Consider the following 72,089-nt stretch of genomic DNA (forward strand, 5'->3'; position numbering starts at 1 on the left):
TGTGCATTGCTATTTTCTTGTGGTTTTGGAACGAATTTCTCTAAAGAAAAATTATATTGTGTATTTTTCTTGAAAATTCTTTTTAAAAATCTTTTTAAAAGTTTTTCATTGCTTTGCTTGATATATCATTATTGAGTTGTGAATGTTATTTATATATTCTGGATGCAAGTCCTTTATTGAACACGTATTCTGAAAATATTTTCTTTCTGTCCATGGCTTCCCTGTTTATATCCTTGACATTGTCATTCAGATAGCAGTTTTGAGTTTTGTTAAAGTCAAATTTACTGTTTTCCCTTTATTGTTTGTGCTTTGTGTGTCATTTCTAAGAAATATTTGCCTAACTCTGATCACACTGAGTTTTTCCAGAAGTTTTCTTATATTGGTGCACTATAATTATATATAAAAGTGAGATTCATTATACCATAATGAAACATGCTCATAACACAATTTGATCAATTTTATTCTCCAGTACCTTCCCTTTTCCTCCCCTCCTCCATCCCCCTGATCTGCTTGCTCTACTCTACTGAGTCCCTTATTATTATTATTATTATTATTATTATTATTATTATTATTTTGACTAGTGTATTAAAATTTTATATAAAAACAGGATTTGTTATGTGATATTCATACATGCACAGAGTAATTTGATAGATTTTTTTCCCCAGTACTTCCCCATGCCCTTCGCTCCTCCTTCCCTTTTGATCCCTTTCTATTTTTGTGAGATTCCTTTTTATTCTTTTTTTCCCCTCTCCAGCTTCCACATATGAGAGAAAACATTCAACCCTTCCCTTTCTGAGTCTGGCTTATTTCACTTAGCATGACATTCTCCAGTTCTATCCATTTACCAGCAAATGCCATAATTTCATTCTTCTTTATGACTGAGTAAAATTCCATTGTGTATATATACCACATTTTCTTAATTCATTCATCAGTTGTTGGGCACCTGAACTGCTTCCATAATTTGGCTACTGTGAATTACATTGCTTTAAACATTGGTGTTTCTATTTCTAGTCTTTTGAGGAAACTTCATACTGCTTTCCAAAGTGGTACTAATTTGCAGCCCCACCAACAATGGATAAATGTATCTTTTTCAATACATCCTTACCAACCATTATTATTATTTATATTCTTGATGAATTTCAAAATAACTGGAATGAGATGAAATCTCAATATAGTTTTGATTTGCACTTCCCTGATTGCTAAAGCTGTTGTTTTTTCATATACTTTTTGGTCATTTGTATTTCTTATTTTGAGAAATGTCTGTTTAGAACATTTGCCCATTTATTGACTGGTTTATTTTTTGGTGTTTTTTGTTTCCTTTGCTGTGCAGAAACTTTTAAATTTGATGACATCCCACTTATTGTTCTTGGTTTTATTTCCTGAGCTTTAGGAGTCTTGTTAAGGAAATCTATGCCAATATGTTAGAGCATTGACCCTGTGTTTTCTTCTAGAAGTTGTGAAGTTTGTGGTCTAATTCCCAGATTTTTAATCCACTTCAAGTTGATTTCTGTGCAGGGTGAGAGATAGAGATCTAGTTTGATTATTCTACATATGGATATCCAGTTTCCCCAGCACCTTTTGTTAAAGGGCTATCTTTTCTCCAACATGTGTTTTTGGCACCTTTGTCCAATATCAGACAGTTATAGGTATGTGAATTTGTCTCTCTGTCTTCTATTCTGTTTCACTGGCCTTCATGTCTATTCTGATGCCAATACCATGCTGTTTTTGTTATTAAAGCCCTGTAGTATAATTTGAGAACAGCACTGTGATACCTTCCGCATTACTGTTATTACTCAGGATTGTTTTTGCTATTCTGGGTCTTTTATTCTTCCATATGAATTTTAGGACTTTTCTTTCTAGTTCTGTGAAAAATGTCATTGGTGTTTTGATGGGGAGTGCATTGAATTGCAGATTGCTTTTGGTAGTATGGCCATTTTGACAATATTTATTCTGCCTATCCAAGAACATGGGAGGTCTTCCCATTTTCTGAGGTCTTTTCAGTTTCTTTCTTCAGTATTCTATAATTTTTATTGTAGAGGTCTTTCACCTCCTTGGTTAGATTTATTTCCAGGATTGTGTTATTTCTTGACAATAGGTTATATTCCTGGTTTTTGTGTTTGGTTCTTAATGTGTTTAGAGGAGTAGCAGAGACCAAGGTAAACAATATCTCTGCTTGGAAATGACCCTGCCTCTTCTTTTAAAGTCATTTAATTGTGAAATGGGGTCAGTCCACACAGGAGGTGAGCAGGTTTTATGATTTGTGGTATCATTACCATCGATACACAACAGGTTTTGAGTTCCTCTAGTGGCAGACTGCTGCTGCCATATGCTGAGAGTGGGAATTGTGTTTCTGGAGGATTTCTCTGCTCCCCCTCAGCCTTTGGCTGCCCTTGCTTGCCTGGACCACAGAGGGGAGTCTCTCTCTGTGCTCCTGCTTCTCTTCCAATTGTAAAATGTTGCTTATTATTTGATACTAGGCTGCTTGCAGGGACATGGCATGTTCTCTGTTTTCATGTTCCAGTCTCAATCTCAGGCAGGCCTTGTGCACCTGGGCTTCAGAAATGGTGCTTCCTAATAATCTTGGTTGTTCTCACAGTGGCAATAAAACTCTGCCTTATATCTGTACTTGATGCTGGACAGGAATTTACTATCCTTCTCCTAGTAGTAGCAGACCTATGTTTGTAGGATACTGGACCCAGAAACGTTCTAGGGATAGAGGGTGTTTTAGCCAGCTTTTTTTTTGTTGTTGTTACTGTGACCAAAAGACCCGAAGAACAGTTAAAGGAGGAAATGTTTATTTTGGCTTATGACATCAAAGGTCTTAGTCCACAGATGGCCAACTCCAAAAGTTCTGAACCCAAGGTGAAGCAGAACATCATGGAGGAAGGATGTGGTGAAGGAAAACAGATCAAGACATGGCACCAGGAAAGCAGAGAGAGAAAGTTCTGCTCACAGTGAAAAAATACAAATGCCAAAGACACACCCCCAGTGACCTATCTCCTCCAACCACACCCTACCTGCCTTCAGTTACTACCCAGTTAGTCCTTACCAGTGGACTAATCTGCTGATTGGGTACCAATTTTCATCATCTAATCATTTTACCCCTGAACTTTCTTGCATTATTTCATACCATATCTAAACCATAACAAAGGGTTTTGCATATGTTCTTTTCCTCAACAGCACTGGATTTTTCTTGAGTCCTGGGTGTAAAAGAGTTTCCTATCTCTCCATCACAGGCAGACAAATTTCAGTAGAAGCAAGAGATCTGTTGCTTGTGTCATGGAAGTGAGATTTCCTGCCCTACTCCAAGCATCTTAAGGTTTTTGCTTCACAGGAGAGAAGAGACTGAGGAAGCTGTCAGAGTCTGAAGAGCCTGAAAGACTGTCAGAGAAGCCTTTCCCCATCATTTTTATGAACACGCAGTGTAGGTGTATGGAAAGTAGCAAGTGTGTGAATACAAACCCCCTTGTGTGGAAGACAACCAGCTATTCCAAACTGACACACTATTCCAAACACCTAACACAGATCTTCTGTTGAGAAGAAGCCAGTCTTTTAATTATTCTCAAACATGAAATATTCAAACATACCATTATCTGCCCTTGTGCTAGTCCTCATGCATGGAAAGCCTTGTTTCCTTCTCTATAAATTTCCAGATCCTTCCTAGCCAAGTTCCACTTTCATTTCCTTTTTGATAATTCCAGCCAACTTTAATTTCTTCCTTGTTGATCTCCCCTATAACTCATTTTTAACCAATTATTGCTTCCAATTTATAAGTGGACATTTAAATATGTACCATTTAGTGCTTTATTGCACACTTATGTTTGTATCATAGAACTTAACCAGATATACTGCAGGGACCCAATGTCTTAGTAATATAATTGAGTTAGAAAAAAAAGTATTAAGCTCCTCTTGTGTCACATTGACTGAAAAAAAGAACAACAAAAAACACAACTATTCCGAATTCTTTTGATTAGTGTTTGTATGGTATTAGTCCATTAGCAGATTGGTTTGACAAATTAACTCTGAAAGGCAGTGTAATGTTGCAGAAAGAACATAAGCATTAAAGCCCAATGACTGTGAATTGCAATTTTGGCTCTACTATTCATTGGCGGGAGGACTTCTGGCAAGTTACTGAAGATTAAATGAGATAATAGTACCTACTTGGACATAGAGAAGATGGCCCAGTGTGAAGAGACATAAAAAAGGTAAAATGTGCTAAGGGCAAGAGGGCAAAATCCTGGCATGATATTTGTAAAAAGAAGTCAGAAGAGGGCCTTACTATATGTGTTTGTGTGTGTGTGTGTGCGGGGGGATGGTGGCATAATATAGTATAGTGAGGTTTATGGTGATATTATTTTAAAAGTATTGGCAGCCTACTCAAAAAAAAACTAAGGTTCAAGAATTATCTTTGGGCTGGGGATATAGCTCAGTTGGTAGAGTGCCTGCCTTGCAAGCACAAGGCCCTGGGTTCAATCCCCACCTCCACAAAAAAAAAAAAAAAAAAAAAAGACTTACCTCTGACACTAATTTGCTTTGTGGATCTGAGGCATGTCACCACAACCTTTGGGACTTTAGCTTCTACATCATCAAATGGAGATAGCCATTAACTCTGCTTAGATCACTTCAGAGAGTGTCTCAAGGACCAAAATAAGTTAATTCTGATAGTGTGGTTTTAAAAAGTAAAGAGCTGTGCAAAAAGGTGTGGCATTTGTAATTATGGTGATCCAGAGGGTGAAGCAAATAAGTTCCCTGAAACTTCAGCCCTATTCTTGGTGAAGTTAACATCAATAGAGTTTGCTACCAGCTCAATTCCCACCCAGAATGGGATATGGATAGAGATTTAGTATCTTATCTTTCTGATCTACCCTTAATGTTTGTCTGAGATCTAGTGCTGCTTCAGGAAAGTTGAATGTGAAGTTGTGTGTTATGATCTTGACTATGGTTCAAAATTTATATATTAAACTTAATCCTCAATGTGGTAATATTTTTTACTTGTTCTTTTTAGTTATACATGACAGTAGAATGTATTTTGACATATCATACATATGTGGAATATAAGTTCCCATTTTTGTCATCCCAGAGATGTGTACATTATGAGGTGATTAGGTCATGGGGGGGTCCACTCTTATGAATGGGATTAGTGTCCTCATAACAGAAGCCTGTGGGAACTTGTTTATACCTGCCCTTTCATCATCAAAAAACATACCTAGAAGACACCACGTTTGAAGCAAAGAGTGAACCCTGACCAGACACTGAATCTCCTGGCACCTTGATTTTGGACTTCCCAGCATCTAGAACTGTAACCAATAAATTCTGTGTAAGGAATTTTGTTATCACAGCCTGAGCAGACTAAGAGATTGTCTCAGTAGGAACAGCACTGGAGCAAGGATTTGAAAATGACAAATCAAAGGGGAAGCCTAGTTCAGAAAAAAATAAGTCTGGCCAAGATATACTGTGGACAACAGAGTGTGGTATGAGGAGGATACTTTTGCTATCTGCTAAGGAAAGAGAAACATATTGTTCGCGGAAGTGTTTTCCTATTTCTAGCTCTGAATTTTATTTTATTTCAAAATGTGGTGTTTTTCAAGTAAACACTCTAGTTGACTGTAAACTCTGGTTGCCAAGGACAGCCAATATATTGTACTGGGAGTTGTTGCAACTTTTAAAAAATTGAACATGTTAAAGAAAATCTTAAGTGCTGGGACAGGTAGAGAAAGGGTTAGAAATTTTAGCAAACTACTACTTTGGGAGAATCTGGTTTGTTAGTTAGCTCCAGAACTGTGACTATTCTATGTCTGAATATTTGGATAGCATATGTCTGTTTCTCTGTGTATGATCATTTGTATATTTTTATCTATGCATATTTGTGAATTTGCATCTGTGTTTGTTATGGATTCGTGTGTAGTATGTTTCTTCTTGATTTTTTGTTGTTTTTTGTAGGTGTTTGAATTTGTGTGTGTATCTTGTAAATATTTGGGTTTACGTGTATGTGCACATGCATGTCAGGGTTCTGGCATTCTTTTAACATTTTGCTGATCCATGGATTCTTTACTCTTTAAGGCTAAGTTTGTGAACAAAAAGAGATACTTGTTCACTCTGAGAAAATTATGGGTTAGCTTGGAATTGTTCTGATACTTCAAAACCATTCTCCTCATCAATGTCTCCTCCTTATCCCCTGTGTGGCCTTCTGTTTGCTCTGGACCCTACTCAGGTCATTTCTCCACAAGAGTTATAGTTCTGGTGGGATGATTGGGCCCATTCCACACTTCTCCTTTGATGAATGTCAAATGAGGTGTCACCAGAGCAAAGGGCTTTGTTCTCCACCCTTACTCCCATTTTTTGCTGAGAAACAGCAGTTCTGGCTTAAGTTCTTTTACGTTCGCCTGCCTGGATATCTGCTTTTCTTTATTTTGGGTGGGGAACATGGACAGGACCTTTGGACCTTTTTTTTTTTTTTTTTGCTTTTGGAGATAGGCTTTTCCTCTTTCAGAGAAAATCTTCAGTGATAGCTTAGCAGGTTAGAAATGTTATAGGCTGATTTAGAAACTGAGCCCTGCTCCTGTGTTTCAGTGAGAAGCCAGGGGGACCTCCTTAGGCAGGCCTTGACTGATTCATTCATTCAGCAACCATTTGTGAAGTACTCTCTCTGCATAGCTCCAGCTCTAGGAGCAGATTTCTTCCTTCCCAGACTATGCCTTTCAAAAGGGACCTTTTGGGAGATGATGGCTGGGAGTGACTTGAGGTTGGAATTTCAAATCAGCCCATGGCAGTGGGTAGAGGACTTCCAAAGCCCACAAGGAAGATGGAATCCTGTACAGTCTCTAATCTCCAAAGATGGGGCTGTTGAGAGTCATAATTCTGCTTTTGTTTCCAATTTGACCCCATCATGGTGAATCCTGTGGATTCTAGATTCCCTTTCTCCTATATCCCAAAGCCATTTTCTGAAACACCTAGGGAGCAGTAGTGCCTGAAGCTCAAGGTGTTTCTACAAACCACAACAACCCAGAGTCTGAATTCTGCCCTCACTTCTGTTAATGCAAGGTTGGGAGTGATTTTTTTCTGAGTCAAGTCCCTAAGAGGCATTGAAGCACATACATGTGGGAGGGAGGATGCTTTGAATCTGGTCCAGTTCTTGTTACAGAGCCAGTTACAAGTAAGTCTCTCCCTGCTCTATCTGTTGAGGAGTTAGACGCGAGCAATCTCTAAGGTCCCTTCCACCCTGACATTCTATGATTACTTCTCAAAATGATTGCTACAAGCCTCTTCAAACTACATTACCAAGCACTAGGGAGAATGTGGAATAGATGTCTTCTCTGAGAACTGGAGTCCTTGTCATTTCTCTATAGATTTGGAAAGGGAAGGAGATGACATTTATTAAGTGCACAATGAGCCAGACACTCTTATATTGTACATTATTATTTCAATAATAATTCATAACTTGAAGGAATGTGGGGAGGACGAAGTGGAATGTATATGTGAAGTGCTGAACACAGTGTCTGGCAGAAAGAACAGATTCAATACATGTGATTCTCTTACTCATGCTTCAGCCCCTCTCCACCCAGCTCACTACCCTTCAAAAAGGGTAGAGAAGAAACAAACACCCAAAGGGATGAAATAACTGCCCAAAGTCACCCAGGTTTCCAGCTCCAGAAGCCATGTGTATCTTGTCACCTTATACTGCCACTGGAGTCAGATGTCTGCAGCTATTTCCCTGAGGACCTGCTCCATTAGCAGATGAACTTGATGGATTTACTTGGAGGTGTCCTATTCTCTGGCCTAGCTCCTCTTTGTGACCTAGGACCTGTGTTTGGTTGTATCACAGATTTCCCCCTGAAGGATTATAACTAGTCCCACAGGGCTTGAAATCTCTGTCTAGGTATCATTAACATCACTCTCTCATCCTGGGCCAGTCATCCCCTAGGACAGTCTTCTGGTCACCCAGGCTAGAATTCCATGGAACCGCTGACTTTCAGTTCTGTTCCCCTGATGCAGGTATGGAAAGTTGGCCTTATAGGGCCCCAAAGGAGCCACTCTCAAATAAAAGGAAAGGAAAGTTTGCTTGTTCAGGGTTGACTTTAGAAAATCTTTTTTGGCTGCTGGAGTATTGCAAACTGGAGCAAGTTTAGAGAATGTGTGAGTATCTACAACCAGAAATGAGAATGACCACTGACCCCAGGGAAAGAAGGAAGTAGCATTGAACTTAACTGCTAAGAGGTATGATCATTGGCCTATATATTATTAGTGTTAAACTGGGGGTGCTGCTGAAGTGAATGACAGAGACTAATCTTGGAAGCAACTTCAGGACTTGAAAGTAATTTTATAAGATCCATCAAGTCCATTTATTTGACATACCCTTTTCTATGTTGCCCTTTATTTAGCAGAAGCAGCTATGGAATATTCTTTCCGGTAATGGACATGGACTTTCATGGAGTATGTCCCTCTTTGATCCAGTACCCACAAAGTGCACAGAACAAAGCTGGGTTTAGGATGGAATCAATGTATCTGTAAGGCAGGTAATTCAGAAATGCAATTGCATGACAGCCAGATTTGATGGTTTCCTGTGGTCCCTTCCAACCTCCAGAGTGACCTCCCTCTCTGTCTCTGTCTTTCTGAAACTCCCTCCCCTCAGGTTACAGAGGACCAGAAGATACTCTCTCTCCAAGGTTGTAGAGGTCAGTGTACTTAATAGAGCCCTGGTGCTGGGGGTCCAACTCCATGATTCAAACCATACAGACTACACAACTTTGCATACAGAAGGTCATAATTTACCTTCTAGAAGTAGCACAATATTCTAGAAAAAGCACAGGCTTTGAAGACAGGTAAACTTAATTTGGAATCCAGATTCTGCCATTTTCCAACTCTATGGTGCTGAGTAAATCAGTTTAACCTCCTTGAGTCCTCGTTCCTCTTCTGTAAAATTGAAATAATCCTAGTACTCATCTCCTATGACTGTTGTGAAGATTTACTGAGATAATTCATGGAAATAACTTAGTTCAGTGACTGGAACAAAGTATGTGCCAAAGGCAGAGTTGTTGAATGAATGAATGAACAAACAAATGAATATATGAATATTGGTGTCTTGCTTTCCTTCACTGTGATAAAGTACTGTTAGGAAGGTTTTTGATGTCCTTTATGTGGCAAGAGCATGGATGTAGAATTCAGTTGACTCAGGGTCTGCTTTAGTAGTTAAAAAACTGTCTCAGCCTTAGTCTTCTTATGCATAAAATCTAGATAGCAAGGCCAAGTGCTCTGGGCTGTTGTAAAGATTAAAAGAAATAAAGTACATGATAGCACAGGATTTGGAGCATGGTCTATGATCGCTAATGCTAGATCCCTTTCTTTGTCTTCCCCTGAGTACTTTCACATGTGTGGGCTCATTTAATCCTCAGAACAATCATGTGAGATATGTACTATCATCATAATGAGATAATGTATGTGGAGACACCTAATACAATATGATGCAGGTGGTCAATAAATGTTTGTTTCCTTCCCTATCTTTTACTTAATTAAGCCAATTATTTTCCTTCTAACAATCGTGCTTTTGCATGAACTGTGTGAATATTTTAAAGAATGAGGTGCTAATCTTATATTGTTATTAATTTAGAAGGCAGTCTGGACACCTGGCCTATAATCAAAATTATGTTGATTTTAATAAGATGACAAAAGATCACAGAGTTTATAGATATAAAGAACTTGCCTGATTCCTGTCTTAATATAGTGAATTATGAATAAATTAATTTGATATTTCAAAAAATAACAATCATTAGGAAAACATTTTCATTAAATTATAGTTTTACATATTAATGCCATGCTTTCCTTAGCATTTAAAACTACTGCCCTTTACTCATTGTGAGAGGGAGAAAGTTTTGGACCTATGTTTGTAGAACTGAGAATTGGTTGAGGTTGAGCTCCTCTGACTTTAACCTGGCCTCTAACCTAGTTTTCCCTTTATCCTTTAATATCTACTAACATGCGTTAGAGTATGGTTTGGGCAGAGATTAGTTATATTTATGGGGCAGAGAACTTCATGGTGAAATAAATATGATCTGTGGACAAATTCTGTAGCATCTTTTATCTTAGTTTCATCATCTGAAAAATACATAAAATATTAATACTTACTTGATAGGGTCACTTTGAAGATTAAATAATATAATTAATAAATAAATAAGTTGATCCATTGAATGTCTTTAGGGCTTAACAGATGTTAACAACTGCCAGTGCTGTGACCACTACCACCACCACGTCCACCATTGCAATTACAAAGATATGTCAAAAACATTGCAAAAAGATTAAATAATTATTGGGTGTTCTGTCTCATGAGGTATTTCAGATCTCCAAAGGGTGGGCTGAGAACTTGCTTAATTTCAGCCTTCATTTCTGAGATCTTTTCAAAGGGCCTATGTCCACACCTCTTGGGTTACTAAGGAAAGTGTGAGATCATCATTGATTGTTGAAGCATTAAGGCTCTTTCAGGAGATTGTGAGGTCACTCATACCCTTCGTTACCAGTTCCAAAGCTTCAGATATAGAAGGTATAGGAAAATGGGCTGAGTATAATTTGAATGTAGGAAAGTCCTTGACAATTTTCTTCATTTGAACTATGATAGCTTCTATTTTCAATTTTTCCCTGCTATAAAAATGTCTTAGTTCTGTTGAGTCTAAACTAATCAGAATTTGGCAAGAACCATTTCCCCATCTCTATCCATCATTCTAATGAGAGATTTACCTAGTTGTCATTTGTATGCAGGAAAACAGGGAGAAGGGAATATGGCTAGTTTTACTGAATTCTTTTTTTTTTTTTTTGAAAACTGACCAGTTATTTGGCTACTCTGGAGACTAAATTAATCCAGGTAAGTTTCCTAAGTAGCACATTGATAGCTCAGATGGGAATAGTGAACCTGGATGTGTAGACTGGAAATTTTCAATAAGTCACAGACCAATGTCTGAGATGACTTTACTGGCAATGAAAATCAGAGGCAAAGAGTACCATAGAGACTTTTATCCAATGAGTTCTCAAATATGAAATGATGAGTGGTTCAGATAATCTGCGTGAAAGCGAAGAACTGGGCACTAGTGGTCTCTTATGCTTCCTTCTACCTCTAGGACCTTAGGATTCTACAAATGTCTTACTCCAGCACTATTCCTCCTTTATATAGTTGTCTTAGAAACTTCCTTCCTGCCTTCCTTACATGCTCACCTTTCCACATATTATGCCTTCCCAACATATTTACTGAGTGCACACTAAATGCCTAAGCACTATTCAAGCATAATCAAGACAGATGCTATTCCTACCCTCATGGAGTTGGCAATTTGTAATGTTCTGGGATGTATCTGACCTGACTGTAAGAAAAAGAGGTCTCCTCAGTAACACTTGAGTTTGATTTCATACATACACAATTCCTTATGAGTGAGTTTTTCTCCTTTTTCTTTACCTTGAAAGATTTAAGATCTGAGACAGAGAAGCACTTTTAGATTCAAAAAAGACTAGCTTGACTAGAACTGGAGCTGGGGTGCCTGTGACCAAGCCTTAAAGCTTAAACAGCTCAAGGATTCTGCTGCTTGTTATACTCACCCAGATCATAGAGAGGAGGTGAGGTGTGGATAATTAAAACAAACAAACAAAGAAAGCCACAGAAAACAAAACAAAACATCAAAGCAAACAAAAAACCCCAAAACAAGTAAGCACAAATTCTTCTTTCTAGTTGGCCCCATAGAACGTTTCTTTCTTTCAAGGGCTCTATCCATTTCTCTTTAAGTCATTTTATTTGAAACTAAAACTGCAGCATTCACCCCTAGTAAGCATATGAATGGTCAGTCCACCAGCTTGCTGCCTAATCCCCACTAGTCCCCTCTCTTGCAAAAAGAAAAAAAAAAAAAAAAAAGAAAAGAAAGAAAAAAAAGAGAGAAAAAGATTTATTTTGGTGTCTATTGCTGACACTGGTTCACAAACATTTATGAAACATCCTCTTGGAAGAATAGAGACAAAGCAAGGTGCCTGTTGGTGTCAGCTGATATTGTTGCTCTGGATCCTGGGGCTCATCATGCAGGCCCTATAAGGCAGGACATGGGAACTCCAGGTCACTGTGCTGAGCAAAAGTAAAATCTGTGACAGATTTTCATATACTTATTCATGAGTACATCAAAAAGGTATTAAGAGCTGACTAGAATTGGGAATAAAGGAGCAAACCCAAACATCTTTCACTTTTCCAGACTCAACAAGCATCATTTCCATGTGTTAACAACCTCCAAAGGGGACAGTAGCCATCAGTCAAGTCAACAATAATGTTGAGAACAGAAGTGTGAATCCACTGATATTGTACTTTTCCTCTTCTTTAAGTGCTTCTCTACTGATTGGTTTTCTTTTAGCTCAGAGAAAAGAAAATTCAGGTGTGGGGGTGGAATGGGACCACAATATCTCTCTTCAATGATCTGAAAGGCTATGTACAGAAAAAGAGTTAGACCTGTATTGTATAGACTCAGTAAGAAGACCAGGGATAAATAGGTAGAATTTAAGGAGACTCTGATTGTGGTTTACTTTTAATAATTAGAGCTGATCAAAATGTGGAATATATGGTCTTGGGAGCTAATAATTAAAAAATTATTATCATTATTATTCTGAATATATTTTGTATAGTACTTTAAAACACTGCCTCATTTAGTCCTCAGTATTCATTTTATATATGAGTGAAGTTAGATAGCATTATCCCTATATTAGAGATCAAGAAATAGCATCTCAGAGAGGTTCTGAATACCACACAAAGTCACACAGCAAATATGGGATAAACTAGAACTCAAAGTAGTACCTGTTGACTGGCCTCGAGGGAGTGCCCAAGGAAGGGTTTTCTTTCTTGGCTTGGTCCAAAGTGTAAAGAAACTGTCTTTCAGCAGGAAAGAATCAAGTGGGGCTTCAGACTTCCAGTGAAGCAAGGAACATTTGCCAGGTCAGAGCCCAGTGTAGGACTATGCCCTGCAAATGAATCTGGACGAAAGCGAGCCATTTTGTTTCTTGCCATTTCTATTTTAAGATTGTGTTCTCTGATTTCAATGTGGAAATGTATGTCTGGGCTGGTAGATGGCATCAAGCACACCCCCTTCCTCTTCCCAGCTATGGTTCCACAGTCTCCTGTGTGTGTGGCTTTTTGTGTGCTGTATTAAAATACTTTCCTGGGCCTTTGAGCATACATCAGTTTCAAATTTGCCTAAGACAATGAAGGTTGTCATCAGAAAAAGAAGCTGATTTTGTTGTTTTATGCATAAAAATAAACAACGGAATTAATTCACTTGATGGATTGATCCATTTTCCCAGTAGTTTTCTTGGCATGGAGAAGACACATTCTCCGTGAGCACAAAATGTATGTGCGTGTGAGGGTCCACGCTATAGCACTGTTATAAAACTTCTTTTCTTTTCTTATGTTTTTCAAAGTTTTGCCTGATAATCATGGACTGTATCTGGAGGCCTACTCGCTAAAAGCAGGTTGAGTCATAAGCAGGTTGTAAGAGTCCAGGAGACCCGCAGCGATGACTAAGAGAGTCATTATTTGATAAAAAGGGAAAAAATAGGTATTGGTTTGAAAGGAAGGCTGGGGGAGCATGAAGAACTTCTTGAAGAGGGAAAAAAAAAACCACTTGGAAGCTAGCTGGCAGGATGAGTGGGGACCGGAGAAAACCGGTCTTGTGCAGTAGGACTTGCTGCTGCATTTTAATCACATCTCTATGTGACTGGTTTTTTTCCTCTTTCTGTTTTTTCATCAAGCGAGAAAGGACACAGAAGGGATTCAGCAGTAACCTAGCTCTTGCAACTTTGTACTTTACACTGCCCCTTTGCACATTTTTAAATTGACATCTGGAAATTTTTCATCATAAGTGCAAATAGATGTAAACTCGCTATATCTTCTGTAACCTTGTTAATATTGACAGTTTAAAATTAAACTCTTGCATCATTCTTTTAACATCTTCAATGGATTCTAACTAAGTACTATCATATTTTGATATCCACTGTCACCTATTAAAATACAAATGGTCAAGATCTCAAATGGTCAGACATTTAACACAATTACCTTTTCCTCTTGAACTCACAAGCTCATTCGCTTTTCTTATGGAATTTTATTCTAATTATAAATATATTTTTATTATCAAAAATATTCTCTTGATCATATTATTTTACATCTTAATAACTATGTATGTAAAATGGTGTTGAAACAAAAAAATGCTGTGACCAGAAGTCTCCAAAGTGTTCAAATAAATAAGTGAATAAATAAATGTTATGCAGCAAGTAAATGACAGGCTTAAGAAGAACCTGGGATTGTGCTCCAACTTCCAGATCTCATTCTCTCTACTCTGCTGTACTTTGGGGCATTAGAAAAGAAGGTGACAGCAGCCATACTATGTTTAAAACGCCTGATAGATAGACCTATGTCTTAGAAAGTGGGAGAAGGATAATTGTGAAAACAGAGGTGATAAAGCAGAATCAGAGTGGTTCCTCAACTTCAGGCACGTACACAGCAGATCACTTTTCCAGCGCAATTCAAATGGAAATCAGAAAAGAATTCTCTTAAAATGCTCCTTGTCTGCATACCTCCTTGGGAAGTCATTGTGAACCTGTAGAACAAGGTTCTTTCAAAGAAGCACTATTAATATTTTAGACCAGATAATTCTTTGTGTAGGAGTTGTCCTGTCTGTTGTAGAGGGTTTAGTAGTATCCCTGGCCTCCGCTCAGTAGTTGCCAGTAGTAGCTTCTCTTCTGCCTTGACAGTCAGAGATGTCTGGTGGGTTAAGAGGGCAAGAAATCATCCCCAGTTGAGAATCTCCAAGTTTGGGTTATGCATAGCATAGTTTGAAGACCAATTGCTTGTCCAGCTTGTTAGAAATGTCAGGGAGAAGGACCAATTAAACAAATATGTTATTTTCATTTTATTTGAGAAAAGGGGAAAATGGAGTTGTTTTTGTTTAAATTCCCTTCTCACATGAGTAGGGAATTGTTGAACTCATGGCAATAAGTAGTTGTTGAATCCATCTCAAAGGCATTTGGGCCCAACTAAACATTGGGTCTTAAGAGAACCAAAATCAGGTTAGGATCAACTACAAGCCATGTGTTGCTTAATGACAGGCATACATTCTAAGAAATGTGTTGTTAGGTGATTTCCTCACTGTGCAAATATTACAGAGTGTGCTTCCACAAACTAACATGGCTACAGCATCACTAGATGCTATAATCTTATAAGACTGTCATCATATATATGATCCCTATTGACCAAAATATCATTATGCAACATATGACTGTATTTAAAGATAGTAGGAAAGAGGAAGAATGGGAGAAGAGGAATGAAGTCACTAACAACAGAAATCATAATGAAAGCTGCCACTTACTTATACCAACTACTATATTAAGTGTTTCACATGGACTAATGTCTTGACTAATCATACTAACCCAAGAGATAGTTATAATTTGTCAGTTAAGGTAAGGTTAGGTTGTTATAACAAAAATAATAAAAATATCAGTAACTTGTACAACATGGAAATATGTTTATCCCAGGAAAAGCCTGGGTCGGCTGTTTAGGGTTATCCTGGCATACCAAGTCGAGCATCCTCCATCTCATGGTTTCAGATGGCAGTTCACAATTCTCCTCTCATGGCTGCATTCAAGAGAGGGGAGAGGATGAAAAGGGGGAAGTGATGATATCTACTTTTCATTTAAGGACACCTTCTCATAGTTATACACCTCATTCTGTTCACACCATATTGGCTCGACCGAGATACAAAGGAAATATGAACTTCAGGACAGCTGTATATCCAGCTATAGGAGCTGGCAAGCATAGTCTGAGATCCAAAACCCTTATTTTGGTAAATGAAGTTTTAATGGAACATAACCACTCCCATTCATTTTTATATTATCTATACTGCTTTCTCAGTTTGATTACATTTTTGAATAGTTGTAGCTAAGATGGAATGGACCACAAAACTTAAAATAGTACTCTCTGGTCCTTAAGAAGAAGTTTGTCAATCCCTGATATAGGAAAATGAAAGAATGGATACTTGGGGACACCTAAGAGGCTTCACTGAGATTTGTAGTTAACTGATGACAAAAGAGAGACACATAGAGGGTACCTAAATGTCCCAGGGTCACATACTGGTAAGTGGCAGAGCTCAGGTTTGAACATGGTTCTGTCTGACTTCAGAGGCAAAGCACCATTCACTCTATCATACTGCTTCATTAAATCATTGAGCAAAAATTTATTGTTTCTCCTCTGTGTCAGCCAGGCAATGTTCTAGGAGCTGAGCATTCAGTAGTGAATAAAAGAGAGGATATCCCTCCTCTCATGGAGTCTATATTAAAGGAGAGAAGCTATTAGACAGAATTAAATATAATTATTATATGTTATATGTGACAGGTATTATAAATAAAAATGAATCAGAGAGAAGAGAAAGCAGTGACCAAGTGGGGGTGGATATTCATCTTTAAAGGAAACAGTTAATGATGGCCTCAATATTGGGGAAAACCAAGGAAAATGGGTCTGAGCCAAAGCTCTTGAGGAGGAGGCAGGAGCCTGAGTTGAGAACATCCAAAGAAAACCCTGAGTTCCCCCTCAAAGAGGAGGTTGACAGAAGGGTCAGGAGCTGGACAGAAACAGAAGCCAAAAGAACAAAGAGAGCAGTGTGGGTGCCCATGGCTCGTGCATGGTGGGGAACTGGTACAAAGTGAATGCATAGGACAAGGCTGGTGAAAAGATACAAGATCATGGTGGACAGTTTGCCTTTAACCCTTTTGGACATAATCCTGAACCCCCTTGCACACAAACTCAGAACACACGTACATATACACCCACATGGAAATAATAGCAGGCAGCGTGTCAGTTGGTGTATTAGAAAGTCCATGACTTTTGGAGTCACACAGAACTGTGAATCTTGACTCTGCCACGTGCTCCTTTGAGGATTCTAGGTTAATTGTTTTTAGTACTGTTGTTAACCATGATTTATAGATCATTTTCTATGTGGCAGGCACTTTATATACATGATCTCATCTAATCCTTACATAATTCCATAGACAGATATTGAGGTTATTTTAAATGATGTTCAAGTTAAATTAAGTGTTAAAATCAAGTGATGAAAATAAATTATTAAATTTTTTTAAAAATTAAGTGGTGATAGGAAATGGTTAAGAAGTAATGAGAAATGTATAATTTTCCTCCTGTGCATTTATAGTGTATATCTTATGTCAGTGCAGTGATTAGTAATGTTGGTTAATCCTTCTGTAGGGAATGTTTTTAATAGATAATTTTATTTTATAAACAAAAGTCTTTAATACTTACTTAGTGCTTACTATGTGCCAAGCACTGTTCTAATTACTTTCCATGTACCCAAAACAACACTGTGAGATAGTCTTATTGCCCTTGTGTGCTACCTGTTCATTGCTATAAAATAATTCCTGAGAGAGTCAACTTAAAGGAGGAAAGATTTATTTTGGTTCACTGGTTCAGTGCATAGTCACTTGGTCCCATCACTCTGGGCCTGAGGTGAGGCAGAACATTATGACAGAAGGGCATGGTAGAGGAAAGCTGCTCACTTCATAGCATTTTGTGGTATGCGTGTTGAGTGCTTATGTGTGCATAGGTGTGATGTGTACATAGTATATGCTATGTGTTGTGCATGATGTGTGGTTCATACATGGTGATGTGTGTTTAGTGTGTGTATGGCATATATGTTTTTGTTAGACAGAGAGTGTGGGGTGGGGAGGGGCCAAGGGTAAGACATAATCCACAAGGGCATGTCCCTAGTGACCTACTTTCTCCAACCACCCTCCTGCTTGTTTCCACCACCTCCCAGTAATCCATTCAGTTATCAACTGATTAATCCAGTAATGAAGTCTGAGCTCTTGTGATTCAATCACTTCCCAATAGCCTTGCATCTGAACATTGCTGCATTGGAAGGTAAACCTTCAACACGTAAGCATTTGGGGGACATTCCAAATCCATAACACCTTGTTTTCAGATGAGAAAACTGAGAATCAGAAAGATAAAGTTACTTGTCTAAGGTCACACAGCCAAACCATGGAGTCTGGCTCTAAGGTTCCTTTGTTTAGTCATTATACCACACTACCTTGAAAAATACACCAAAACAAAATTAAATAAGAAAACATGCCAATTTCTCTCCCAGGGCTGCTAATCCATATGGAAAACTTGCTTATTTGGACACTTTGATCTAACTCGTGGCCACTTTCTAATGTGATTATATCTGAATTAAGGGTAAAGAAACAAGGAGCAAACATTTTACTTCTAGAAGACTGACCTGGGAAATGCAAAATTTAAAAATGACAGCAAAAAAGGTAACGTGTGCTTTTAATCTTTATATGTGTGACTACCTATAAATGTGTGTGTGTGCCTAGATGTGTGCAACACAAATTCAACCAGTAGTTCCAAACGTCAGCTGCTAGTATTTTTTCCCAGAAGCCTACATTCTATCCTTTTAGGGCAAGATTTAAAAATAAGAAAATCTTATTTTCTTTTAGGAGATACTCCTGTTTTTCCAGAATCTATGCTCTCTGGCAACTGCTGTCCTGCTCCCTCATGGATATAGGCACCAAATAGGCATGGCTGATGCAGTAACATCAATGACATAACTCTGTGCTTCAGTTCTGCCATTTCAGTCATTTCATGCTCTGATCAAAAAGGACATAAATATGATTTATTACCTGGATTCTCATTTCTTGAAATTGTCTATATTTAATAACAATTTCCCTTAAGAATTTTCCTCTGTTCAAAATGGCATTAAGAATTCCAAACATGGTCTCTACACATCTCCTTTTAATGTGAATTCGGGGCTCTCAACTTGCTACCAGTGTTTGTACTCTGGATTGTTCTGTTAGGGATAGGGATTGCTTCTCACTGAGCCATTCCTTTTCCCACTTAGTCTCCTTTTCCCTATTTCACACCCTAACAAGATGACAGGTTCAGCTGAGTTTTAGAAACAGTTTCCTAAAGGCAAATTTAACTGACTCTGATGAGGATCAGTCCCCTAGAAATGCCCTTATCAGTACAGAGCTCTACCCACTGAAAGAACTGAACCATGTGGGAAATCTAAGTGATGGTATGATCTGATATGTTGTTATGGAGAAGCAAATACTTCCTCAGGAATTTATGCCCTCTGTGAGGCCAGGAAACACCACTATGATGGTAACTGAGTTTATCATACTAGGGTTTGGAGAGCTTAAGAAACTGAGTCCTTTACTCTTCCTAGTGTTTGGCATTGTCTACCTAGCCACCATTTCTGGGAATCTTCTCCTCGTGGTGCTGGTGAGCACTCAACAGGTTCTCCAAACTCCAATGTACTTCTTCCTGGTGAACCTCTCATGCCTAGAGGTGTGCTATACATCCAACATTGTGCCCAGGATTCTGGTGGATTTGTTGAGAGAAAACAGAGCAATATCTATGGTGTGTTGTATTATTCAACTCTACTTCTTTGGGGCCCTGGGAAGTACTGAATGTTATCTTCTGGCAGTGATGTCATATGACCGGTACCTGGCTGTTTGCTGGCCCTTGCACTATCCAGCATTAATGCATAAAACTCTGTGTATGGGACTAGCAATTGGCTCATGGCTTAGTGGCTTCACCGTGGCTGCTGCATTCCAGGGTGCTATGGTGTCCAGCTTGAACTTCTGTGGCGGCAATGAAATTGACCACTTCTTCTGTGACTTGAAACCTCTACAGAAGCTCTCCTGCACAGATCCTCATCTGGTCAACCTGGTGTGCATGAGTCTAACAGCTTTGGTGACCCTGGTCCCCTTTGGACTAACCCTTGTCTCCTACTGGAGGATTCTTTCAGTGGTCTTGCATATGCCATCCACAACTGGTAGGCAAAAGGCATTCTCCACTTGCTCCTCTCATCTAGTGGTTGTGACCTTGTTTTATGGGACTTTAATCCTGGTCTATGCAGTGCCCTTGGCTGGCCAGGTGCCAACTCTACACAAAACCTTTTCCTTGCTTTATACGGTTGTCACTCCCCTGTGTAATCCTCTTATCTACAGTCTCAAAAACAAAGATGTCAAGGATGCCCTGAGGAAGCTGAGAATTTGATCCTGCAGTGACAGCTCCACTCAACCAACAAAACTGATGCCAACCTGAAGTCGAAGCATTCTTCCCATGCTCAAAGAAGTCTCAATCAGATTAGGACAACACAGGATAGATGATAATTTTTATAATGTCAAATACTGGCTAATCCCCAAATCTTATGATTTTAGGGATGAGTTGGTCTTAGTCTCCTTGAGATGACCTACTGTTCCTTGAACATATTTATACTGTGGAGAAGTACTTCCAAGTTGATGGGAGGGGAACCATTCTGGGATAGATAATACATCATTATTGCATGTAATCCCTCCAAAAGTTCCACCTTGGAAGTTAAGACATGGCAGGTATATTTTAATTGTGTTCAATTTTCATATTGAGATATCACACTGAACCCCATTGATATGTAAAGTTAATAAATGTTAATCAAAAATTCAGGCGTGGTGGTGCATGCCTATAATCCAGTGTCTTGGGAGACTAAGGCAGGTTCTAAGCCAGCCTAGCAATTTAGCAAGATCCTGTTTCCAAATAAAAAATAAAATGGGCTGGGGATGTGGCTCAGTGGTAGAGTACCCCTGGGTTCAATCTCTGGCACCAAAAAAAAAAAAAAATCAAAAGAGGAAATTTTTGATTTTATTTAGTTGAGGAGACTCAACACTGATTTTAAAAAGAAAACACAACTCAAGACAATATAAAATATGTGCTATAGTATGTAAAGAAGAAGTTGCTATTGAATAGGTCACAAACATACACCTAAAAGGGCAAGTCAAAAACTTCAGTCAGCTGGGTACAGGGTGCATGCCTATAATCCCAGCAGCTCAGGAGACTGAGGCAGGAGGATGGTGAGGTCAAAGTCAGCCTCAGCAACAGTGTGGTCCTAAGCAACTCAGTGAGACCCTGTCTCTAAATAAAATACAAAACAGGACTGGGGATGTGGTTCAGTGATTGAGTGTCCCTGAGTTCAATTCCTGGTACAAAAAAAGAGAAAGAAACAAGAAAAAAAAAAAAAAGAAAGACAGAAATCATAGAAGCAAGTAGGAGAATAAATAAATAAATAAAAATAGAAGATCCTGGGGCTGGAGGAGGAGTGGAAACCATGTTATCCCCATAAGAATGGGGGATCTCCCTAAATGAGGAGGCCATGTTTGTTTCCTTCTGGCTGGGCAGTTGACTGTGTTCAATGGTTAATAATAATATTGCACCTTTACTTGACCTGGAATTACCAAGATAAAGGTGGAATCTAACAGAGTATATGGAAACCCTCTAGTAGACTAATTTTGAAGGAATGTGCATTAAGCACTTACAGCAATCTATTGGATATGTGGCTTGCCTCTGGCAGTTTATTCTAGATTGAGGTTTTCCCAGCATTTACAGCTACCTACTGCATTTTCATTTCTTTTTCTCTGTTCTACTGCCAGATCCATTTCTGCTATATACATGAGTTTCTTGATGGACTAACTTGTGCTTCCGTTTCTTATTTTTGTATCTGTTTCCAGCTACCTAACATTATGAACTGGCATATTAAAGCTACACTCCAAGAGAGGAAAAAGTCAAAAGATTCTGCTCTGGAGAAGGAGACAATACATGTATTCATTTATTCAAAAATATTTATTGAAAACTTAATATTATCCACACATTGTGCTGGATGCTAGGAATAGAATAATGAACAATTTAGACATTTTTCAGTCTGAGATATTATAGTCTGGAGTCCTTGGTGTTCAAATTGCTCAGAAATTATGTCTTTACATTGTTTATAGAATGTGTAGATGTTGAAAAAAGTACCTGTAAAAATAAATCTCAGCAGTAAGATTCTAATGTTCTTATTTAACTTAATTTTAAAATTCTATAATTAATGTGAAACCACCTAATGTAAAAGCCTAACAAAAGTTTAGTGGGATATATGAATAAAAGAAATGCTCATAATGTCTGCAGTTTACCTAAATTCACCCCTTTTAGTCCTTTAAGATTGAACTCAAGTTGTACCTTCTCCAGGAACCCTCTAGGACTGTCCGTTTTTTCTCCCCTGAGGAGTAGTTTATACTTCTTCAACTGACAGGTAGAATGAACTGCTCTGTGCCTTTTATGCTTAGGTCCTATCTTCCCATGAGATTGTGAACCCTTCAAAGGTTGAGGCGGGGGCTGGGGAGATAGCTTAGTTGGTAGAGTGCTTGCCTTGCAAACACAAGGCCCTGGGTTTGATCCCCAGCACTGCAAAAAAAAAAAAAAAAAAGGCTGAGGCGGAGGTACAACTGTACCGCTGTACCCTCAAGTACCCAGCATAGAGTTATGCACACAGTAGACATATGATACCCACCTCCATACACTAAAATCCAAACTCTTCAGTGTGGGACTCAAGGCTTTCCGTTATCCTGCTCCTGCCTCTTTCAATCTCGTCTTCTACCAGTCTCCATCTCACAATTTACCATATTACATTCATGCACCCTTACTTCTGCCCTTTGCCAGGAAAACCTGCCCACATTTATGTGGCACCTAGCTAATGCTCCCCTTTTTAAATACTTTGTTCCATCATCATCCTCTCCAGGAAGCCTTGCCTGTTTTATACCATCTAATACATTGAGCTAAATGATGATCTCCTATTCTCTGTGGGATTCACCATAGACCTAGTTTTGTGGAATTATCTCATTTTTACCATTGTGTCTCCAGTGCCCAGAAGAATAATACTTGGTATACAGGAGACAATGAATCAATACTTTCTGAGTGAATGATTGAACGATTATGTCTTCTACCCTGCCTAAACTCTATGTCCTTGAGTTCGAGTACCACCTATATCCTGACAATCCCTCAATAATTTAATATTGTGGTAAGCACTATGAAGAAAAAGTTCAGGATTCTAGGAGGGCGTACTTCATTTGGATTGTGTTGAGAATACCAGAGAAGGTTTCTCTTCACATAGGACATTTGAACAGAGATTTGAAGAACAGAGAGATAGGAGTAAGTCAGGCAAAGAGATTATGAGATGGGTTGGGGTAAGGGAGGATTTTGACAGAGGGAATAGATAGCAACAAGATCTGTAGTGGTAAGCATCTTAAAGTGTTTTCAGAATAGAGAAAAGCTAGCAGGGTTAGGATGTAGCGATCAAGGGAGAGAACATTACAGGTGGGGCTGGGAAGGTAGGCAGGTGCCAAGTAAAGCTGGGCTTTGCTGGACTTTTTTGTTAACTGAGAATGGAATTCTTGAATGGTTTTTAGTAGAGTAACATGATCCATGTTATTTTTTTAGTTTTTAAAATTTTTTTTAGTTGTCAATGGACATTTATGTATTTATTTATATTTGGTGCTGAGATTCGAACCTGGTGCCTCACTGGTACTAGGCAAGTGCTCTACCACTGAGCTACAACTCCAGCCCCCATGTTATTTTTTAGCATCTCTCTGGTTGCTATGTGGAGAATGATTTTTGATGGGAGTGGAGGGCACATAGATAGGAAATCAGTTAGTAAACTATCTGTGTGATAGTGTGGATTAGAAGAGTGGTGAGGGAGATGGAAAGAAATCAGCTGAACTTGATATCTTCAGAAGCAGAATTGATAGGACTTAGTGATAGAGGGAAGCATTAATAATAAATTTCTGATTACTGGTTTGTGAATTGAATATGTGCTTGTGCCACTCACTGACATGGGGTGGGGGGACTATGGAATAGAGCCAGGTTTCAGGGAGAGGAAAAATTATGATAACAATTTTGTACAAGAGTGTTCTGATATGATAGTGGATATTAAGTAGGTAGTTAAATACACTGATCTGGAACTCCAAAGAGATATCTGGTCCAGAAATAAAAATTGAGAAGCCATCAACATGTAGGTGGCATTTAAAAGAAGGAAGTGAGTGAAATCATGTAGAGAAACAGTTTAAAGGGAGAAGAGATGACAGCCCAGAATGGAGCCATGGGAACTTCATTTAGAGGTCATTTAGATAAAGGATGGGCAGCAATGTAGGAGGGAATAGACAGGTAGGAGAAAACCATGCAAGTAGAGAGAAGAGAATGTTTTAACAAGGAGAGCCTGATAAATCATGCTATAGGTTGATGAGGGGAAGAGTAAGCTGAAAACAGAGACAAGACCATTGTATCTGCTAACCTGGAAGACATTGATGACCTCACTAAATGCACTTTTGGTAGAGTCATGCATGCAGAAGTCATATTGGATTGAGACAAAGGAATACATAAAAAGTACTGGGGACTAAATTATAATGAATTACATTCCATGCATTTATAATTATATAAAAATGTTATTTATAACTAAAAAGAACCAATAAATAAACAAATAAGGGTAAATAAGAGAAGACATCATCTACATGTAATTCTTGGAGGAATCTGGCTCCCAAAGGAAATAGATGTTGTCAGTGCTGGAACAGAAAACTTGGGGGAAGGGTTAGTTTTGCCATGTAAAATATTACAACACATTTTAAGGGAGAAGAGAGGGAGTTGAAGATGCAGAAGACTGTAGGGATATGGTCCCTGCAATGGCAGGAAAGTCCAAGGTCCGGAGAACATGTGAAAAGATTGGTCTTTGCTCAAAGGAGTGACACTTATATTGTGACAAATATGTTCTGAATGCCTACTATGTTCTTTGTTTTGTTTCAAATACTACAGATACGACAAGATATAAATCATAATCCTTGCCCTCATGGAGCTCACAGCCTGATGAGACAGACGGGCAATTAGATGATTATAATTAAGTTGATTAATTCTAAGAGAACTGTAAGGTCCTATTGAAGCACTTGGAAAGCACTGATAATTTGACAAATTGAACTGTATTCCCCAAAGAAAGATATATTGGATTCCTAATGCCCAGTACCTCAAAATGTGACCTTATTTGGAGATAAAGTCTTTACAGAGATAATCAAGTTAAAATGAGGTCATTAATGTGGGCCTGCAGAGACAGACATGCAGACAGGAAGAATGTCATGTGCACATGAAGGCAGAAATTGGGGAGCTTCATCTTGAAGCCAAGAAATGCCAAAGATGGCCAGCAAGCCACCAGAATCCAGCAGTGAGCATGGGGACAGATTCTTCCTTGACCAACTCTGTCTTGATGTCACACTTCCACACTCCATAACTGGAAGAAAATAGATTTCTGTGGTTAAAGCCACTCACTTTGTAGTGAATTGTTATGGCAGCCCTGGATAACTCATTCAGGCACTCAGATCCATCTGGGGAATAGTAGTCAGATTAAGGGAAGACTTCCCGGTGGAAGTATCATCTCAACTGAATCAAAATAAGTGAGATTTCATGGGTGGAGCCTGGGGAGGGAATTCCATGCAAGGTAATCATCATCTGCAATGGCTTGGAAATGAAAGAGAGCACACATGTCCAAACTACTGCAAGTAATCTAATGTGACTGGGTGTACAGTGTGTGGGCAATGGTGGTGACAACTGAGACTTGAGAAGCTGCAGCCAACCCATGAAAGGCCTTCTGTTCCAAACCAAGGGATTTGAACTTGATCTTGAAGGCAAGTGGGTAGCCTTTAAATGTTCATTTCCCTCCCCACTCTTTACTTGCCTAATTCTATGTTCCTAGGAAGTCTTCTCTTTCATCTATTGTGGCACTTCTCATACAGAACTGTGAACAAAACTTGCTTCTTGGTCTCCTTGAATACACAGTGAGCTTGTTGAGGGTTTAGGTGATGTCCTGTTTGCTGAGATATGCCCAGTGCCCAGTAAGTGCTGGTATGTTCTTGGGATAGCATTGGGACTTCCTTGTTCACTTTAGTGATAGTCCAGAGCGCTCTGCATTTTGTTCACTCTTCCTCTCACTGATGAATCAGTACCTTCCATACTTGGCTCTCATTTCAATTCTCCACTTGGTTTTTCCTTTGGACCAAGGACCCTGAAAGCTTCTCTTCCACCCAAAACCAACCATTCCTTCTTCAGACTGTCTCTCATACATGCTGGTTTCTACTGCCCCCAATGGGAGCCTGGTTCACACCATGCAAATCCTGCGGTCCAACCTCGTCACCTTGTTCCCACCCTTGGTCTGCCAGGATTAGTGCTTAACTTAGCCTAAGCAGTGTCATTAGGTCAGTTTCAAGGAAGCAGCTCTGGCCAGAATGGACCAAAGAACAGGTGGCAGCTCTGGCAAGAGAATGCAGTTGAAACTACAGGATGGGGCAATGGGCTACTGGGCTGGATGGGAGGGCAAGGTCAGATAATGTCAGCAATCTCCAACTGAGCCAAATTGGACCCGTGGGATCCCTTGAAGAAGGCAAAACAGGGCACTGAAACAGGAAACCAGGAAGAATGCTGGTCAAGACAAGGTGCTGGCGAGAAACAGGTTTGAATCAGATTTGATTCATTTGCAAAAAAATGTACATCCTTTCATCCTTGTCATACCTTTGTGCATAAACAGACTCCAACTTGAAAGATCTCTCTCTCTCTCACACACACACACACACACACACACACCACAGACACAAGATGATGACACACAGACCCATATCCACACTGGCAGAACCTAGTGTGACATGCTTTGGTTGGCAGATACTGTAGCATCTGATCTGTTTACAACTGGCAGGGAAGGAGATGCTCTATATAAAAGTGCATGTACCAAATAATAGAGAAACACTTTCAAGTGGCCAAGTTCTTTTCATTGTAATTGTTTCAAATAGATAACTTTCTGCCTTCTTATACCAAGTGAATTTGATACCACTTAATATTTCTGGATGATTCTCAGCCATCTTACAAACATTAATTACTAGAGGCTAGGCTTAGATATAGGATGCCCTTAGGAGCTAGCCCCAAGTGTATTGGACTCTATGTCTCTACTAAATGGTCCCAATATAAATAACCCTTTTAAACAGAGACACACATTACCCTTATATATGCAGATATATGTATGAATACAAATATGCACACACACACACACACACACACACACACACACACACACCATCTTTCATGTAAATGTCTTCATACAGAATTCACACACAGATAGATACACAATGCCATTACTTACAAGTTACCTCTGCACCTTGCAGCCAGGTTTGTAAGTAGCTTCTTTTCTTACAGTCAATGACCTGCTTCTTTCGTCATATTCCTTCCCATCTTTGAATACTAATTATTGGGATTAAAGAATTAGTCCCTCATTCACTATAGAGTAGGTAGTTTTAATTGGTCATACCTGACATAGTTAAAGAAGGCATTTTGATTACAAAGAACTTCACTGGGAGATGGGCTCAGGGGGAGTTATTAAAAGTAAGTGCATAACAGTTCCTTGGGAGGTCATTATTTTGTACTTCTCCCCACCCTAAGTTATGTTTATTATTGGTAACAAGGTGAGAGGAAATTCCCTGACTTCATTAGAAACCTGGAAAAATAACTTTTCCTTTTCCTTGCCAACACCTCCTTTTCTTGCTGGAACATATTTCTTCTGGAAAGTACTATGGCAAAATGGCCTGCCCAGAGAATATTTTCTTTTTTTTGTCTAAAGGGAAGCCTCCATAAACTCCCTGGGTTTTCAGGGCTCATCCCTTGACAACAATCCCCTACACACACACACACACACACACACACACACACACAGAATAAAATAGCCACTCAGTAACTTAATGTTGAAAATAACTCAGATACCACTGGGACTAGTGATATCCACGTGTGTGCCACCTCAGGGAGGGGAGAGAAAATAGTTTACAGACATTTTACTAGCATCAGTTTTTTGTACATATAAATCATGTGCTCGTCACAATCCCTTATCTGTCTTATCTGTACATTGAAGCCAAGCTGGCAGAACCCAGTGTGACATGCCTTGGTTGGCAGATATCGTAACACCTGATCTGTTTGGCATTGGCCAGGAAGACAGTGTTTGCAAGTACGTTAACCAAACAGAAGAAACCTCGCTTGCAGTAGCTGATTGTTTCAAATGCATAGGTCTGTCTTTTCATGCCAAGCGTATCTGACAAAATTTGCCCTTTTCAGGTTGATTTCAGGCCATCTTTATAGACACTAATCATGGGTTGAGGTGGAATGTTAGGCGCGTCCTAAAGAGATATCTTGCAATGTATCAGATTATTTAATCACCCACTAAATAGCCCCCAGGCTGTCTATTTTTAAAGAAGTCCCCTGTCTTCTTAAAGTCTTTGCTTGCTGATAACATTATTCATGCCTCTAGTAGTCCTTTGACTTTTTCTGTTCTACCTTAGGCTCAGAAATAAAGCTGAGTTACAATTGCGTATAAAACAAGATTGGGAACCTTAGGGGATTTTCTATAAGTACTCTGCATGAGTTTTGGTGCATAGTTTTTGTATCATCTATTTTGACTGCCCTAAGGTTTTTAAAGGGAAATTCTTAGTTTTTAGCTCTGTCAATAATAGACAATTATGGTTTCCAGAAAGAGGACTGTTAGATAAGTGATATATCATTGTAGTTAGGGTTAATATATATATAAAGTAAACCTCTTAATTTGAACTTTGCTGGTTCAGGATACTGGACTGCCGTATTTATAGAATAGACGAGTAGACTGTGGAGTTTATCATTTTGCCAGCTACAAAAAAAGGATACATTTGGTAAACTAATACTTTAAACAAAATTTTAGATTTCAAAATGCAGGTTTCATTTACATGTAAAATACTGAGTACACTTACCTGTTTATCCATATGGATCACATTAAGCCATCTACTTGGAAGTAGAGTTCATTGTTTTATATTTGGAGGTAACAAAGCAGACAATAGTACCTCAGTTAATCATTCCATTGAGAAGGAAGTTCATTTGAATAAAATCAGCCTGGGTTCACAGAGACACAGAGGATTAATGGAAACTTTCAGTCCTTGACTAGCATAGGGATGGCTGAAGAAAAGTGAGAGCCAAGTCCTATTCACTGGGGAAAGTAAAGGTCCACAATATCTTCAGCTCAGGAGTAATGGGTGCAGGGTCATGTCCCAAGGAAACACAAACATATCCCAGAAGTCTGAGAGATCCCAAGCCTCCCTTTAAAGTGTGGCCAGACTGGAATATCATTTCTGACATTGCTCTCTGATGGAAGTTTTTGAATAAGAAGAGTCAATATCCTTAGAGGTTTTATGTTATGTTTTGAATGACATCCTGACTTTTGACTAAGTCAGACTTGTCCTGCCATCAATTAATAGCAGATAGCTCAATATGTGCCAGATACTAAGCTAATTGTTTTGCACATATTATATAATTTAATTCTTATGAACTTTAAAGGTAAATATTGTTTCTGTTAGGTTGATAAGGAGACTGCAGCTCAGTGAAAGTAAGCTATTTAATGGACCAGATTAGTGAATTGTTTGATAACATTTCAAATCTGGTTCTAATTTCAGAGCCTGCTATTTATTAACCACTACCAAATAATGTAATTACTCAAGAGATAGGATAAAAATATTCTAGTGTGGTCTAATAGGTACATGAAACAGTCTGACAGACCCTCCCAAGTCTTATTTATCTTCCCTTCAAGCTCATGTAGCAGTGACCTTCAGCTAGCCCTGGTTGAGAGAATGATTACAAAATATATGAAAGAGAAAGAACAACATAAATGGCCTAATTTCTAAAATAATTGTCCTTGAGGTTACATCTACATTACCCAAAGGGAAGTTGTTACTCAACGTTTGGAACCATGACCAAGGCCAAACTGGCAACAGGCTTTAACTTTCAGGAACAAAACTTTCAAAGTCAGCCAATCATTCTTGAACTAGCTAGCATTGGTGGTGAAATTCATATTATTTTTATGTTACTGCAAAAATGAGTGACTATTGTTTAAAGGATCAATATCAAATATTGTGTGAAATGAATTTTCAAGTGAGATACTTTAGATGTTAAGAGATGTGTATGAGGAGATGAATAATCTCAAGAGCAAGACTTCGGACTGCCACAAAAAATTTAGCGAAGGTGTCCATGATGATGCATGAATTGATCACCCAGTCATCCATAAGACCCATAGAAATATTAAAAAGATAAGATATTTGCTTCTTTAATCATTTTTATGTGTTACAAATGTAAGAATGATGGCTGAAGAGTCCAATTTGGATGAAGAAGATGATTTGTTCTGGAAAAAACTCTGAACACAAGCAAAGTTTCTGTAAAGATGTCAATACATTTTAAGTGATGAATGAAAACAGGGAAGGTTTGACATTTGTTTTGAACCCTCAAGAGAAACTCAATAAGACATGATGTTCTTGAAAAGAATAGTAATCAGAATGGAAAATGGTTTTTCTAGTATGCTTAATAAACAAAAATGCTAGAATGTTCACAGGCAAATTTTTGCATGGCAGAGAGCTCAAAATGGGTGTAGAATCCAACTACAGGCGAGATCATGGAGTTGTGACATTGTGTTAACAATGTAGAATTCATCTCTCAAAGGCAATCCGTCCAGCTAGTAGAACAGATACTACAAAGCACTGAAGAAATTGTATGTTTGGCTTCTTTACCAAGAAGGGAGTTGACAAATTGCTTTTGTAATTTTGGTCATGTCTGGGGCCACTCAACAATTCCTGTAGGTTCAGCTCTGTCCTAGGCTCTTGGAACAATACTAGTCTGACACAGGGACATATTAGAAATCCAGGCTTATTCTCATTTTGTTTTCCCATGACTTTAATTGGGGTTCTATTTTGGTTTCCTATAAGTTTCTTCTAGTGTCCACATCTCTTATTTGATTCCTCAACTGATATTCTAGTCCCCGCAAGGAGTAGGATGCTGAGTTGTCTCTCTATAGGTTTTTCTAATATTTACTTTAATTCTCTCTGTTCCTGGGACTCTCAGATTCCCTCTACCTATTTCTTATCTTGACCTCTAATATAGCCTTTGCCATGTGTGATGGTTAACCTGAGTTGTTGATTGAGAGATGCCTAGAAAACACTTAGAATTAAGAGGCTCTGGTGTATATGGGGGTGTTTTCAGAGATTACTGGCATGTGGGACAGCAAAAAGAGAGATGAGACCCACCCTGAGTGTGGGTGGCACTGTGTAATAGGATGGGGGCTTGGATGGAACAAAAAGTGGAAGAAAAAGAAATCATCAGAGGATGTAAGTTCCATTCTTCTTGAGTGAGTGGGTTTATGGTTACTGTCATCACCTGTAGACCTCAGGCTCCAGCTTCTTCAGTCTTCTAAAGTGATATCTCACTAGAAACTCTCCAGAGACCTTCCAGGCCTCCAGTCTAGGATTGGGACTATGTCGTTGATACTTCTTGTTCTGAAACTCCAGCTTCTTGGACTGAACAACTTATGGTTTCTCCAGTTCTCAAGCCTGCAGATGACCACAGTAGGACTATCCGACCTTAGATTTTGTGAGTCAATCTAATAAATCCTCTTTTGTAATCAAATGGAGATGGAAGATAGAAGGTGAACTTGAGAAACCTGTAGAGCTTGAGAAGAGAAAGAAACAGAGTGGGTTAAAGTTTAGAAATCTTGGGAAACCTGCCAGGATACACTACATATAGTTTGCCTCCATTTTTGCTTTGTACTTCAATTAACCTCTGAAACCCACTCAAATGCAGTTTGTTTGGCTGAATTCCTGATACCTGCTTAACTCTTGGCAGTTCCCTCTTCCTAAGGTGCCAGACTCTGTCTTTGGGCCTTCTCTCTGGAGTTTTATTTCCATGCACACTGCTCTGAAATACAATTGTAATGTTTCACCTGTATATGGTCAGTGCCACTGCCCTGAGACCAACACTGCCTTCTCCACTTCCCACCATGGCTGATCTGTAAAGAAATGTTAGGCAGGTACTGCTGGCAACTTTCCTTTAGATCAGGCCTGCAGCCCATTTTGCCTCTTCTTCTCCCAGACTTGCCCATTTCAGGTTCCCTCTCCCTCTTTCCTGAGCAGCTGCTGAAGTACCAGCAAGACATCTGGTCAAAACAGTGGGGGTTAAGGTACAAATTGAAGCTGCAGTTCTTCTAATCTAGTATGACAGTTTGTACTGATCAGGTTAATGGGGATAATTTCTCTTTGGCTTGTACAGAGACATGAAAATTTAATCTGGTTTGCTATTAATTACTCTGTCCAATCATTAACATAATGTTTCGCTAAATAGTCTATTCACCACTGCATAGGCAAGTATATCAACCAAAGCACAATAATAGAAAAGTGTTGCCTTTTGGGTTCAGCAGGGAAGCTGTACTACCACAGTGAGCAGGATATTCACTTTGGCATGCTTCTCACTATTAGGGATGGGCTGCTCTGAGCCATATACTCTCTACCTGTTGCCCCTGGGGAATTATGCACATTTGTGAGATGATTGGCAGGGGATACTGATGTACACTGTGGTTTGGGGAACAGAGTGAAACTAATTGGCCCACAAGATTAAATAACCACACCTCAAGTGAGAGCAACATGATGCTTTAGCAAGTAAATGAAATGACTTTAGATGGCTCTTTTTCATTCCTTTATTAACAAGTATTTATTGAGCAATTTATTCAGTGTTAAGTGCTTTTCTGGGTGCTTGAAATGTAGTAGTCAAAAAAAAAAAAATGATAGGGATCCCGCCTTTGTAAAATATATACATCTCCTCTATAAAGATGAATATATAAAAATATATTCAGATAATTATTTAATTGAAGTCTTGAAAAACTTAAAATGAGGCTGGGCATGGTGGTGCACACCTGTAATACCAATGGCTCAGGAGGCTGAAGAAGGAGGATTGTGAACTCAAAACCAGCCTCAGCAACTTAGCTAGGTGCTAACAAACGGGATCCTATCTCTAAATAAAATATAAGAAGCGTTGAGGATGTTGCTCAGTGGTTAAGCAGCCGTGGGTTAAACCCCCTGTAACAACAACAAAAAAAAAAAAAAGAAAGAAAGAGAAAAACTTAAAATGAAAAAGAGTAAGGGTGTTCTATGAATATATCATGAAAAGACAGTATGGTACCCAAAGGATTTCCCGGGTGAAAAGTGGAATGGGGGAGGACAAAAGAACAGCATGTGAGAAAGTTCTGAGTCAGCAAGTGGGTTTCAGGAACTAGGAAGCTAGACAGACAGGAGTTCATACAGCAAGAGAGAGAAAAGATGAGATACAGGCAAGAGTTATGTCTTTGTAGGCTATGAATGGGCTCTTGATGGGCAACATATCCTTGCATGTTGTGACAGGTAATGTTCACTTCCATGGTGCCTTTGAGTTTTATCCTAAGGAAAAGAGGAAGTTGTTGAAGGTTTCTAGGTTTAGCTGATTTTAGCTAGTAGGTATTTAAAAAATTTCCCAATGGCTGACACACTAAACGAATTAGTCAACCTATTTGAGAAACCTGCACTCAAAACAAAAACAAAAACAAGACATGTATGGATGGAGCAGATGAGGCATTTCCACCGTGCATCTGCACAGAAGGCTAGGCAGAACCCCTGAGAGGCTAGAAAGTAATTACACTTCTACTCTAGATCCATGTCTTAACCACAAGGAGTGTGTTCTGCAGGCTCTATTTCATAATTGAGGGTAATTACAAGAAGTTAAAACTAGATTAGAGACAATTAGACCCTATACAACAGGGAGCTCTGTAGGTGGTCGGGAAGGGAGTAGGAAGAGCCAGCTGGGAAAGTGTTTCCCAAACTGCCTGGCATTCTTTGACTCATTTTGTAAGGGAGGTTTTTGGAATGTCTGTTTGTGCTCCCGGTATCTCTTTCTAGCTAGAGAGAATGGGCAGGTGAAATGAGGCGAAACCACATACACACACACACATTACTGACAATCAATCAAGATTACCTTTTCTCTCAAGCCAAAGAAACCAATAGATGGAAACAAAGAGGAAAGGTAGGTGATGATTGCCTTACAATTCAACTGTCTTATTTGAGCAACTACTTTTTGGTCCCATTGTGGATCTAGGTACTGTGGGGCAGATATGGCAAGTGTGTGATCTTGCCTTTAAAGGGCTTCCAAGTCTATTTTGGAAGTTTGGTGTAGATGGAGCACAAAACAGGAGAAGAGGAATGGTGAGAATGAGCTCAGGAGATAGCCAGAGACCAAGCTGAGAAGTTTTGACTCTATCCTTGGGCTACTGCGAAATAATGGAAGGTCAGGTTTGGATTCTAGAAAGATCCATCTGTCCACTGTGGGAAGGGTTGATGGGGGCACAGCAAGGAGGAAGGTTGGCATGGTTCAGTTGGAACTGCCTTTGGCGAGAAGTGTGACTTTCTATGACCAAGAGGAGGGGAGTGGGAAGGAGAGGCCCATGTAGGCAGATAAAGTGACATATTTCACTCTCTTTATCCACCACACATCCATTTCTTTGATTAGTCATTGATTCATTTAATCAACAAATAATTATTTTGCATCTCCACTAAATGCAACTCCAAGTTAGCAGAATTAAGAGGAATAGGGCCAATGTTATTCCAGTTTTCAAGGGGCTCGAGTAACTGTTCAAGTGAGTGGAGAGATGGTTTTGATCAGGGGAGAGGCAGATAATCTAAGAAACAAGAGAAGGCGAGGTGCAGTCACTAGAATTTACATGAATCCTGAGGACAGGCCCAGTGAATGGCACTGCTAGGCAGAAGCTAAAAGGGTGCAATAGGAAGTATTGGAGGATAAGGTAGAATGGGTAGGGTATTGCAACTAAGTGTGTATGTAGAGGTGTGTGTGTGTGTGTGTGTGTGTGTGTGTGTGTCTGTGTAGTGTATGCATATGGACACAAGTATATAATGCAACCAAAAAACCTCAGCACTAACAAATATTTCTATTATGTACACATGTGTGCACATAACACACACACACACACACATACACACAAAGAGGTAGGGGGAGGCTTTATGGCATGAGGCTGTTGCTATAAGTGAGCTCTCTTTAATTTCCCCCTAAAAGGCATCTCTGTATAGTGTTGTAGCCTGATAGAGTCACATCCATCTCAGTAAACTTAACTTAAAACTTATAGTATTACACTGTAAGAGGTTCCTGCTTGCAGGTCATTTCCTTCAAAGAAGGGAACAACAATCGTTGGAACCACCTAGTCCTCAGCCTTGTGCCTGGCCTTGTTTAGAGAAACCCAGATTACTGAGAAAAGGAACTCCCTAGGAAAGGTGAGAGCCATTAGTCCTCCTTAGAATATGCCCACTGACTCAGGAATGTCCTCACTGCCTTTTTAACATCCTTGTTTCTTAGGTTGTATACAATGAGATTGATCATGGGGGTGACCACTGTATAAAGCAGGGAGAAGATCTTGTTTAGGGCAGTGGCCTGAGCTGCTGTGGGAATGGCATATACTGTTCCCCGTGTTCCCATAGTACAGAGTGACCACAAATGAGGTGGGAGGAACAGGTGGAGAAGGTCCATTGCTTTCCTGTAGCTGATGGGATCCTGAGGACAGCAGTCACAATACGAACCTAGGAAACTACAGTGAACAGGAAGGGTACCACTGTGACAAAGAAGACCATGAGGAAAGTGGTTTTTTCCACTGTCTCAGGATCGGAACAAGCCAGCTTCAGCACAGGGGCCAAGTCACAGAAGAAATGGTCGATGTCATAAGCTGCATAGAATGGTAGCTGGAAAGTCATGGTGACAGTGACCACAGGAGTTAGGAACCCATCAGGCCAAGACCTACCTGCAAGGAGGACACATATGTGGAGGTTCATGAGGCAGGGGTACTGGAGAGGGCTGTGGATAGCAAGGTAGTGGTCATAAGACATGGCTGCCAGCAAAAAACACTCAGCTACTGCCTTGGAACCAAAGAAGTAAAACTGGGCCACACAGCCTGCAAAAGAAATCACCTCAGGGCCTGAAAGAAGGGTCTGCAGCATCCTAGGGGCAATGGAGGTAGTGAACCAGATCTCAAGGAAGGAAAAATTAAACAGAAAGAAGTACATGGGGGTTTGGAGACTGGAAATGACTGCAAGGATGAGAATATTCCCTAGCAAGTTCACAACATAGATTCCCAGAAATATTGCAAAAAGGAAAAATTGTAGCCCATGGAGACTCCCAAATCCCAGAAGAAGAAATTCTTTGATCATGGTCAGATTACCCATATCTGTGAGATTCAGGTGCCAGATCTGAGAAAAAGAAAGAAATGTTAGACAGTTGGAAAAAGAGCAGTGCTTCTGGAGGGGAACAAATACCATCTAGCACTAAACTCAAAGGCCCTGTCTCCTCCCTCCTGGATGCATTTTCTATTTTGTTCTACCAGGTGTATTTACCTAATAGTTGTAAAAAAATCAGAAACTATGCTCTGGAGAGTGAACAGAGTGGGTGTCTCCTATGTTCTTTTCCACTCTTTCCTTGACATAACCAGTGATGAATCTACCTTTGGGAGTCTCACAGTGGGAGGCAAACACTTCCTAATGGGGACATGGTGCAGAAGCGTCTCTGAACTTAATATTGTCTGAACTTCTGAAACTCAGCTTTTAAGACTCAATAGAAATCTGAGTCCAAAATGATAAAATAACATTAGAATTCAGACAACTCTGTCTCACCAAACCCCCAAATCAGGGTGGGTGTCACCAGGATTGGAATTGGAAGGAGGAGGGGAATTCAGAATTATTGATCTTAAAGTACCTGTAAGAAAAATAAGAGTTTCTTTCTGCCAGACTCTGGGGATATGTCGCTCATTGCTTCCATGGCATCAAATTCCTATGGAAATTGGGGGGAAATGTATGTAAAGTTATTCACTTGAAGTGTTAGAGAAAAATAATGTTCCATCCTTCATAAATGAAAATGACATTCCTGACTCGCAAGCAGTAGGATGTGCATTTACAGTTTTTTTTTTCCAGCAGAGGGGTTGGGTTAGCAGTGAGTCATGGATGCAGCTTCCCCTTCCCCACATGCTCCCTGCGGTGCTCAAAGACAAGTATTTGTGAAATGGCTGGTCTTAATGACTGGGTTGTGGCAGGATTAGAAATCGGTGTGGGCTGTGGCCTAAATTAGGGGTAAGTGTGAGGCCAGAGGTAGGAGCTTGATTCCGTCAGTGTTCCAGGTTGAAGGCTCAATCTGTGGCCAGGGAATAAAGCAAGTCATCTTTGCTGCTTAGTTTTGGGTAATGACAATGTGTCCCTAAAAGGATACAGTTCAGTCATATTTTTGTAAGTGAAATCCTGGTTTAAATGCATTCAGGGAGCTGGCTATTCAAAGGAATCTTATTAAGAATGCTTTTGTAATATAAAGGAATTTCCCTGTAATTTGCCCTTTGCACCAATCTGGATTGTTAGTACCCTTTTGTAAAGGAAGATTCGCCTCTAGTGGAGGGATCCAGGACATTTGGGCTGCCGGAGGTAGTACTGATTATGATTACAGTATATAAAGAAAATCAATCAGCAGCTAAGGTTGTCCCTGGGGGTGACAGCTACTTCCTAATTGGGGGATTAAACTGCAGTGTCCTCTTACCATTTTACCTTGTCTTTTGAGACTGCCAGCCAGCATTCAGAATCCACATTAACATCATTAGATTTTTATCATTCAATCCCAAGTCTCATTAATTAGTATGGAATAAACATGATTTTCCCCTTTGGCTTTCAGGCATGGTCTTTGGTGCTCCCAAATTCAAAAGCACATAGTTTCTCCAAATACTCTCACATCCTCTCTTTTATTACAGTGAGGAGAGAATGATGTAAATGCAAAAGAGAGGCTTCAGCTCAAGACTCTGATTCATTTATTTACTCCCTCACCCCATGTCTTTGGACACATACTATAGATCATATTATTGGACTGGGTAGGGATAAAACCATAAACAAGGAGCACATGACCCCAATGTTCCTAGAGCTTACATTCTAGTGGTAGAAGTAAATATTAAACAACTGATTTTACAAATGACTGCAAAATTGCAATTGTAGTAAATGCTTTGAGGGAGAAATACAGGATCTTGATATAAAGAATGATGCAAATTGTGAAGTGATCTGGTTTTTGTGAAATGTTCATGGAGGATCTCTCTGAAGAGGAAGTCATATTTATGCAGGAATCTGATGGACAAGAAGAAGCCAGCCTTGAGAAGGATCAGAAAAGAGATATTACAGGTAGAGAGGCAGCATGTGCAAATGCCCTGAGTAGAACAATATCCATAAAAATTAAAACAAACAAGCAAATAACAACCACAGCAACAACAAAACAGTCACTGTGGCTGGAGGGTAACAGGTGAGATAGGTAAGGGAAAAAGTGATAAGAGGCATGATCTGGCTTAGGTTTTGAAATAATCCTCCAGACTTATTCATGGAAAATGGATTGTAAAGGGCTAAAAGAGAAAGTAGAAAAACTGGTGAGGAAGGTAATGCAGCAATCTAAGCAAGAGATTGTGGCTAAGCTCAAGCTGGGATAGAGTCAGATAGGTAAATTTAGGGTTTTGAACATAGTAGTACCAAAATGTTCTTGGGAATTGTTTTTATGTGTGCTATAATTTAATAAAGCATTTACTCTAACAAAATGATGTGGATTGCAAATGAATTACGTTGGGGAAAGACACGAAACATGAGAAGGAATAAAGGTTGAATCTCAGGTTTGTAACTCAAATAATTACATGGATGATGTCTTTTCCTGAAATGGGAAGATCAGGTGGGTAATTTGATTTGGAAGAATTTTCTTTCTTTCTTCCTTCCCTTTCATTGGATCTAGTGGATTCTGATCTATTTCTGGGATGACAGTTTCACTTCTCATATGGGTCAGTAACCTGGTGACAGAGTTCTGACCCCGAGAGACAGAGTTTTCACTGTGGCCACAAAACAAGCAAAAAATCTCTTAAATACCTGACCTTGGTCTTGAAAAAGACCAGGAAAGAGAGTGAATAGGTCAGTGTGACCTTTACCCACCCTGTAGAAATTGCTCAAGTCCAGGGTTCGCAACTGCACGTCAGGAACATCCTCTTTGCATGTAGCACAGAAGAGCACAATTTGATGGGGACTACCAGACTCCCTTCAGCATGTGTCCCCACCAAACCATCATTAATGACAATTAAACTACCAAGAATGTCCAATTATCTTAAGATTTTTTTCAAACAATTCTTTTGTTTCTTTTTGTTTTTGAATGAAAAAAAAATGACAATAAAATGAGTTCAGTCCAGAAAACAATTTTCAGGAAATATCTTGGGGTTGGAATGCTTTCAGTCCTACCCTTTCTCTCTTCTCCATCATCATTTATAGTTCTGGCCAATCAGAATTAATGTTCCAAATGATGGCCGGAGGCTCTGAAAGATCTTCAATCAGTAAAGAGTGATTCAAGTGCATCATTATACTTGATTTAGTAAGTAGGGACAGTAGACTCAGATATCTTAATGGAATTTTTTTAAGCAAACACAATGGAAAACAGCTTTGTTCTTAACCTCTGGTTACCCAGAAAATCTAATTAACCATATCCCCTATACCCCTTTCCCCTGATATTCCCTTAATCAGGATTTGTCTCAGTATTAATTCTCCTATGTCATTATAATCACCAAAAGACATTCATTAGCATGAAAAGCAGTGTGGTGGACAATATAAAATAAAATCCCCCAAGTTCATGTCCCCCACCACCTGGGATGTTAATGGTTGCAGAAATAATACTGAGAGTGTCACAGCATAAGTGAGGAATGAGAAACCAGCTACAGAGACCCAAAGTCATCCCTCTTTTGAAGTCAATACAGGACACCCTCATAGAAAAGGGAGAGGTAAAGAGGAATCTGAAGAAGAGGTGAAGGTTGGATGCTGGCAGAGAGAAGTGTACAGTTTGATAAGGAGAGTGACAATCTGGCTGCAACAATTAAGTACCCTGTGCTATCCATCCCTCCCAACCCCATCTCTCTCCAGTAAGACACAATTTATGCAACAAACACATAACAAACCTGCTCTGAGATCTTTATTCTCCTCGAAGTTTGAATGGCTGCTATCAGGAGCACTTGTTTAATGATAGAGATCAGGGCAACTTTGGAAGGAAAAGAAGATCATCCTGTTAGCTCGAGCTTCACTATTTAGGTCAACTCTTGTTCTGAATATATATTTACCTGTTCCTAAAAGTGATATCGGAGAGAGAAGAGGCTGATCAGCAGGAAAACTATCCAGAGAGAGTCTTTGAAAGGGCAGTGAAGAAATCCTTGACTGGTACTATATTAGTTTTTCTATCAAAAAGGAGAAGGTGATTATTTTGTTCAACTCTCTCTAAAAGTTGTGCTTTTCTTGAATAATTGAAGTTTTGCCATGCAGCAGAAAATTTTGGAGAAAAGTTTCTTTTTCCTTTGAAAACAACTTGTGGACTATTAGAGACGGCTCTCTCTTTAAAGGAATTGAACATTAATGTGAGAGGCCCTCTTTCCCTAGTATCCAGGGGAATGATTCTGTTATTTGTGTTTTTGTACCTTGAGACCTAGAGACAGGAATTGCTGAGATACCTCAGACAAACATTATTGAGACCCAGAAACAGACTGGGAGATAGGCATTATCCAGACCTGGTGACAGATATTTCTAATTCAGCTATCTTCTTTGGTGCCAAATACCTTTTTTCCCCTGTTCTGTTCCATTTGTCAACACGACAGACAATGACACAGGCCAGGAAATATCTTGGACCAAATGATATGTGATGTGTCATTTTGTGACATACCTAGACTAAATGTGAAGAATGACAACAATTATCCAGGTAAGTTGTGCAAAGAATAACAAGCTCATACATTTGGTCCCAACTGTCAAGTTATTGCATATAAAAATTTTGGAGTCAAAATGATTTGGATAAATATACAAGTTTATCATTTACCCTATAAATATAGACTCTAAATATGGCTATTATTTTGTAGCAAAAAATCTGAAATCGATGGAATTCAGGAAATATTCAGTCAATCGAAATTCCAGAAAAAAAAAATTGGTTTCCACGATGCCAAAACCCAGCTTGAATGAGTTGACTTTTTAACCAGTTATATTTTTCTAATTGGTTTCTCCTGTTTATCTTGCCCTCTGAGGCAAGAAATAACATTTGTTAAACTCTGTGCTTCCTCCATTCTCTTCTATCTAGGGAAACTGAAATATCCCTATCCATCATTCTAATCCTCCTCTGCTCATGTCTTCATGGTACTGGGCATCTGAATAGTGGGGACATTTATTTTCTTACATCTTTCATTCTTTGTCCTGGGGTTTGACTTGGATGATGGGGAAACCTTAGTACCCTTCCTACTTGCTCTTCTCTAATCTCTACCCTGTAGCATTCAAGGGTCTCTATTGTTACTGCTCCTATTTTCTTTTTGAAGTTTTCTCTTCCCAGATCCCTATTCTTCTCTGATAATGACAAATTTATAATTGTTAGGAAGTTACAGTTGTTTCAGTAACATGGACTCTTTGGTCTGCACTGAAGGGTTCATTAGGTCACAGGGAAGTAGTATATTGTTGTACTTAAGTGCAAACGTTTTCCTGTTAGACAGAGTTTGAGTTCTGGCTCCATCACATACTATTTTTGTGATGCAAGACAAGTAACTTAACCTCTAGGAGTTTCAGTTTTCTCAGATGTAAAATAAAGAATACTCACAATAATCAAATAATCAAACAATAATTACTTTATGGTGTTTGCTGATAAATGGATGGATCTGGAGACTATCATGCTAAGTGAAATAAGCCAATCCCCCAAAGACCAAATGTTTTCTCTGATATGTGGAAGTTAACCCACAATAAGGGGGGAAAAACAGAAGTTCAGTGGAGTAGACAAAGGTGAATTAAGGGAAGGGAGGAGAGATAGGAAAAGGAAAGACAGTGGAATGAATCTGACCTAACTTTCATATGTACATATATGAATGCACCACAGTGAATCTCCACATCATATACATCCACAAGACATTAATTTAAAGAATCATAAACAAATGGCAGAAAGATCAGTAAAGTAGAGGGAATGGGAACAGGGGGAGAGAGAAGAGGGGAAGGGGAGGTGCTGGGGGCTGAATCAGAGCAAATTGTATTTCATACTTTTATAATTATGTCAAAATGAATTCTACTGTCATATATAACTAAAAAGAACCAATAAAAAACTGCCTTATACTTACAGAGTTTTCTTTGGAACTAAATGAGGTAATCCCTGGCTGGGTAAGATATCCAATCTCTTTCTCCTTTGGAAGTGTGTGTGTGTGTGTGTGTGTGTGTGTGTGTGTACGCCTAAGTTGTTTTATGTGTGTCTCCCTCACAGACTTCTAAGTGCCTCAAAGGTAGGCGCACTCTCATGGTTTTTCTATTGTTCTCCCCTGATTTCCTTCACATATCTAGCACAAGGAGTAAAAATGCCCAGTGGCACCTTAATAAATGTATACTGTTATAACTTTTTCCCATTCCTGCTCAAACCTGCAACCTCTATTTTGGTCATTGCTAGCAAAAATTCAGATAGATTTCTCTTACCTTTCACTGTTCTCAGAAGGGCTGGCCACCATGACTTCATGGTCTAGGTGCTTTGTTCATCCTGATGGAGAATCAGCATCCACCTTCGAGAGCATTCTCAGTTTAGCTGCTGCTAATGCTCAACTTAATAAACTGCTGTAACTTTCTCCCATTAGGGATTCAGGTCCTGCCTGTTTCCTTAATATGTTGTACTCATGAAAATCAATTCCCTTAAGTCTGTTACCCAAAGGTAATATTCCCCTCCCCCCAGGAAAGTGAAGTAAAATGGTAGTGTATCCAGAGAACATCCAGACTGTCTTGCACCAAGAAATTTATCACCATATCCTGAGTTCTGAAGTTTGGGGGTTCAGAGGAGCTAATTATTCCTCTGAAAGCCAAACTTTTCTGTTGTGGAGTTCTGGGAAATATTTGTATTTGCTGCTTTTCCTCTTTCTTTAGCACATTCTCCCTCTGCTAATCCCACATTCATTTAATCTCTGAAGCCTTTCCATTCCCTCTACCACTAATTCAGTACTCCTAGGAGCTCTTGTCAAATTATGATTCATCTTTAATTTGTACTTATATACACATCAAATTTTTAAGGTGCTCACTTAATAGAAAACTGACTATAGAGCTGTGGTGGATATCTTTGCACATAATGGGCACTCAATAGTTGCTCACTAAACAAAATAAACATCTAGAAATATAATTATTTCCTTTTGAGCATGTTCATAAATAAATCAATATCTAACAAAGAGTGTTTCCAAATTTCCACCCACCCACCCTCAGTTCACTACTTCTAGGAAGCCCCTTAAAATACCAATCCTTTTTTTTTTTTTAGGCTTTGATTTGTAGTTAAATTTCTTGCACGAATTTTGGAACCTTTGAATGAAGAGCTACAGAGTCTCACTCATTACTGTAGTAGTTATGAAGGAAGAGTTTGCTAGCAAATTCATATTGTAAACAAGGTTGCAGGGGTCTTACTTATCCTCCTCAAGAGAGTTGAGCACACCAAGTATAAATTAATATTGCTGATTACAAGTGATTTGTATCTATTCATTAAAACAGATACCTCAGGTCTTTGAAAACCTTTTAAAGTTGTTAATTCAAGTTACTGAATATACTCAAGAGGAAAGTAACTGCATTTTAGATCCCCATACTATTATTTGGTCTGAAAATACTGAAAACCTGCCACATGCATAATATCTCACTATGGTTATATCTTGAATCATATAATGAGTGTGTTTCTTAAAAAACTGTACATATTTAAACATTTGTAAAATGATTCCAATTTCAAATGCATTAGGGGAGCCTTCTAATAAAAAAGTCTGTAGGAAATTTTGGAAGAGTGAGGAATATTTTGTAATATGACTACTTGTCTGGTTCCTATGTGTCTATTTCATAAGTTTCAGTTTTTAAGTAGTAGATTTTCTTAAAGTGAATCATCCCTGTCATTTAAATTGACCTTTAATTCCCAATTACTATAATCTGGTAATGTGAGTTTCAGATATCATCAAGGAAACAAGTATACTCCTAAAATCTCTTCAATAAGACATATTTGAAGAACATGATTATTTTTTTTCCTTAGCACAATGTGACCTCTTTGTCCAAGGAAGGCTTGAGAGCCAAAGCTGGCTTCATTCTTCTTAGAACACACGGTTGGAGAGGAGCTAGATGTATTTTTAGGTCCTTTCCCATATTTTTGTTTGTTAGGGAAAGAATAAGTGGATTCATTACGGGGGGTAATCACACAGTACAGAAGACAGTCAGATTCCCAGAGATGTTCCTGCTCAATTCAGGGGAGACTGGGTCATTGGAGAAAGCATTCCAACTTCTTTTGGTGATGGAAAATTGTAGAATGGGGGGGTGGCAGTGTGGGCATTTAATACTCAAGTTCATAGGAAAGGGCCCATATCCCATATAAGTGCCAATAAAACAAACAGGAAAAAAAGAATTCCTCTGGAGTACAGGTATTGATTTACAAGAGTGGTAGAGGGGTGGAGAGAGCACATGCTTTGAAGTCAGAAGAAAAAAAAAATCAACTCCCAACTGGTCTCCTACTAGTTCCATGACCTAGGGCAAATTGCTTAATTCAGTGGCCTCCATCTGTAAAATTAGGACAATATCTACTTCACCTGATTGTTGTGGTTTAAATGCAAGTGCCTTGTATAAAAATTACCTACTAAAATAATCCTCAGTAAAAATTTGTTGCCTCTCTCCTGTCTTCTTTTGTAACTTTGGTGAAAAAAGGAAAAGCAAAAGATGATTGTGTTCATTTATTGTATGGGAAGGTAGGTGGAATACCAGAGTGATGCTATGATTAGGACTTTGTTTCTAAGAAAATCAAGTTTGGGGGAAGTGGCATGTAAAATTCAAAGTTCTTAGAAGCCTCATTTACCTGACTATACATTTCTTGGGGCCAAGGGACCAACCATAATTCACATAATTTTTGGATGTTTGAAAAATTCAGAGGTCACAATACAAGCTTATAGGCAATCCCATGAGGACACAGCTTTGCACTTAGCCAATGCCAAGGAAAGAAAGTTTGAGAATTAGATGACTAGTTTTCAAAGTTTACTTGTAGACTAAAAGCAAAGTCTGGGCTAGGCAATCTTCAAGAGCTGAAGAATGTTATTGATATAGAGTGGTGATTGGTATCTGGACAGGCTAGTAAGTGCCGTTACATAAAGGAGTCTAATTTCCTGCTCTGTATTTTTATCACAGGTTCCAGATGGAGAATTGGATCATAAGTTTAATGAACCCCTCTTGTAAGAATTTGTAGTAGATAGGAGGGTGGTTTTCATCAAAGCTTAAGTGGTAAGGACAAAGGGACAAGATCTGAGGTTGTCATAGGAACCTCTTTCCCCTCAAGGGCTATCAGCAGGATTAAATAATGGCCTTAGTGCCATGGTAAGACTAAGGATCATATAGTAGGGTGAAGAACAAGATGGAAAAGAAAACATGTGGGAGTAGGAGACAAGAGAAGAAAGGGAAAAAAGAAGGGGGTGCTACTGCCACCATGAGCAACTTTAATCACTCCATAGTTATGGTTGACTGATTGCAGAACCCTCTACATTTTCTTTTTATGATTGAGCATGTGTTCTCCAGCAACAGTAAATGATTTTTACTAAGTGCCTGTTCTGTACCACATACTGTGCTAGGTGCTGTGGGCAATACAGATGTGATTAGGACATGGTTACAGTGCAAAGAAGCCTGGAGTCTGGCACGAAGGGGATGATTTTATGTCAAGGTAGAATGAACACTGTTAAGAGAAGGATTCAAGCAAAGTGCTAGAATTAGAAGAAGCAGAGGAGGCTTCCTAGTGGAGGTTGAATTTCAGTTCTTTGAAGGGTTCAAGGAACTTCAGTAGGTGTGATTGGGAGAGGACATTCAAGGCAGGAGGAATGGACTGAGCAAAGAGACAGAAGAGTAGGGTAAATATGGATAAGATGATAGCAAACTCCTTTTTTCTATGCACCAGGCAACATGCTAAGCAGTCTGGGAAGCATTTACTCAAATTCTTAGGATAATTCTGTGAGGTAGGATTCCATTTTAACTCTATTTTATAGATGAGGAAACTGAGACCAAAAAGGCTATATAAGTTGCCCAATGTCACACAACTGTAAAGTGGCAGAGCCAGGTTTCTACCTTGAGCCTATCTGAGTCCAGAACCCATGCAGGCAATTAATCAGCATACTGTTTGCAAATTAGATCATAGAATGGGTGAAAGTATAGTGTGCTGGAGTACAGAACATGGGAGAAAGAAGTGTGGGAGAGAGGATGGGAAAGGCAACTGTAACCAAACTGTGGGGCATCGTTTCTGGCAGCCCAAGGAGTAGAGGCTGAGTTTTAACAATAGGAAACCATGGGAAGTGTTAAAGTAGTGGACTTAAAGTCAAAGTGGTGCTTTATGAAGATAAATCTCTCAGCAGTACAGAGGATGGAAAGGAGAGGGGAGCAACTGGAGGCCATCACAATACGATAGTCTGGAGATAGGGGAGTGTATTAAGCACTTGAACTAAGAAAGTCAAGGTGGGGAATGAACAGTGAAGACAGTTTGTGAAAGGAAAAGAAAAAGAAGTCCATGGCTAACTGAATGTAAGAGTAGTGGGGGTGGTGAAGGATCAGGAGAGGTAGGAATTCAATAAGGGACACTGAGGTATGAACCTTTGTGGCTAAGAGACTGGCAGTGCCAGTCACAGCAATGGTGACAGAATTTGGACTCAAGATTGAAACAGAGAAAACTCTAAAAAGTGATCCTTGCAACTATGGAAATCAAAGAGATCAACCTGGAGGAGAGAACAATCCAGGGCAAAAGCTTGGGAGAGGGCCAGGGATATAGCTCAGTTGGTAGAGCGCTTGCCTTGCAACCACAAGGCCCTGGGTTCAGATCCCCAACACTGCAAAAAACAAACAAACAAAAAGCTTGGGAGATGTCTTCATTGAATGGGTGTAGCAAAGGGGTACAGTTAGTATTGGTCTAGGAAAGAGAAAGTGTTAGGGGAGAGGAAGAAATAGAAAATTAAGCAAAAGGGATTTCTACAAAGTAGTGTGATCAGCACTGTAAATACAGTAGAGGGGTCAGAGAGAAAGGAGAATGAGGAAATACTATTGATTTTGGTGACTGAAATGTCTTTGGTGATCTATGGGGAGCAGCTCCAAGATAGAGCCAGATTTAAGGGGTGAGGAAGGTGGAGAACAGGGGTGAAAAATTTTCATATAGAGAAAGTAAAAAATGCTCAAGGGAATTTTTGTGATGAAATTACAGAAAAGGGGCTGGGGTTGTGGCTCAGTGGTAAAGTGCTTGCCTCACATGTATGAGGCACTGGCTTTGATCCTCAGCACCACAAAAACAGAATAAAAATTTTGAAAAAGAAATTCAAGGAGAAAATAGGTACTTAAAGCTTTCTAGGACTATTGGAAGGTCTTGGGGTAAGGATGAACTGAATACGTTCGTTAACTCTTAGCGCAGATACAGGGATTTAAGACATGGGGTGAGGTCAGGGGTGATAGTGGCTAGAACAAGATCCTGATGAGGGTGAGAAGGGGCAGGATCAAGAGCTATGTGGAATATTTTCTTTGGCAAATATGGGGAAAGGGTGGTTTCTTCCTTGTAAAGTGAAAAGAGAGAAAAAGATACAGAAATATATAGAGATGGACAGAGAGTATTAAACTAGAAACATTCTGAATTTTCTTTTTTCCCCATTTTCCACCTTTTTATTGGTGCATTTTAGTTATACATAAGGACACAATTGATATGCACACAATATAACAATATAATTTGATCAATATCCCACTTCCCCTCTCCCTCCCCTCCTTTCACCCAACTGATTTCCCTTTGATTTTCACAAGTCACTCCCACATTTCTTTTCCTTCTTCCTCTCTAGCTTTCACATATGAGAGAAAACATGCAACCCTTGACCTTCTGGTTTGGCTTATTTCACTGAACATAATGGTCCATGCATTTTCCTGCAAATGACATAGTTTCATTTTTCCTTATGGATGAATTAAACTCCATTGTGTATATATACCACATTTTACATTCTCAATGTTCAAAGGAGTCTGTACACCATGCACCATCTGGCCTTGGTGTTAGCAGTAGATTATCTGCAGAAAGGAGGGCAAGTGGACGTAGATCTGAGAACTTCAAGAGTATGTGTCCCTAGCAACTGTCACAGTATCTGGCATACAAAAAGTGCCCAATAAATACTTTGGGATAATTAAGTGAACAAGTGCACAAGATTTAAAACAGCCATGGTGAGACATGAATATGTCATAGAAAGTGAATAAAAGGATTGCAGAACAATAGCTATCAGAATGACTAAGATGAGAAAGAAATGATAACAGAGGTGGTGAGGACATGGAACAACTGGATTTTTCATACACTGCTGGAGGGAGAGTAAATGGGTACAACTTGGAAAAACCTTGGCAAACCATGTGTACTAAACTAAGCTTATGCATGTCTCATGGTCCAGCAATTCCACTCCTAGGTATATGCTCAAGGTAAATGAGAATATTAGTTCACCAAAAGAATGGGAAAGAATGTCCCTAGCAGACATGGAAAACCAATACCCTTGTAAATATTAAATGGCCTCCTGAGGTTATCCCAGTTGGTAAATGATGGGCCTGGGATTTGAACTCAGGGCTTTCTCCCTCAATCCATTTACTTGTAAAGCACATTTTCTCCAAAGGCTACTGGATACTATTTATGTATTATTAGCATTATTGTTAATTCTCATAGTCTTGCAATATGTGTCTTATCACTTCCATTTTACAGATGAACAAACTGAGAACCAGAAATGACTTGTCCAAAATCACTTGCCCATAATGGCAGATATATTTTTCCTGAGAGTTGAGATGTGAGTTTAATTTTACCTCACTCTAAAATCCATGTTCTTTCACTTCCATCAAGAAGTGGAGATTTGGGCTGGGGTCGTGGCTCAGTGATAAAGTGCTTGCCTAGCACATGTGAGGCACTGGGTTTGATCCTCAGCACCACATAAACAAATAAATAAAATGAAGGTATTGTGTCCATCTGCAACTTAAAAAAATTTAAAAATTAAAAAAAGAGAAATGGAGGTTTTTGTCAAGTTTTAATAAGTTTTTAGGAAGAGGTGTGGCCGGGCATGGTAATCCCAGTGACTTGGGAGGCTGAGGCAGGAGGATCACAATTTCAAAGTTAGCCTCAGCAAATTATTGAAACCCTGTCTCAAAATGAAAATAAAGAATAAAGGGCTGGGAGTGTGGCTAAGTGGTTAAGCACCCCTGGGTCAATCCCCGGTACAAAAAAATTAAAAGGTGTGGTGGGGTGGTGCGATTGGAAACATAGGAGGGATTCTGTTAAGAGTACTAATTTGCCTGATCTTCAATGCTCAAAGGGCAAAGTAATGTCCTCCCCAGTTTCCATCTGCAACCCACTCAATTTATTCTAAGTACCTGGGAGACAAGGATGGCTCTAGGCATACCAGTGAAGTAGCAACTACGCACCTCCTTTTTCAACCCTCTCACCTATTGTGGGCACACAGATTTAACACATTCATACATGTGTGTAGACACATACACATACACACACACACACACACAAACACACAGAGATATCCAAAGTTAATTCCTTAACAATCTAACTTTTTATTGCTGAGGTATTGTTAAATGCTCAAAGAAGTGTTCCTGTCCAAGGTAATTTATTGGTTTAGCCATTCAATTCAGGGCTATAGATCAAGAACTATCCCCCATTCATTTGGATTCCTTTTCTAATTCCCTTCTCATAGGAGGTATTCAGAGGCTGGTGGGAAGTATCTCAGACTGTAGTTCCTCCTTATGCCAAGAGGATCAGAACACTCCTAATTCATCCTAATATTTTCTCCCCAAAGGGCCCCCTCCCTGACCTTGAGTTGTTAGTCTTTGATAAAAGCAATTCTGGGAGAAGAAATCCTAACCAAAGTGGACCAAGCCCTAGAAGACAAGACAAATTTGGAGAACACCAAGTTGGGCATAGAAGCTCTGACTTTTGGCCTTCCTTGACTCCCAAACCAGAACCTTGCAAGCACAAGCCCTATTGCTCTCTCTGTCTCTTCCCTCCCCCCCCTTCCCCCAGTCAGGTGTCTTAGGCTACAAGATGAGAATTAGTTGTCATGGTAACCTGTAGCTGTGCCTGATAGCCTCTTCTCTCAGCCAGTTCTAGGCCCTGGACATCTGTTCTCAGTTCACCTCTTCTAATGTGCCCAAAGCTAAGCCCAGAACCACAGGCAAAATTGTGTGGTATCTGTGTATAGGTGATGAAGTGGCCCTTACCTGTATCTAAGATAAGAAAACAAGAAAGGATCACCTGAGTAAGAGAAAACAGTACTTAATAGGAGCTCTCTGGGAACAAGGAGGCCAGGACTACTAAGTAAAGTTAATTAAAGGGCTTGCCTACCTGCCAGCCACAGTAACATCTTGTCCCCTATTTTATTTATTTCTTTCAAACAACCTTATGAAATGAGTGTCATTACCCCCACTGTACCCATGAACAAAATGGAAACTCAGAGAGGCAAAGTGAAGTGCCTAATATTGCACAACTGTGATTTTAACTTCATTTTTTTCTGCATTTTTTATTGGTATATTATAGTTGTACATAATGCTGGGTTTTGTTGTTTCATATTCTCACATGCATATAATATAACGATATAATTTGGCCAATATCACTCCCCAGAACTTCACTTTCCCCTCCCCTCCTGGTCCCTTTCCTCTACTGATTGACCTTTGATGTTTATGAGATCCCTCCCCACCTTTCATTTTCTTTTTCCTCTCTAGCTTCCATATATGAGAGTAAACACACTTTTTGACCTTTTGAGTTTGGTTTATTTCATTAATTTAGTCTTCATTTGAGTTTCCAAAACCAAATCTGTTTGTATCACACTAGTTTATGGGTCTTCATTTTTTGGTAGGAAAGGAAGAGCTATACAGAAGTCTTTCCTCTGTTCACGCGCCTGGGAATCCCTCACAGTCTTTCCCCAGGAATAGCCTCCTCCTTCAAATGTGCCCTTTCCTCAGACAACTTCTTCTCTGTAAACTCCTTTCTTTCCTTTTCAATAACATTTTTCTAACCTCCTGAGGTGTTCTACAATTTCCTCTGTCCAAATCCGTGCTTTCCCCAGTTTCTCAAGTAGATCCCTAACCTTTCTTTCCTGAGAGACATCTTTAATGGCATGGGATTGAGAATAGGATGGGCTAACTTCCTGACATATAGAACAGGGGGCACTTGTATCGGCTTTCCGTTGCTGTGATAGATAACAAATTGCCATGAAAAGAGTGGATGAAAGCAGTACAAACTTGTTCTCTTACAGTTCTGGATGCAAGGAGTCTAAAAGTAGCTTTGCTGGGCTACTGTCCAGGTATCTTCCCTCCAGAGGCTCTCAAGCTGCCTTCTCCAGCTTCTGGAACTATACTCCTTATTCCTTGGCTCAAGGCCCTTTCCTGCATCTTCAAAGACATCATCATAGCAACTTCAAATATCTCCTTACTTGTGTCATGCCACCTTCTCCTCTGTACTCAAATATCCTTCTGCCTCCCTCTTATAACACTTTTTGATTACATTTATGGCCCATCCAACTACCCCAGGGTGATCTCACAATCTCAAAATCATTAATAGAATCACATCTGCAAAGTCTTTTTTGCCATATAAGGTAACATCCAGAGGTTCCAAGGATTAGGACCTGGAAATTCTGGGGGGCATTATTCAGTCTAACACATCCAAGCCTTACAATTATTCCCTATAGCAGGAACTAGTCCTTCATTTCTGAGTGGATGAATTAGGACATCAGGAGTTAGAAAGAGTAGAAGAAATAAGCATGACCAAAGTTAAGAGAGTTCTATAAAGTTGAAGTTGGTGGGAATAAAGCCAAACATGGAGCAGATGCTTCGTGGAAGAGGTCTCTTTACTTGCATTTTCCCTGTAATGACAGGTAGAAAGGAAGGTAGGACTTAGAGGTGAAGGTTTCTTCTCTTGCATTTGCCTTATTTCTTTTGCTCCTTTGCCTGGATGGTTTCTCTAGCAGGGGAAGTTGAGGCAGGGGCAAGACTAGCTCCAGAGAAAAAGAGAGGAGGCTGGAACTCCTCTCTAGCTCAACTCCACTCTCCCTCCCCACCTCCATATGCAATCACCTCTTCCCTGCTCTCATTGCCAGCCAGGCACATCTTGCTTGTTGCAAAGGGTGATTACAATGAAGTGAAGCCCAGGATAATTGAGTGGAGAATGGAGAAATAAGGAAGTTTCTTTAGGAGAAGCCCTTCCTGTAAACCCAACCCAGGCTGGAGAAAAACCTTCCCATCAAGCAGTCTTAGGGAGGTGTGGAATTTGGGATAGCTGCCCAACAGAGTGACCAAGAGTTACAGGATTGTTCCTTGATAACCATTCCCTTCCCTTCCTTGGCACTGAATGTTGCTATCTACTATGTAGAAATCCCTCAAAAGCCCTTTTCCACCAAGTTATCCGCCTGATGCTTACCTTGAGGAATAACTTTAATTGCCCCTGGCAAACTGAGCCAAAGAGAGGAGAGAATGGGAATTTGGAGAGCTCAGTTTCTAAAAAATTTATGGAAGGACTGGTTAGGATGGGAGTGTGGGGTGTGCCTGGCCCAAGACTAAATTTTCATGGTTTTGGAGTGTCAGCAGCAGCAGCATCACAAGCATACTGAGGTTTTGATTTATGAGCACCAGATGCAGAGTTGTGAACTGACTTTTTTTTTGTAGAGTTAGCAGCTGGCTCCCCATATTTTGTTCCTGTTCCAGGACATCATCTATTCTATTGCTCTATGTTCCTCCTCATATAAAAACTCATGACAAATTCCTCCCCAAGATCAGGGCCAGTAAAAAGTTTGTTTCTCTTTGTGAATATGTTCGCTTTCTTCTGCCAGACAATGAGAGCAATGAAAAGCACACCCCCCATAACCACACCCCAGTCAGAGGTTGACAAAAACTCTCCAGCTGTGAGTTTTGAGTCTGCAAGAGGAGTGTCAGAGGTGATGGGACCGGCAAGGGGAGTGTTCAGAGTTGACTCAAAATTAAAGAAGCAAGATAAGCCACAGCTTCTGAAAGGATGACTGATCATCCATATACCAAGACAAAATGGGATATCTGAAGAATCCCCAGCATTAGAAAGAGACAGGAACATGTAGCAGACAGATCTCAAACAGGTTTTTCCCTAGCGTATTCCTGATTTGGAGGACCAAGAATCTTTGGGAACTGGTGGAATTTAGGTAGGAAAAAAGCCTAACTGGCTATGGACTGTCTGGAAAGATCTGCTGATCTTGTAGCTCTATAGAAGTACACTGAGCCCTCTGCTATAGGGTTCAGGAAAAATTTGATTTTCTAAATTCTGTTAACTCCCTAAATCAGTTTGGTTATACTTTCCTGCAACCCTTTTCAATCAACTACGAAGCAAATGGGTCACATCTTTCAGAAGTCCATGTGAAAACCAGCACGAATGGCATTATCACAAGATAAGTGAAAACATCATGTTTTGATTTTCTCCTTGGTTGCTAGGAAACTCAGTTCTAAATTGTAGGCTCAATTATTTTAGCATTGTGGAAGTTTGGTGGGGCAAGGGAAGGCTCAGTATATTTTATTTTCTCCTTCTTCCTTTTGCTCTGATCAGATTTTACTGCAATCATACCAAGAATTAACTCATTGGAAGTCACTTTAATTCTGTTTGAATGTAGGCAGGGAATAAATAAGCATATAATACATGATATTTTCCTTGTAGGATTATCAAATTCCTCATAAGCCCTTCCTTGGGTTTAATGCACTAGGACTATTGACCTTGACTAGAGCTATGCTCACCTTTGTTCTTCAGATTTGTTGCTATTGGCCATGAGAGGGTCTAGGCCAGTGTATGTCCTGCTGGCAGTCGATGGAGTCACTGCTGCAAAGGAAAGGAAGTACCTCATTTTGTTAGATGCTTTTATTACCCATGGCATCACAATAACACTTTCCTCAGGTTTCTTGCCTTGGGAACACCTAATGGCAAGATGCTTTTGATACTTCAGTAACTAAAGTTCCTTTAATGGGGTCCATGATGGACCTGCCTTGTTTTGTTATATAGTGAAAAATGTTATAAGGAAGTTGCAATATATATTTTGTTGGTAACGATGCCTTAAGCTATTAAGGCCATTTGTTATTTTTTGAAAGCAAGAGAGATAATGTTCACTAATAAAATTCACTGCACTGCAGGTAGCTCTAAGTTTCTTTCCTACAAAGTGTTCCATAGCTCTTGGAGTCCGCCTCCCTCCTCCATCTTTCTTATGTCCTTATAAGTTGGGGAGGGAGCCCTGCTCTTTCAGTGCTGAGGAATTGGATTCTGAATCACAAATATGTCATACATAAAAGCCAGGTTAATGCAAACTGCACCCTCTCTTTAGAGTCTCCTCTCCTGACCCTGGCTTCCCTGTTTGTCTCTGTCTCCAGAGTCCAGCCTCTTTGGGCCACTAATTCTGGCATGGCTCTCCTTGAAGATCCATGCCCTTGACTCTATTCCTATTTCTTGTCCACGATTCAGGCATTCAAGTTCCCTTAACCCAATTTCTCCCCGAATTGAAAATGCAAATGTGCCTGCTTTATTGTCTGTATGTATTAAGCTTCTACAAGAGGTTTTGTGTTAGGCACAAGGCTTTGTGTAGGGAAGCACAGAAAGGTGGGGGTGGGGGAGCAGAAAGGCCTCCTAACTGCCACGGGTTTGCAGCTGGAGTGTTTTGCATTATGCAGTCCTGCGATTGGGTAAGGAAAGAAGAAGGGGTGGGTAGGCACAGAAGCAGTAAGAAGTACTGCGGGCATTCCATCATGGAGCCAAGGTGAATTGGACTAGAGAGTTGAGAGTCATCCCAGGGAGAAACTGTGATTTGCAGCTCAGTCCAAATCTCTGGTCACAATTCTATCTTCACAGTTCTAATCATAAGAACTTCAGCTCCCAGTAAGCAAGAAAAGTGCAGAAAGGCAGCAAGAAAGAAAGGCTGTGGGTTTCCCTTTCAGACAAAATTCAAGACATTGGGAAAATGTACCTTTCCTTGCATTCGAGGCTGTGTGATGTGACACACAGGGACCAGAATCCAGTTTTACATGTGTAGGACTTTGACAACTTTGTGTGCTAATAGTTCACCTGTAATATGAATTAGAGATGTTTGTTTTTCAAGCTTCTATTTTAAAAAGCCACTGGAAGTTTGACAATACAGAAGTTTCAACTTTGACATCTAATCGATTAAACCCACTTTAGAGGGCAGAAATTTTATAATCACCATCTGACTGGACTCGAGTGTATTAAAAACAAGTTTTTACAGGGACAGATAGGCGTGGTGGTGGTATGCAACCCATGGATCAACAACTGACTTCTTTTAACAAAACATAAAAGCTATTTCCAGCCGAAATTCTCAGAAACACTATAGGAAATTAGTATAACTGATTGATGTGATCTCATCTAATAGAAATGGGAGTTGAAGCTTTATCCCTCTAGAACAGGTGATTAGAGGCAAATGAGGGGCAGGTTCCCATGGCAACCATTTGGCTATCTCAAACCCAAAGGAGGCCTCTGAAGGGGAAGCTTTGAGAAGAAATATGAGATTCTAAGGGGAAGATATATTAGACCTTTGTCTTTTAGGGATATGATAGTGTGCTTGGGGGTTAGGTTATGCAGGGGTACATTTAGAGTTGTTCTGTGATCTGAGATACTGTTCCAGCCCTTTGGAGCCAGAGAATCACTCCTCCATTCTGTGAAGGGAGATGGTACTGGAAGGAAGCAGGGTATCTCTGGACATTCCATCTAGTCTGCTTAGGGCCATGGTGGGTGTAGATAGCAAATGAATCTAGTAAGCCCAGACCTTGCCTTTCTCCTCACAAATATGCTCTCTCCTCCTGGAACTTCTTTTGATCTATCTATCTTTCTATCTATCTATCTATCATCTATCTATCTATCGGCACTAGAGATTGAACCCAGGGATGCTTTGTCACTGAGCCACACCCCCAGTACTTCTTATTTATTTTTTATTTTGAGACAGTCTCACTAAATTGCCAAGGGCCTTGCTAAATTGCTGAGGTTAGCCTCAAACTTGTGATCCTTCTGCCTCAGCCTCCCAAGTTGCTGTGATTATGGGTGTACATTACCATGCCCAAAGCCCCTTGAACTCTTAAAACCAACCATTCTTGTCCAGATGTGATTGAGGGAATCAGTGCTTGTGCTGAGGAAGGTGTGGTAGGATGTAAACCTCCTTGTGTATAGGTAGCAAAGCTTTCTGCTCACTTCCATTCAGGAGATTTAAAGTCTTACTTCATGGAAGCCACCAGGGATTCAGGATATAAGTCAAAACCAAGGGATACTGTTCTTACTCTAGATTTTTCCAGCTTCCTTTGATCACAAATATACTACAACCTCTGCTTTGCAAAATCTCTCTCCCCTCTTCTCCCTCCCCTCATAAGTATTAAAAGGTCTACCATTGTTTTCTTTCCCTAGCTATTTTCGCTTTTCCGTGGTTCCACTGCCTGCTCCTATCTGCCCCTCTCCTCCTCCCACACATGCTCTCAAGGCCTTTTCTGACCCCTGAGATGTCAGATTTGATGAAATGTCTGTTTGTCTGTTCCTGGAGTCTCTGAGGCCCTAAGGGATTCTTAATCTAGGTCAATAGTATCAAGGAAGGACAAGAATAGGGGATAGGGTGTAACATTTTCTAAATTCCTACTGTCTACTTTCACTTGTGCTGATCCACTGAATCTGCAAAACAGCCCAGCGGAGTAAACTTTTGAATCATTCCCATTCTGTAGATGATGAAACTCACAAGATTCAAGTGACTTACCCAAGGGATTACAGTTCATAAGTGACAGAATCAGAATTTGAATACTAATCTTCTGACTTCAAATCTGCTTCTTCTCTCACTCCACTAGGGAAGTGTGAGGTTTTGAAGACCACACATTCCCAGGAGCAGATGTTACTATTGGCTCCTGAAGGCTGCAACAGAGTGGGATCTTTGAAGACTCATTCGATTCTATCATTAGAACCCCAGAGGCCTTTGCAGCAGGGGTCACAGTACCACTTTACCTTAGGGCCTCTAATCTCTTGGTACTTAAGGCAATGGCAAGTAATTCATGCTCAGTCTTGTACTGGAGAATATTCCATTCCCACATAGGCTTTGAATGACCTGAACTGGAGGTCTTTCCAGTCTTGCATATAAATTTTCATTCATTCCTTCATTTACCCACTCATTTGTTCATTCATTTGTTCAACTTCATTGAGAATCTCTTAGGTATCAGGCACTATGCAAATAGTTGAAGATCCATTGATGAGGAGGGTATAGTCCCTACTTTGCTGCAGACTATGGTCTCCTGAAGGATCAGAGACTTTAGCAGATGGTGACAATGTCATATAGTAAGAGCAATGATAGGGCTATGCACTGACTCATAGTATGGAAACTTTGAGCAAGTGAGGAATGAGACCAGATGTGGTTTATCTTTGTAGGAATCAACATTTCCTGGCTTCCAATTATCCCCACTATCACCCACCCCCATGGCTGTTTCCTTCTCCGGGTTCCTCTGAATAGCAAATACTCAAAGTCAGTATTTTATTTTAAAAGTGGGGTTGTTGTTTTTGGTGGGAGGCAGGAAGGTATGTTATCATATGAATCATCAATTGGAGCCTTTCAAGAAAAATATAATGCTCAAATGCTCTTTCCTATTGAATTTCTGGGAAATATTCTAGGAAATTAGCCCACAACCAACGAATGTAATCCCCTCTAACAGAAATAGTCTTATACAAATGTATCAAATGAGTCTAGAGGGCTTAGATTGCTTTGGTACATAAAGAAGTAAGTGAGATGCTTTTTTTAAAAGTTAACCTGCTTTCTAAATAAATGTCCCTGCATCAGAACATGATCTGTAAGTGCTGTCCTCTACACAGCTCTCTTCCTGTGTCCTCCTCTCTAGGGGAGGGGCACTCATGTGCATTGCAGTGACCTTTTCATTTCTCTAATCTTCTTTGGAAGCTTGTTTTCTCTGGTTGTTTTTCTTAGAACAGACCGGATATAGAAATTCACATTGTGGTGTGAATGGATAAAAACAACTAAGTGCTCTACCCTTTGTAAGTAAGTTATTTGCATTTTAGTGAAGACCAGTCACTCAATTTGGAGATAGAAGCCCCTTTTTAAATGTCCATACCCACAATCAATCTACTTCAGAGACTCATGCACAAGACCCTGAATTCTAAGTCTTACAGACTAAAAATTATAATGGGAACATTGCTGGCAAAAGTCAGTTTGAGGGCTGGAGTTGTGACTCAGTGGTAGTGGTACAGTGCTCACCTAGCATGCGTGAGGCCCTGGGTTCCATTCTCAGCACCACATAAAAATAAAATAAAGTAAATAAAGTATTGTGTCCACCTGCAACTAAAACAAAATACTAAAAAAAAAAAAAAAAAAAAAAAAAAAAAAAAGAGTCAATTTGATCCTGGGACATATTTGTGAGTAGATGGAACTCTTTCTCTTCTCTAACAAGTCCTAACTCTAGCACAGTTGCTTGATATGACATTTGTGACCCCCCCCACACACGCGTTCAGAAGTGCTTTCGGCTCATCTCTTACTCCTTCGCAGTCAGCCAGTGAACACATTTAGTCCATTCGAGTGGGGTTGAGAATTGAATGTGGAATATGAAGATAGGGAAAATAGTATGATGGCACTTTGGGTGACAATTGACTTGATTCTGGTTGGTCATTAAGATGAAAATTCATGTGGCCTCTCCCCATGTATGATCTCTGTGGGCAGGCAAGCTCACATGTCAGCTCACATGTTAGGTGAATTCATATGTTCTTGCACATAGTTGAGGATAAAGGGATGGCAGGGTAATTGCTGAAAGAGGAGCAGTGGTAAAAATGACTTGCCATGTTTCAGACACTGGGTGAGGGAGTTACTTCTCCTCAAGACCTCCATGTGGCACAGGTATTATTACCATTTTAATCATTTTTTTTTTGCAGTGCTGGGGATTGAACCCAGGGCCTTTTGCTTGCAAGGCAAGCACTCTACCAACTGAGCTATATCCCCAGCCCTTATTACCATTTTAAAGATGAAGAAACTGAAACTCTTCAAATAAATTGCTTAAGATCACACAGAAAATGTAACAGAAATTTGAACCTCAGTCTTGATCCAGAATCTGTTCTTTATCTTTTTTAAACCAGCACCCTGGATGTCCTTGAGTGGAAATGGATGTTTGGATGAGGTATACACTCCAAGCGGGAGAGAAACTCAAGCTTGAACAATGTTCTAGGGGTAAGAACGGGCAAAATGTGTCCCAGAGACACCAATTATCCCAGTCTAGTGTAACCAGAAGCAAGAATTATTGAGGAGCAATAAAGAAATTCTGCAATAGTTGTCTGAGGTCATATTGTAGAGAGTCCAAATGTTGATTCAAAGAATAGATCCTTTATCCTTTATCTGGTATTTCAATTATTAAAGACCAAGTTTCAGGAGCTAAAGAAGTTTTCAGAAAGTATCAACAAAAATATTTTCACAATTGTACAGAGGACTTTAGGGATAAATAAATTTCTAAAGTCCTAACAGAAACATATTTAATAGAAGTAGCCATTCAGTACCATGAGGTATTAGATGAGGTCTATTGTGAATTGTTTTCCCCATGCACGTCACAGAGAAAATATCCAGTATTGTGATTACGGAGGTAATTTGTCTTAAGGTTAATAGGTGGTTGGAGAAAATGATGTTTTGTTGTGTTCCATTCTACAGGGGCCAAAAGGTTCTGTTTGGCTTATATAGCATTTACAAAGAAGGTACTCGTCTAATAATCCCCAAATGGCAATGCTGGTAACATCACAAAATGACTTCTATTGTTGAATAGAACAAGTGGAATTCTAGGTAATAATGGGGATGACTACCTATGTGACGTTCCCTGGCCTGGGAGACCAGGGCCTGGACTCTAATTCCAGTTCTGCTACTAATTAACTGTGTGACTTTGAGATAGTCAATCAGTTTCTCTTGAGCTGTTTTCTCATTTATAAAATGTGAAAGTTACAGTAGAGTACCTCCCTGTCCTTCTTGTCATATTTTATTGTTTTTATTCTTTTTAAAATTTATTTCTATAAATTACACAAGTAACATGTGGATCATTCTTCATTATAAAAATGTAAAGAGGGGCTGGGGAGATAGCTCAGTCGGTAGAGTGCTTGCCTTGTAAGTACAAGGCCCTGGGTTCGATCCCCAGCACCCAAAAAAAAAAAAAAAGTAAAGAAATTACTCAAATCCCCCTTCAATCCCTATTTCATATCTTTTTCAAGGTAGAAATTGTTTGCAATGTAATTTTCCAGATGTTTGTTTCATGTCTGATGACACAAATGTATTTGTAGTTTTGTGGGGCTTGTTTTAAAAATGAATGATACCAAACTGTATGTTTTTCTGCAAGTTGATTTTTCTCCATTCAACAGCATGTCTTGGGGATATTTTCACGTCAGTACATATAAATCTATCTTATTCTTTTTGACTGCTGCCTAGTATGTGAAAACCATAATTTGTTTAGCTGTTTTTCCACTGATAAATATTTAAGTTGTTTACAAGTAATCATAGTTATAATTCTGCAGGGATAACCTTGGGATCTCCTTGTATGCATGTGGAAGTGTTTCTGGAGGATATATTCTTTCATTTAGAGTTGGTAGGTTTTAATATTTCAGTTTTATTAAATACTATAAAATTGCTCTCTAAACTGCTTATACCAATTTACACATCCATTGACAGTTTTATTACAAGTTTATCAGCACCTGATGTGGTCAGACATTGTCATTTGCCAGTCTTACAGATGAAAAAGGTATCTTTTAAGATGGGGGGGTGGGGGGATGAAATAAGGGAAAAACAGTGAAATGAACCTGAATTAATTTTCCAGTGTACATATACAAATATACTACAGTAAAACTCACCATTACGTATATCCACAAGATACTAATTTTTAAAAAATTAAATAAATACATCAGTAGAATAGAGGAAAAGAAATGGGGAGGGAGGAGGAGGAGGGCATGGGCAAGTATTGGGGACTGAATTGGAGCAAATTATATCCCATGCATTTATAATTATGTCAAAATGAATCCTAATGTTTTATATAATTATTATGAACCAATAAAAATAGAAGCCAAATTATAGTATTTAATAAAAAGAAGAAAAAGGTATCTTTGATTACTTGTGAGGCTAAACTTTTTCTCCTGTTTATTGTCCACTTACTTTTCCTTTTTGGTGGTAAGTTTCTCCATTCATATCCTTTGTCCATTGATTAAAAAAAAAGTATCCCTTTATGTTCATATAAATGCATATATTGATAGGTGTAAAACAAATTTTAATTGTGTTATTGAAATGAGAATACAATCTCATTTCTTATCTTTGCTTGTGCTAATGTTGTACAGAAATTAAAAATTACTGATCCTGACAAATTGATTCAAGTTTTTCTTTATGATTTCTCAGTTTTGAATTTTGCTTTTTAAAAAGTCTTCCTCTTCAAAAATGAAATTATGTCATTTGCAGGCAAATGAATGAAACTACAGACCATTATGTTAATTGAAACAAGCCAAACACAGAAGGTCAAGGGTCCTGTGTTTTCTCTCATATGCAGAAGCTAGAGAGAAAAAAGGAAAAGAAAGGTGGGGGAGCAAGAATCTCATGAAAATTAAAGGGAAAGCAGAAGAGGAAAGGGTAGGGGAGAGGTGGGGAAGGAGGGAGGGAGTGCTGTGGAGTGATATTAGCCAAACTGTATTGTTATATGGTGTGCATGTATGAATATATAATAACAAATTCCATCATTATGTACAACTACAGTGCACCAATAAAAAATGTGGAAAAAAAGTCTTTTTCTTCACTTAAATAATTTCTGCTACATTCTCTTCTAATAAATTAATGTTTTTCCTTTGATATAGAGCTCTGTAATCTGTATGGAATTTGTTTTTGTTTATAATGTGAGGTATGATCTGTGTCTGACTGTCTTTCTGTCTCTTTATGTACATGTATATATGTAAACATGTAATACATATGCATCATGTATACAATTTTTCTAATAACAAAGTGTCCTAACATTTATCAAAGAGTTCATACCCTCCCCACTGATTTGACATATTTCTTTATTAATCATATATTAAATTTCAATTCGTTTACATGTATCTGGTTTGATCTCTTTGATTATTCTTTTATCAATAATACACTGAATAATTATAGATTTCTAACATATTTTGATATATGATAGACTAAATCTTCTATTTTGCTTTCATTTCCAAAATTGTCTTTCTATAACAGAGATTCATCCCATTTGGGAATATTACAAGTCCCTTGATTTATTCATTCTTCTTTTAGGACCTTCAGTAAACTTCAGTAAAGTTTAGAATTTTCTTTAAAGTATGTCATATCAGTCTTATTGGGGTTTTAATGTTTTGTATATTTCCTCCTAGTGTTTCATTATTTTTTCATATTGTGAATGAGGTATTTTTCCTGTTACATTTTCTAATCATTTGCTTTATTTATTTCAGTCATTAAACAAATTTTACTTGAGTTCCCACAATATGCCAGACACTGTTTGGCACCAGGGATTAAAGAGAAACCAAGGCTTTTTCTCATTGAGATCTAGTAAGTTTTCACTTATTTGGTCTTTTCAAGGTAAACAGTAGTATTTCTGCCCCTTCCTTTCTAATACTTGTATTTCTTACTTTTTGTATCATTGAATTGGCTTTGATTTCTAGTACAGTGTTGAATAAAAGCAAAGATAATGGGCATCCTTTTTTGTTTCTAACTTCCATGGGAATTCTTCTGAATCATCCTTAAATGTGGTGTTTGCTTACTGTTTACATTAGATACCATTCATAAATTAAGGATTTTTCTTTGTCTTCTTCTGACTTTACTTGCTTTAACATGCTTCATAAGCATGTTAATAATTTTCATTATTAACATGGGTGTTAATTAGGTCGATATAAATGCTTAGATATATTCCAGAAGATTTAACTGAACCTAAAATTTCACAGGATCACTCTAGCTAATAATGAATTTCTTTTATTCAGTGGTTATGATTATATTAACATTGACACAGACTTTTTAAGAAGTGATGTTTTTAGCATGACAGTATGCATTCATTATTACATGCACTTAGGTGTTGAATTAATCAAAACTTACAGTTTTATGGATGTAAACATGCTTGAATTGTATGTAAGATCTCAGAGGAACCACAGAAGAAATGCTAATAAAATTTTAGTGGAGACGTCGAATAAACTATAAGATAGAAGCTATTCACCAAAACAATAAAAACAAACAGAACATTAGAGAAATGATGAGTGAAAATCCTTATGATTGAATAACCAGAAGAACCAAATTCAAATAGTCAATGAGGTGCAATCAACAAAGAAGAAAACATGAGAAATAAGTGTAATATATAAGTATAAATAACTGTAAGCTCAATTCACTGAATGAGAACAGTAGTATTTTATTAATACTAAGATAAGATCTTCTAGAATGGTGTGTGTCAATGTTGAGAATATTTGAATTTCATTTAATAATTTGGGCATTTATTGAGGTGATTATATAATTTTTTATCTATCAATCTGTTAATGAAGTGAATTGCATTAATAAGTGGCCTAATATTAAGTCATATATTTATTTCATGGGAAAAGCCTTATTGGTCATGACTCATGGTGTATTTATCTTTTAATACACTGCCGGATTTGAATTGCTAATATTCTATTTAGTATTCTGCATCTATCTTCATAAGCAAGATTGGCCCCATAGTTTTTTTCCTGCTATGTTTGTAAAATTTTTTAGCCTAAAATTATGCTAAACTTGCAAAATGAGTGGAGAATATTGCCTTCTTTCTCAGTGCTCCCAAATATTTCATAGAGGGTGAGAGTAATTTGTTCTTTGATGATGTGATAGAACTTGTCTATTTAAACTTTTAGGCCCTATGTCTCTTTCTAGATCCATGACTACTTTCCTGATTATTGATCACTTCAGATCTTTTACCTCTTCTTGAGTTAATTTCAGAAATTAATGTTTTCCTAGAAAATAATTATTGATTTTCAAAATTTTAATGTCGTAAAATTCTATGTAAGTGAATGTAATTCACCATTAAATATCTTCCTATACATAGCTGTTTTAGCTGTTGTTCCAAAAAATTACTTATTTATACCTTCTGTTTGGTTTTCTTGCCCAGACTTCCAAAAAGCTTTGTCTATTTTAGTAATCTTTCCAAATAAATTGTTCTAGGTTTTATGGATAAGTACTACCCCTTCCTATTTATTTTGTTTGTACTTATCAAAAATTCTTTAATTTATGCTTTTATGTTTTTATTCACTTTTACTTTCTCTGAGTTAACCTTGTTGTTTCCTTAACATCTTGAGTTTTCTAATACATTTATTTAGGTTGGCTTTTTTTTTTTTTTTTTTTTGAGTGCCATTTTGGCCACACTGCATAGTTTTGCTATACAGTGTTTTCACTCTTGTTCATTTCTAAACAGTTTTCAATTTTAGTTTTGGTAAGTTTTTTATGCAGTTCAAAGAACTTTAAATTTTCCCCTTGATTGTATAGAATGCCAATTTCATCTTGTTTTCTCGATCTATATTTATTTCAAAGTAGTGGGGCTTTTTCAGTTATTGGTGGACCTTAATTTTTATTTATTTATTTATGTGTGGTGCTAAGAATCGAACCCAGTGCCTCACACATGCTAGGCAAGCACTCTGCCACTGAGACACAACCCCAGCCCCTAAAGTAGTGGTTGTATGAATAATCTAATGATTGGTACTTTTCTAAATCAATTATCCCAATATGAAACACCCCTTTTGTCCCTTTTAATTTTTGTCATTGTTTTTTTTTTCTGATATTAGTATTGCTACACCAACTTTATTTTTGTTGGTATTTGCTTCATGGATGTTTCTCAATTCATTTATTTACAAGTTTTTGTTTAAACTGTGTCTCTTTTAAATAGGATGTGGTTAGATTTTGTTTATTTGTCCATTCTGAGATTATCTGTCTTTTAATTAAGGAACTGATTCCATTTTGACTTAATATGACTAGTGATATTTGTGATTATCATTGCCATTTTGCTTTACCTTTTTTATTACCATGATTCTTGTTATCTTTTTCCCTTCCTAGATAATTATGAGATTGGTAGTGTTTCTATATTTAGATTTTTGTTCTCCAGTAGATTTTTTTTTTTACGTTTACATAGGGTAATGATGTTTATTTTATTTTTCCCCTCCCCCCACCCCTCCCACCCCTCTTTTCCCTCCACACAGTCCTTCTTTCCTTCATTCTTACCGCTCTCCTTAGCCTAACTCTAAACCTAACCCTAAACCTAATGCTAGCCCCTCCCACCCCCCATTATATGTCCTCATCCGCTTATCAGCGAGATCATTCGTCCTTTAGTTTTTTGAGATTGGCTTATCTCACTCAGCATGATATTCTCCAATTTCGACCATTTGCCTACAAATGCCATAATTTTATCATTCTTCATTGCGGAGTAATATTCCATTGTATAAATATGCCACACTTTCTTTATCCATTCATCAACTGAAGGGCATCTAGGTTGGTTCCACAATCTGGCTATGGTGAATTGAGCAGCAATGAACATTGATGTGGCTGTATCTCTGTAGCATGCTGATTTTAAGTCCTTTGGGTATAGGCCAAGGAGTGGGATAGCTGGGTCAAATCGTGTTTCCATTCCAAGCTTTCTGAGGAATCTCCACACTGCTTTCCAGAGTGGCTGCACTAATTTGCAAACCCACCAGCAATGTATGAGTGTTCCTTTTTCACCACATCCTCGCCAACACCTATTGTTGCTTGTATTCTTGATAATCGCCATTCTAATTGGGGTGAGATGAAATCTTAGGGTAGTTTTGATTTGCATTTCCCTTATTACTAGGGATGTTGAACATTTTTTCATATATCTGTTGATTACTTGTACATCTTCTTCTGTGAAGTGTCTGTTCATTTCCTTAGCCCATTTGTTGATTGGATTATTTGTATTCTTCGTGTAGAGTTTTTTGAGTTCTTTATAGATTCTGGAAATTAGCGCTCTATCTGAGGTATGGTTGGCAAAGATATTCTCCCACTCTGTAGGCTCTCTCTTCACATTGTTGATAGTTTCCTTTGCTGAGAGAAAGCTTTTAAGTTTGAATCTATCCCAGTTGTTGATTCTTGCTTTTATTTCTTGTGCTATGGGACTCCTGTTAAGGAAGTCTGATCCTAAGCCAACAAGTTGAAGATTTGGACCTACTTTTTCTTCTATAAGATGCAGGGTCTCTGGTCTGATTCCGAGGTCCTTGATCCATTTTGAGTTGAGTTTTGTGTAGGGTGAGAGATAGGGGTTTAATTTCATTCTATTGCATATGGTTTTCCAGTTTTCCCAGCACCATTTGTTGAAGAGGCTATCTTTTCTCCATTGCATATTTTTGGACCCTTTGTCTAGTATGAGAAAATTGTATTTATTTGGGTTTGTGTCCATGTCCTCTATTCTGTACCATTGATCTACCTGTCTATTTTGGTACCAATACCATGCCGTTTTTGTTACTATTGCTTTGTAGTAGAGTTGAAGATCTGGTATTGCAATACCCCCTGCTTCGCTCTTGCTACTGAGGATTGCTTTAGCTATTCTAGGTTTTTTATTCTTCCAGATGAATTTCATAATTGCTTGCTCTATTTCTGCAAGGTACATCATTGGGATTTTAATTGGAATTGCATTGAATCTGTATAGCATTTTAGGTAGTATAGCCATTTTGACGATATTAATTCTGCCTATCCAGGAACATGGGAGATCTTTCCATCTTCTAAGGTTTTCTTGAATTTCTTTCTTTAGTGTTCTGTAGTTCTCATTGTAGAGGTCTTTCACCTCTTTTGTGAGATTGATTCCCAAGTATTTTATTTTTTTCGATGCTATTGTGAGTGGGGTAGTTTTCCTAATTTCTCTTTCTGAAGATTCATCACTTATGTATAAAAATGCATTGGATTTATGAGCATTGATCTTGTAACCCGCTACTTTACTGAATTCACTTATGAGTTCTAAAAGTTTTCTGGTGGAATTTCCAGGTTCCTCTGAATATATAATCATGTCATCAGCGAACAGGGATAGTTTGAGTTCTTCTTTTCCTATTCGTATCCCTTTAATTTCTTTGGTTTGTCTAATTGCTCTGGCTAGAGTCTCAAGGATGATGTTGAATAGAAGCGGTGAAAGAGGGCATCCCTGCCTTGTTCCAGTTTTTAGGGGGAACGCTTTCAGTTTTTCACCATTTAGAATGATATTAGCCATGGGCTTAGCGTAGATTGCCTTTATAATGTTTAGGAATGTTCCCACTACCCCAATTTTTTCTAGTGTTTTGAGCATGAAGGGATGCTGTATTTTATCAAATGCTTTTTCTGCATCTATTGAAATAATCATGTGATTCTTAACTTTAAGTCTGTTGATATGGTGAATGACATTTATTGATTTCCGAATGTTGAACCAACCTTGCATCCCTGGGATAAAACCCACTTGATCGTGGTGCACTATCTTTTTAATATATATTTGTATGCGATTTGCTAAAATTTTGTTGAGAATTTTTGCATCGATGTTCATTAAGGATATTGGTCTGAAATTTTCTTTCCTCGATGTGTCTCTGTCTGGTTTAGGTATCAGGGTGATATTGGCTTCATAGAACGAGTTTGGTAGGGTTCCCTCCTCTTCTATTTCATGGAATAGTTTGAGGAGTATTGGAATGAGCTCTTCTTTAAAGGTTTTGTAGAACTCGGCTGAGAACCCATCTGGTCCTGGACTTTTCTTTGTTGGTAGGCTTTTGATGACCTCTTCTATTTCATTGCTTGAAATTGGTTTATTTAAGTTGTGTATGTCCTCCTCGTTCAGTTTAGGTAGTTCATATGTCTCTAGAAATTTGTTGATGTCTTCGAGGTTTTCTGTTTTGTTGGAGTATAGATTTTCGAAATAGCTTCTAATTATGTTTTGTATTTCACTCGTGTCTGTTGTGATGTTTCCTTGTTCATTCCGAATTTTAGTAATTTGAGTTTTCTCCCTCTTTCTCTTTGTTAGTGTGGCTAAGGGTTTATCAATTTTATTTATTTTTTCAAAGAACCAACTATTTATTTTGTTAATTTTTCCGATTGTTTCTTTTGTTTCGATTTCGTTGATTTCGGCTCTGATTTTAACTATTTCCTGTCTTCTACTACTTTTGGTATTGGTCTGCTCTTCTTTTTCTAGTGCTTTGAGCTGTAGTGTTAAGTCGTTTATTTGTTGATTTCTACTTCTTTTTTTGAATGCACCCCATGAAATAAATCTTCCTCTAAGTACTGCTTTCATAGTGTCCCAGAGATTTTGATATGATGTGTCTTTGTTCTCGTTTACTTCTAAGAATTTTTTTATTTCCCTCCTGATGTCTTCTGTTATCCATTCATCATATAATAGTGTATTATTTAGTCTCCAGGTATTGGAGAAGTTTCTGTTTTTTATTCTGTCATTTATTTCTAATTTCAATCCATTATGATCTGATAGAGTACAAGGTAGTATCTCTATCTTCTTGTATTTGCTAACAGTAGCTTTGTGGCATAAAATATGGTCTATTTTAGAGAAGGATCCATGTGCTGCTGAGAAGAAAGTGTATTCGTTCTTTGTTGGATGGTATATTCTATATATGTCCGTTAAGTCTAAATTGCTGATTGTGTTGTTGAGATCTATAGTTTCTTTATTCAATTTTTGTTTGGACGATCTATCCAGTGGTGAGAGAGGTGTGTTAAAATCGCCTAGTATTATTGTGTTGTGGTCTATTTGATTTCTGTAATTGAGAAGGATTTGTTTGACATATGTGGATGAGCCAATATTCGGGGCATAGATATTTATGATTGTTATGTCTTGCTGATTTATGCTTCCCTTAAGCAGCATGTAATGTCCTTCTTTATCCCTTCTGACTAGTTTTGGTTTGAAGTCCACATTATCTGAGATGAGGATGGATACTCCAGCTTTTTTGCTGTGTCCGTGTGCATGGTATGTTTTTCCCCATCCTTTCACCTTTAGTCTATGGGTGATGAGTCTCTTGCAGGCAGCATATTGTTGGATTTTTCTTTTTAATCCAATCTGCCAGTCTGTGTCTTTTGATTGATGAATTCAGGCCATTAACATTCAGGGTTATTATTGTGATATGATTTGTATTCCCATTCAATTGACTCATATTTGTTTTTGACATGATTTGGTTTCTCCTTTATTTGGCTATTCCTTTAGGCTAGCGCCTCCTGTTGCTGATTTGCATCGTTGTTTTTCATCTCTTCCTCATGGAATATTTTGCTGAGAATGTTCTGTAATGCTGGCTTTCTTTTTGTAAATTCCTTTAGCTTTTGTTTATCATGGAAGGATCTTATTTCATCATCAAATTTGAAGGTAAGTTTTGCTGGGTATAAGATTCTTGGTTGGCATCCGTTTTCTTTCAGGGCTTGGTAAATGTTGTTCCAGGACCTTCTAGCTTTTAGGGTCTGGATTGAAAAATCTGCTGATATTCTTATTGGTTTCCCTCTGAATGTAATTTGATTCTTTTCTCTCGTGGCCTTTAAAATTCTGTCTTTATTTTGTATGTTAGGTATTTTCATAATAATGTGCCTTGTTGTGGGTCTGTTGTAATTTTGTATGTTTGGAGTTCTATAAGCCTCTTGTACTTGGTTTTCCATTTCATTCTTCAGATTTGGGAAATTTTCTGTTATTATTTCATTGAATAGATTGTTCATTCCTTTGGTTTGTTTCTCTAAGCCTTCCTCAATCCCAATAATTCTTAAATTTGGCCTTTTCATGATATCCCATAATTCTTGTAGATTCTGTTCATGATTTCTTACCATCTTTTCTGTTTGGCCAACTTTGCTTTCAAGATTAAATAATTTGTCTTCAATGTCTGAGGTTCTGTCTTCCAGGTGTTCTATCCTATTGGTTATGCTTTCTATGGAGTTTTTAACTTGGTTTATTGTTTCCTTCATTTCAAGGATTTCAGTTTGGTTTTTTTTCAGTATCTCTAACTCTTTATTGAAATGATCTCTTGCTTCCCGTATTTGGTCTTTTAACTGTTGATTGGTGCGATCATTTAATGCCTGCATTTGCTCTTTTCATCTCCTCCTTCAATGCCTGCATTTGCTCTTTCATCTCCTCATTAGCTTCCCTGATCGTTTTAATTACGTACATTCTGAACTCCCTTTCTGACATTTCTTCTGCTGTGCTGTCATTGGGTTTTATTGATGTAGTATCTAGGTTTGTTTGGGACATTTTCTTCCCTTGTTTTCTCATATTGGTCAGTTGTCAGTGGGACCCTGAGATATTGCAGTTTTCCGCTATTGGCTAATAGTGTCCCGGTAGATTTCCAGTGTATCACCTCCCAGCCTTCAGTAGCCTGATGTCTTGGAGGAATCTGATAAAGCAGCTCATCCGAAGAAAACTGCCCCTAGCCCCCTAGTGGTTCCACGGTTTGGAACTGGCTCTGTGCTGAAATGCTCTCACTGTGGGCCTGCACCGTGCAGCTGGCCGTGTGGGAGGAGCCCACTGCCAGAGTGTGGAAGGCTACCTTGGGAAGACTCTAGCTGCCCTGCCCGGCTCCAATAAGCCACCTCTATCTGGGCCTGCCACCTGGGCCGAACTTTACCCAGTGGGCAGACTCACCCGTGGCTCTATTTCAGTCCGAGTCTCTCAATGCCTCCCCTTCTTAACTCCTGGATTCTGGAGCGACCGGGGGTGCAGTCTCCCTCTAGGCCGCCATCTTGGATCGCTACCTCTCTCCAGTAGATTTTTAAAAATATATTTTTAGCTATAGATGGACACAATACCTTTATTTTATGCGTTTATTATTTATGTGGTGCTGAGAATCGAACCCAGTGCCTTGCACATGCTAGGCAAGTGTTCTAACACTGAACCACAAACCCAGCCCTCTAGCAGATCTTTATATCTCATATAAGATATCCTTGGTTTTGTAAAACTTACTCTAACATTCTCTATACATTTCTAGAATTTATGATTATCTATATCCTCATCCTGAAAAAGATGACAACCACAGCAATATTTTGCTATCTTTTCTTTTTTCTTCTAAACTCCATAATGTTCTATGTTGAGATCATGTGAGATTTAGTTCAGTGCTGTTATTTATTTACAACAATATTATTTAGATTTATTTAGGTAACTTTGACCTGTTTCTTTGCTCACCATTGTTTATTTTATTCTAAATCAGATCTTTGGATTCAGTTTTCATTTTGCTAGAATATATTCCTCCAGTAGTTCATTAAAAGATAAACCATAGTTGATGATATTACTATCTTTGGATGTTTGATGAAACCTTAAATTTTGCAATAGCCCTCACCCCCTCCTATTTAAACTTTAGTCTCAGTATAATATACTTGCTTCCAAATGAGTTTTTCTCATAAATTTGAAGCTAACCCATTCCTATTTCCTAACACAAAATATTTCTGGTAAGCAGTCTAATACTACCTTGGTTTTTATTCCTATGTAGGTAGCCTTCTTGTTGCTTTGGAAATTCTCAGAGGTAGTTTTATGAAATTTCACCATGAGATGCCTGAGGTCTGGATATCATTTTAAGTATCCTTTTATTTTTAACTGACACATAGTAATTGCACATATTTATGGGTATAGTTTAGCATTTTGATACATAAATATAATGAGCAATGATCAATCAGGGTAATTGGCATATCTATTACATCAAACATTTGTCATCTCTTTGTGTTGGGAGCATTGGATATCTTTTTATTATGTTATCTTTCCCAATGATTGGTGTGTGAATTTTATTTGAAGATTTTTATCTTTACTCAACTTTGAGAAATTTTTATACTATTATTCATTATTTGATCAATTTCCCCTTCAACTTTCTTTGTTCTTCTTTAAGTCCTGTTTACTGAGTTTCTTTGGTAATTAGCCCTTATTCGTGAGTTTGGAGTTCCATTTTGTGGTGCTGGTTTCTCCTAAGTGTTGGTAGACTTTTGGTTTATGCTTACCTTGAGTTTTGAGATCTTTTATTTTCCTGTAGATGTCATTTCTCTTTTTCATAGCCTGCACATTCATCAAGAGTTTGAGACAGGACAAGGCAGCTACTGAGTGAAGGTTGTTCATAGTTTATCCTCTGGACTTTGAGGCTTCCTGTTTCTCCTTGGTGTGGCCAACCACTGGGGTCTCTGCCTAGTTTTTCCAGTCCAGGTATTTGTAATTAATTGTTGTAGCACAGGGAATGTTTATGTTACCCACTACCTGACACAGTTAGGGAAAGGATAATTAAGGCTTCAAACCACTCAACTACTCAAAATGGCATACCATAACAAAAGATGTTTCTTCCCATGGCTTACATATACTACCTGCATCTCCTGTCTCTGTGCTTAGAGATCATGTGA

General features: G+C 38.7%; 1 protein-coding gene and 1 pseudogene across 1 annotated transcript; one reads left to right on the forward strand and one right to left on the reverse strand.

Annotated features, from left to right (window-relative positions):
- The first annotated feature begins 19,129 nt into the window (after positions 1-19,129).
- On the forward strand, positions 19,130-20,065 carry LOC124971652 (olfactory receptor 10A7-like). The gene has a single exon (XM_047535316.1). It carries the CDS (start codon positions 19,130-19,132, stop codon positions 20,063-20,065), a length of 936 nt encoding a protein of 311 aa, XP_047391272.1.
- A 14,958-nt stretch (positions 20,066-35,023) lies between these two features.
- LOC124971653 (olfactory receptor 11L1-like) lies at positions 35,024-35,961 on the reverse strand (annotated as a pseudogene).
- Positions 35,962-72,089: the final 36,128 nt, after the last annotated feature.

This window comes from Sciurus carolinensis, chromosome X, assembly GCF_902686445.1.
Source record: "Sciurus carolinensis chromosome X, mSciCar1.2, whole genome shotgun sequence".
In the NCBI taxonomy this organism is placed as follows: Eukaryota; Metazoa; Chordata; class Mammalia; order Rodentia; family Sciuridae; genus Sciurus; species Sciurus carolinensis.

What these genes read in the sequence shown, in the direction of transcription:
- LOC124971652 (XM_047535316.1), top strand. Translation starts at nt 19,130, where the DNA reads ATGCCCTCTGTGAGGCCAGGAAACACCACTATGATGGTAACTGAGTTT.